Source organism: Bubalus bubalis, chromosome 16, assembly GCF_019923935.1.
Source record: "Bubalus bubalis isolate 160015118507 breed Murrah chromosome 16, NDDB_SH_1, whole genome shotgun sequence".
In the NCBI taxonomy this organism is placed as follows: domain Eukaryota; kingdom Metazoa; phylum Chordata; class Mammalia; order Artiodactyla; family Bovidae; genus Bubalus; species Bubalus bubalis.
This window is the reverse complement of record NC_059172.1, coordinates 38,604,464-38,665,411: the sequence shown is the minus strand read 5'-3', so window position 1 is coordinate 38,665,411 and position 60,948 is coordinate 38,604,464. Positions and strand designations below refer to the sequence as shown.

The window sequence follows — 60,948 nt, the reverse complement described above, 5'->3', positions numbered from 1 at the left end:
TCCCCTTAAGATAGAAACTATGAAGAAAGTCTAATTACTAGTAGGTCTCTCTGAAAGAGACAACTCCTCCAGCCCTTCCATCCAGGTGATTTTTGCAAAGCCTGTGGGGGTAGGGGCAAGGGTGGAACTTGGACTTTCAGCAATGGTGAAATATTATTGACCTGTCAAGGGCAAAGATAAAGAGACTTGGGAATGCCCCCAACAGGTCCCTGATGGAGCTTGGAAGAAACTGTTCTCTGAGTAGTTCTAAGTTTGTTTGTATGTGTGTGTGGTTATTAAGTATATGTAAGTGTTAGTGTCTTTAAGAGTCTCAGAGCTGGGCTTGGCACAGTTCACAAAAATGTTACTTTCCTCTTCTCTCCTCCTGCCTTGTTCAGGCAAGTCCAACCACAGCCAGGTGGTCCTCAATCAATCTACCCCCTTCTTACCCTTTATGGGTACCCAGACCCATCAACAAGGTGAAGAGTCATGTTGAACATCAATGGCCTGGGCCAGTCACTGCTCAAAAGTCACTGAAGTGCTTTGCTGTCCACCTGAAACTATCAAACATTGTTAATTGGCTATACTCCAATATAAAATAAAAAGTTAAAAAAAAGTCACTGAAGGGGGATGGGGCCTCCTGCCGGGAAGAGTTAGTCTTGGATTCAGATTTCTGTTCAGACCCTGACCTTATTTGCACTGATGTAATCAGCCAATATTGGCATAGTCCTGAGAGATCTTGTTCCCAGCAGGCTTGGAGTGGGGGTAGTGCTGTTGCCTTCTCTATATAGCGGGTGCAGCCAGGTGCCCAGCGCTGTCCTGGGGCCTCTCCAGCTCACCATGGCTCGGGCATTGAAAGCTCCAGTTGCACTGTGGCTGTTGGGCTTGTGTTGGTCTTTGGCTAAAGCCCACCCTCTGTGAGTGAAGCTGAGGCTAGAGAAGGAGGACCAGGGTTGGGATTAGAGTGGGATAGGGCCAGCTTTTAGGTTTGGGGTAAGTCTGGGGTCTTGGGACTTCCCTGGTGGCTCAGACGGTAAAGCATCTGCCTAAAATGCAGAAGACCTGGGTTTGATCCCTGGGTTGGGAAGATCCTCTGGAGAAGGAAATGGCAACCCACTCCAGTAGCCTTGCCTGGAAAATCCCATGGACGGAGGAGCCTGGTAGGCTACAGTCCATGGGGTTGCAAAGAGTCGGACACAACTGAGCGACTTTACTTCACTTCTTCAAGTCTAGGGTCAGGAGCTAAGGGAGACGGGTTAGCTGCTGTGGAGCCAGACAACTCTGTGTCTTCTCTCTAGGGCTAGAGCTCCTGAGCTTGGGCACGGAGTTGAAGGTGGGAATGTGACCAAGCCGGATCCAGACGTGGCGGGTGAGGCCTCGACTCTCTGCATCTGTCTCTCTGCTTCTGCATTGTATCCTCTTACTGGTCTTTCATCTGCTGCCTCCCTACCTCCTCCCCAGAACGCTGCTCGGATGGCTGGGGCTTTGATGCTAGCACCCTGGATGAGCATGGGAACATGCTGTTTTTAAAAGGTAGGAGGAGCTGGGATTGGGGCATTTGGGACCTCAGATTTGGTCCCCTTCACCAGGATGTATCCTGGTGGTCTTAGGAATTATTTAAGAGCATCACCCATGGCTTCTTTGTGACTATCTCAGTAGGGCAAAAGTTTGCTCTGGGTCCCTCAGTGACTGTGTGTTTTTCAGGGGAGTTTGTGTGGAAGGGTCATGCCTGGGCCCGGCAGTTGATCTCAGAGAGGTGGAAGGATGCCCCCAGTCCCGTGGATGCTGCATTCCGCTATGATCATAACAGTGTACTTCTGATCAAGGTACGTACGACCGGACCCAGGTCAGGGCCAGGCCAGAAGTGCTGGAGTCAACACGAGAAACCCTCCCCCAGGTGGCCCTTGCCAACAGGTTCCAGGTTTCCTCCTCCTGGGCTTTCCTTTCCTGAGAAAGGTCAGGCTAGGGGTGTGTGTGTGTGTGCATGTGAGCCTGACAGGCGCCACATCCAGTGGCTGTCCTTCAGTCCTAATCTGCGTCCACACCTCTCTGCTGCTCCTCAAGCTGTCGGCCATCCTTTCCTTCCTAGCAATTCTTCCTTGGCTTCCATGACCCCGCATCTGGTCTTCCTATGGTTGCCAGGTTGTTCACCGCACAGCGGTACATGGCCGAGGGGTGAGTGGAGGATGAAATCCAGCCCACTGTGCTCATCAGGTCCCATGTCCTGGGCCAGCTTGTGGGCACCTTCTCCTGACTCACACAAAGATGCCATGTGCCTGGGTGGCCCTCACTGCCGGGTTTGTTTTCCCTCCTGCCTTTTTTTCTTGCTCTTCTCAGCTTCTCATCCTGGGCCACTCCCTGAATGTTCCATGAGGATCCTTCCCAGCCTTTCCATTCATCCTCCCTGGGTGATCTCAACTACTGCCACGGCTCTGAGACTCTCCACGTTGTGGACACCAGATATGGCTCTTTCCCCCGAGCTCCAGACACTTCTTTGCAATTTCCTGGCTGACATCTTCAATTTAGATGTTCCGTAGACACCTCAAATACAGCACCCCCCAAACGGAACACAGTATCTTCTGTACAAATCCCTCTCCTCCCAAGTCCCCTATTTCAGCAAATGGCACCACCACGTGCTGCACCCTGTAAGCCAGGGGCACACAGGTCATGAGACCTGGCCCTTGCTTATCTTTTCAGGTTGATCTCTTCCCTGGCCACATTCACTGTATGCCAGCCACATGAGTATACTGTGTACATGCTACTCCCTCTGCTAGTAATGCCCTTTCCACACTTGTCTACCTGGAAAATTCCTGCTCATTTTTGAACACCTGGCCCAAATGTTCCCTCCTCTGTGCAGCCTTCTAGGAATTCTCTAGGTTGACTTATGCATCTCTCCTTTATTCCCAATGCACTTCACATGCCTCCAAACTTGGGGCTCACATGGCTAGGACTCACTAGGGGCTCACTTTCTGCTTTTGTACGGTGGAAAAAAAAATGAAGTCCTTGAAGGCAGAGATAGAGTCTTGTCATCTCTTTATGACCAGTGCTTCTCACAATACCTGGCATATGGTAGTCATTCAGCAACTGTTTCTTGAGTGAATAAATGAATGTTTGAATGGATGGATGATCGCAGGATGACTGTGGATGTGCTTGCCAAAACCAATGGTGTTGCAGATAATTGTACCATGGGCGTGCTAGTTGCACATAGTCAGATGTGTGTGTGTAGTAATAGTGATTGGATTTGCACAAACTGAAGGTGTATATTTGTGCAAGGGGTCAGCACATTGTTGTCCACAGATGGATTGAGAGTATGGGGGACTGCAGAAGAATATTATGTTAAGTGCAATAGATCAAAGGTATTGTGTGAGCAGAGTGGCAGTGTCTGGCGTGCATATTAAAAATAGCGTGCTTTTGTGTGTAGGGGGACAAATTCTGGGTATATCCTCCTGAGAAGGGGGAGGAATATCCAAAGTTGCTCCAAGAGAAGTTTCCTGGAATCCCATTCCCACTGGATGCAGCTGTAGAATGTCACCGCGGAGAATGCTCTGAGGAGGGTGTCTTCTTCTTCCAAGGTCAGTGCAGGCTGGAATAAGAGAGCATAGAGTAGCGGTGGGAGGGTGGTGAGGGAGGTAGAGGTAGGGAGGGTGGTGCTGGTAGAACCATGATATGGTTTCCCAAGAAAGAGAACTAGAGAAGCTAATTAAGGTCTACACAGTTTAAGTAAGGGAAGTAAGAGGAAGTCATTCTGCGGAAGTTAACTGGATATAATTCTGCTAAAAGCCCCTCATGTCCTCCATGACCCTTAGGACAAACCTATGTTCTTTAGTCTCACAGACAAAGTTCTTCATGACCTTACAGACAAGGTTCTCCAAGTCCCTCCAGCCTACTGACCCTCCAGTGTTTAATCTCTCAATCCTTCCCTGGAATATGAAGCCCCCCAAACTCTCTGCTATTCCCTAGACACCCAGTTTGCTTCATGCTTCCATCTCCCACTCTTGACTGCTTTGTAACTCCTTCAGTTTTCAGTTTAAGTATCACCTTCTCTGGGAAGTTTCCCCAGACTCTTCCCACTGCCCTTGCTGAACTGATCATGTGTACTTTGCTGCTGAATTTTGTTGTATGACTGCTTTCCTCAACTGGGAACTTCCCCTGCTGGGCTGTGAGTTCCATGTGATGGGGGCCACATCTGGTCCATCCTGGGGCCCAGTGCAAGCACAAGGGAGGGAACAGTCTGGCCTCACCGAATGCTTGTTGGTTGATTGGACAAAGGCAACCACACGTTGTTCTGGGACTTCTCTACAAAAACCATAAAGGAACGTCCCTGGCCCGACTTTGGGAACTGCTCCTCGGCCATAAGATGGCTCAACCGCTACTACTGCTTCCGGGGTAACAAATTCCTGCGCTTCGACCCCATCGAAGGAAAAGTGAATTCCACTTATCCTCGGGATGTCCGAGATTACTTTATGTCCTGCCCTAACAGAGGTGAGAAAGCCCCAGCCCTGGGACCTCTGGAGACATGTCCACCTTCCCTGAGTCTGCAAACGCCATACACCCCAGCTCCTACCCTCACCTATGGAATGATACCTTGGCCCTTGCCCCAGCCCCACTTCCATGCTGGCTCTTCCCAACTGTCTTCATATGGGGAAGACCTGCACCCCCAATACCCCCCAGCGGTTTCTTCCACCTCAGACCTCATTCTGACCTCTTGCCTTCATGTGTTCTCCCTTGCTTATTTCTCCCCCAAGGCCATGCACATAGGAATGCAACCCAGCATGTGGATAAGCGCTGTAGCCCACATCTAGTCTTGTCTGCATTGCTCTCTGACAACCATGGTGCCACCTACGCTTTCAGTGGTAAGAGATGCGCTCCAATCCCCCCATCTCTGTCCTCCAAGCCCCCCGTCTCTGTCCTCCAATCCCCCCATCTCTGTCCTCCATACCTCCCTACTCTTTCATGTGTGCCTCTCATCTCTGAGATATTTCCTCCATTTTCATCACTGTGCCCCTTATGAAAGGCTCCCATCCTTTACCCCTGGCATGCTCCTTTTCACCTCTCATTTCCTCAGATGCATATCTGAGGAACCTATCTCATTGTCCAGGCCTCTAACTTCTTCCACCTGTCTGCCTCTCAGTACTATCCACGCAAGGTTTGTGTCTTCTCTGGACCCCCTGAACCTATGACTCCTCATACTCCCTTTGCTCCTGCATGTCTCTGACCCTCTCTACACCACTCTACCTCAAGCTTATCCCCAGGAGCTCCATCTTTTTCCAGGTGCCTGGTTCCTATGTCCAGGCCTCTGGGCCCAGCATTACCTGGAAATAAGATGTTCCCGTTGCTGAGCATCAGCCAAGAAGTGTTCAGTTCCTTAGATCTTTAGGCAATAGCTTCACTAGCCTGATAAGATTTCTCCCCTGAGTGACTAGGGGAGACCCCTCTCCGCAGACCTGTGCCATTAATTAGTAAAAGCCATCTAATAGTACCTAAGGATAAGTCTTGATCCATACTTGAGGACAGCTCTAAGAGAGTGACCTATCCCATTACACTCAACCTAAGACATATGTATGACAGGATACAAGTGTGAAACAGTGGTTTAGAATACAGCAGAGTGAAAAATCCTTCCTTACTCCTAACCCCTGAACAAATCTGATCAGATGTGACTACCAAGCTATAATGAAAAATACACAACCACAAGCAGAGCATATTCCCATATCAAGGGGGACATAGAACATAACAGCATATCCCCATGCTGTAATGAGAACACACATCCGTGATGAAACACACACCTCTAGTGAACAAGTAGACCTGTACTGAGAATACATGCCAGAGTAAGAACACATACGTATCAGGAGAATACGCAGCTATGGTGAGAGCAAGGCACCACTGGGAGAACACACATACAAAGTGAGATAGCTATGGAAATAGAGATAGAGATCGACAGAAAGACATGGAGATAGAAACACTAAGAAACTAGGGCTACAGGGACCACACAGAGATAAGACAGAGAACACTCACCCATGGCGAGATCGTGGAATCTCAAGGCCATGTGCGCATAAACAGAATGCAGCTGAAATCCTAAGTCAAGAGTATTAGAGATGTTCCACAGCTGTTGAGAGAACACCATTATGTTAAAAATACCCAGCCAAGGTGGGAACTCACTATGTTGGCAAAAACACCAGTATGACCCAGCTGTTCAGCAAAGGGCCAGTTCTCCCCTCTCCTCTATTGATAAACCTCTTGTCTCTAGCTCACGTTTTCTAATCCATTCTTTCTGCTTTCCCAACTTTGGCTCACACATGGACCATTATGTCCTCTCAATTTTCTCCCTAGTTATGATCTTTTAGCCTCAGATACAACTGAAAACTGCCTCGGTTGCTCTTTTCCCTATTGGCTTTCCAGAGAGAGAATGGGACTGGCCCAGCCCCATAGTTTTATTCCAGACCATATTAAAGTGGCTGCTGGTTGGCCTCTGCATTGGCTATTGATGGACTCGGGGCTCAGCACTTATTTCCTCTGCCCAAAGAGCAGCATAGCTCTGATTCTCAGAATAGGAGCCATGAGCAGGGTAGTTTCATCAGGAGGGAAAGGTGGACATGTGGTCACTGAGTCTTGCCTGGTTAATACACATAAAGAGAGCTTGTGGCTGCATGGGGAACACCGACTATTTATCAAGCACCTGATAGGCACTGGGCATTGTTCTAGGCACTGGGATACAGTGATAAACATGGCAGACAAGACAATTACCCTCACAGAGCCTGCTGGAGAGAGAGATGATAAAGAGAAAATAAAAGAGAATACTTTCAGGCAGTGTTAATAGCTGTGAAATGTCCTGGGAACATTAGAATATTTCTTATTCCCAAATACCATTTGAAGCTAGTATAAATGGATTTGTGAGTTGTTGATATTTTAAAATATAAAATAAAAAATGTTAAGTGTCAAAAAGCTGTGAAGGAAATAGGACAGAATAATTGGATAGAAGTGAAGAGAATGATGGGCCCCTTCTCTGAGAGATGATTTTTTAAAAATATTTATTCTATTTATATTTATTTGTCTCAGAGAAGGCAATGGCACCCCACTCCAGTACTCTTGCCTGGAAAATCCCATGGACGGAGGAGCCTGGTAGGCTGCAGTCCTTGGTGTCGCTAAGAGTCGGGGACGACTGAGAGACTTCATTTTCACTTTTCCCTTTCATGCATTGGAGAAGGAAATGGCAACCCACTCCAGTATTCTTGCCTGGAGAATCCCAGGGACAGAGGAGCCTAGTGGGCTGCCATCTATGGGGTCGCACAGAGTCGGACACAACTGAAGTGACTTAGCAGCATTCATTTGTCTGCGCCAACCTTAATTTGCATGTAAGATCTTGTTCCCTGACCAGGGGTCGATTAAACCCGGGTTCCTGCATAGGAAGCATGGAGTCTTAGCCACCAGACCACCAGAGAAATCCTGAAGAGATGACTTTTGGCTGAGATTTCAGTGATAAAGAGAAATTAGCCCCATAAAGCAATGGAGGAGAAGCATTTTAGGGAAGGGGAACAGCAAATACTTTGAGGAGTCAAGAAAGGAGGCCAGTGTGACTCGAGTGTTGGGAAAGAGCAGATGAGTGGCTTGAAAAGAGGGAGAAAGGAGCCAGATCACATGGGTCTGGGAATTCCCTGGTGGTCCAGTGGTTAGGACTCCATGTGTTCACTGCTGAGGGCCCAGGGTCCTGTCCTTGGTCAGAGAACTAAGATCCTGCAAGCCGAGCATGGACCAACCAAAAAAGAAAAAAGATTATATCATGGGCCTGGTAAGGATTTTCAACTGTAAAAGGAAGCCAGGAGGGGATCTTGAGTAGGGCCATGATCTGTTCTGACTTAATTTTTTAAAAGATCATCCTGATTTCTTATGGAATGTAAGTCACAGAGCTATAATTGTATAAGCAGGGAATCAGGCGAAGAGTTCTCGCAGCTGTCTGGATTAGAGGTGATGACAACTTGGATTGGGATAACAGCACAGAGGTGGTGAGCAGTCATCATGATGTATTCTGGAAGTCGAGTCCATAGCATTAACCAATGCCTTGGATATTGGTCAGAGTTGGGAAGGGAAAAGAGTGGTTTCAAGAATGACTTAGCTTTGGGGAACTGGGCAACTAGGTGACAAATGGTTCCTTTTATTAAGATTGGAAAAGACTAGGGTAGAAGGTGTGTGTGTTTGCTGGGAGCAGAAATGAGTTTGGACACATTAGGGTATTGGTATCTAGTAGCCCCAAATGGACACATCAGGTAGGCAGCTGAGTTTGAGCCTGACACTCAAAGAAAAGGTCCATCAGAAGTGAAAAGAACAGATCAAAAGTCTTCAGTATGCAGATGGGGTTTAAAACCCTGGACTAGGTAAAATCACCTAGAGAATGAGGGCAGATAGAGTGGAGGCCCAAACTGGAGGATTCTAATGTGGGATACCAGGCTGAAGAGGCATCAAAAAGGTAAGAACACTGGAAGAGTCTGGAATAACAGGAGCCAAAATTAAAAAAAAAAAAATTTAAAGAAGGGAGCTGTGAGCAGTCAAATGCTGCTAAGAGGTAGAGTAAGAAGAAGACATTAGATTTGGCAAGCTAGAGGATACTTAACCCTGAAGAGAGAAATTTCAATGGCAGAGGGAAACAGGAACATAAGTGAAGTGGATTGAGGAAGGAAAGGCAAATAAAAGTTTAGACAATTTTTTTAGGAAGTTGTTATGAAAAGGGGAGAGGAAAATAAGGGGGCTGGTCTGGCTACTTCCTCTGTCTCTGGCCATCTCATGGGATTAGAGAACACAGTCCGTGTGAGAACACCCAGTGGGAGCTTGCTGTGGTCTTCCCTTTTCTTTTTTTTTTTGAACTTTTAATTTTGTATTGGGGTTTGATTAACAATGTTGTGATAGATTCAGGTGAACAGTGAAGGGACTCAGCTATACATATACATGTATCCATCTCCCCCAAACCTCCTCTCCCATCCAGGCTGCCACACAACATTGAGCAGAGTTCCATGTGCTATACAATAGGTCCTTGTTGGTTATCTACTTTAAATATAGCAATGTTTTAGGTTATAGGTCCTTGTTGGTTATCCATTTTAAATATAGCATTTCTAAAGAGAAATGACGCAAATGAACTTATTTACAAAACAGAAAGAGACTCACAGACATAGAAAACTGACTTATGGTTGCCAGGGGGAAGGGACGGTTAGTGAGTCTGGGATGGTCACACACACTGCTTCCCTTTTAACTTCTGGCCACCGTCTCATTGTAGCACCTCCTCACACGGACATCTGAGATGCATAAGGAGCCCACACCAAACCTCATTACGTTGGCCTGAGCTAGCAACCCGGCCACTCTTCTCCAAGCTTGCCCTTCCATCAGGCCCCTACTGCCTCCAGTTCCAATTGGGTCACCAGGCCTAACTTTTCCAACCACATGCTTGCTCTACCTTCTCACCTAGCCTCTTCCCTCTTGGCTTCTGGATGCGCTCTCTCCCCACTCTCGGGACTCACCCCTGCATCTGTCGCTTGCCTCCTCACGGCCTGGCCTTTCACCACCAGCACTAGAGCTACCTCTGCTGCCCCACAGAGAAACACTACTGGCGTCTGGACAGCAGCCGGGACGGGTGGCACAGCTGGCTCATTGAGCATCTGTGGCCCCAAGGTCCCTCAACAGTGGATGCTGCCTTTCTCTGGGATAATAAGCTCTACCTGATCCAGGTGTGTGATGGGAGAGAGGCCTGAGGTGGAGACTGGGGAGAATACCCTGCTCGTGCTGATGAATGTCCTTTGTCCTCCAGGGTACCCAGGTATATATCTTCCTGACAAGGGCAGGCTACACTCTCGTAAAAGATTATCCAAAGCAGCTGGAGAAGGAATTTGGGAGCCCTGATGGGGTCAGCCTTCATTCTGTGGATGCAGCCTTTACCTGTCCTGGATCTTCTCGGCTCCACATCATGGCAGGTGAGGGGTGTCGGGTGCTGAGGGGTGGTTGGTTCTGTGCTTCTCCATCAGGGTGTGAGAAAGGCCAGGTGCAGATCCCTGTGACGTGGAAGCCATGTTACATCCGGTGTCTCTTCCCAGGCCAGAAGCTGTGGTGGCTGGACCTGAACTTAGGAGCTCACGCCACGTGGACAGAGCTTCCTTGGCCCCATACGAAAGTCGATGGGGCCCTGTGTACAGAGAAGTCTCTGGGCCCCCACTCGTGTTCCGCCAATGGTCTGGGCTTGTACCTCATCCAAGGCCCCAATCTGTACTGCTACAAAGATGTGGAGGAACTGAGCAAGACCAAGGACCTTCCCCAGGCCCAGAGGATGAACAGCCTCCTGGGCTGCCCTCCCCTCCAGCACTCCTGATGTGAGTTTGGCTCGGCTCCTCCTCCCAGTTTCCTCACAATAAAGCCAGAGTGCTTCTTCACCTGAATCAAAGGGTCCTGGTTGTGGAACAATCTCACTTCTTTGAGTTGAGAAGCTTGTAACCTCTCTTTTTGAGGCTCTTAAAGCTACAGGAGATAAGGGAGGGGAGGGCTGAAGGACAAACCTCATTTCTTCACAGGTGATTCCTGAATCCCAGTCATAAACTGGCTTCTTCCAGACTATCATCCCAGACAGGGAAACAGAGGGGAGGGAGATTCCAGAGGGAGGCGATATATATACATATATACATATATATCTCATTATGACTGATTCATATTGCTGTACGGGAGAAATCAACACAACATCGTAAAGCAATTATCCTCCAATTGAAAAACAATATTATAAAAAAGAGGGGAACAGAGAAAAATGTAGAGAAAGGAACCCCTGTGTTGGCACAGCAAGTAAGAAGCAGAGCAGGGACTCTGCCCTGCTAATAACTGACCACACCTTGGCCCCAGGACATAGGGAAATAGGGCTGGAAGTGGCTACACATGCACTAAGTGTACTGGCCCAGAGCTGCCATGAAGGGCTGTTCAGTTCAGTTCAGTTCAGTCGCTCAGTCGTGTCTGACTCTTTAAGACCCTATGAATCGCAGCATGCCAGGCCTCCCTGTCCATCACCATCTCCCGGAATTCACTCAAACTCACGTCCATCGAGTCGGTGATACCATCCAGCCATCTCATCCTCTGTCGTCCCCTTTTCCTCCAGCCCCCAATCCCTCCCAGCATTGGAGTCTTTTCCAATGAGTCAACTCTTTTCATGAGGTGGCCAAAGTACTGGAGTTTCAGCTTTAGCATCATTCCTTCCAAAGAACACCCAGGGCTTATCTCCTTTAGAATGGACTGGTTGGATCTCCTTGCAGTCCAAGGGACTCTCAAGAGTCTTCTCCAACACCACAGTTCAAAAGCATCAATTCTTCGGTGCTCAGCTTTCACAAGGCCCCTTTCCTCAAATTGTAGGTCCAGGGGGTTCAGGCAGCATCACAGCAGATGAGGCTTGGTTGCTATGAGTTAGGCACAACAAGCGGAATGAAAAGTGAGTGTTTCACCTGCCTGAAGCAAGCAGGGAAAATGGAAGAAGGACTGACTCTGGGGCCTGGCACTATGAAACACATTTGCAGAACGTCACACAGCCTGGTGGGCATCCTGTTGGCTACCCTTCAGTCCCCTGCATATTTGCACCATCTAGGCCAGCAGTGTCATCTGGGTGGAGGTTACAGTGGTTTGTTCTTTTCTGGTCATAAGCTGACCAAGACTTTAGGGTCCAAACTTACTGACAACCATTTGATTGGGGATTGGCCTGGACTATAGGCAACTGGGTCTCGAGGTGAGACCTTTTTCGTCCTCTACCTTTCCAAGTCACTTGAGGTTGAAAACTTGTTTTAGGCTCAAAAAAAAAAAAAAAAAAAAGCCTCAGACTCTAGCAAGGGGCCCTCACTCTGAGCTTCTATATGCTAGGCTCAGTGACCTCTTCCATTAAATGGGAACAATACTAGACACTTTCCTATGACATTGAGTATGGACTCAAACCCACCTCTTGGATTCACTCCAGAGGATCCTTGGAAGGACAACCACTCTGGTCCATGGTCCCTTCTGACCTGGTGGCCCCATCCTCTGTGGGTCTAAGTAGAAGAGAAGACAGACAAACCTGGCACTGGGGGGCCAGGTCATAGCATGGTTCCCAACAGGCACCAGGCCCTTGTTGACCAGGAGAACTGCCCCAGGTTCCTTTCCCAGGCTCAATGGCTGGGAAGAGAAGCAGGTGATGAACCCCGGCCCCTTAGATCATGGACCATCCAGGACTGGAGTTTGGCTGGGACTCGAAACAGAGGTAGGGGCCAGGCACCAGGGCTGCGGGATCCACTTCCAAGAAGTGTCTTGAGTTTTCCCTTCCATCCTTGAAGATGTCTGGATGGTTCTCCTCATGGGGTTGGCTTCTTCTCCTTCAGCCTGAGGGGTGAAGACAAGGCCAGAGTCTTAGTTCTGGGTTTCATCCAGTCCATGTGCCACATCTGGAGCCAACACTGCATCATGTCAGGATGCCTAGAGGTGTTCTAAACAGTTATCCAGCAACTGTGGTATTGGAGGCTAACTTCCTCCTCTCTACTGAGAAAGGAGGACTAAGTCTCCTCTTCTCTTCTCCCATCTGCTCTGTTGAAGGGAAGCCTCTAAGCTTGTGTCCAAGGAACTTTCAGAAAAGGTCAACTCATGATTCTTCCATCCACCCTCTTAGCACCTCCTATGCTCAGGGTAGTGTGTCAGGCAGTAGGAAAAAAGATGGGTTGGACAGTTTCTGCCCCAAGGTCTGCCACTCTACACAGTTGGGGCGGGGGGAGGTTGGAGGGGAATGCAGACAAGGCATCAGATAAATGCAATAGAGTGAGACAGACATTAAGATGGAAGACTATATATGAAAATGAAATCAGAACCAGCAATACCTGGATAGGGAGCAAGTTAGGAAAGCCTTTATAGCTGAATTTTAAAACATGAGTAGAACATATGCAATGCTTTACCATGCCTGGTACATTACAGGCAGAAGAGGCAACACAAGCAAAGAAGAGCCGGGAGTGGGAACCACAACTACTCATGAGTACAGGGGATGAGTGAGAGGCTGGTTGGAGGTGAGGCTGGAGAAGGAGCCAGGGGCTTCTCAGCTCATGGGGGGCTTGCCCGCCAGGCTAGGAAGCTTGGATTTTGTCTATCTTTGGGGCAATGGAGACCTACTGAGGGATTTTAGACCAAGGAGTCCTCACACTCGAGATTTACATTTTAGAAAGATGACTCTGTTGCAGAGTGGATTCTGAGTGAAAGGAGATCACTGTGGATGTGAGAAGGGCACTGAGGAGGTCAGTGCTGTGGTCCAGGTATAAATCATGGAGGCCCGGACACTGGTGCAGTGGAGATGAAGAGAAGCAGGCAGATTAAAAATCATATAGGGGATTTCCCTGATGGTCCACTGGCTAAGACTCCACACTCCCAATGCAGGGGGGCTGAGTTCGATCCCTGGCCAGGGAGGTAGATCCCACATGCTGCAACTAAGAGTTCGCATGCAACTAAGTCCAACGAACACCTGGTGCAGCCAAATAAGTTACTTAATTAAAAAGAAGACATTCTGCAGGACTTGCTGACAGACAGGATAGGAGGGTGACGGAGTGAGAATTTCACTGCCGAATGACTCCATGGACCCTTTTCCTGCTCATCATTGTGCCACTTCTTCCCAAACTTCCCATGGTGCCCTCTCAAATGCACACTCCATGGTCAATAAGCTTCTGTGTATTCTTTACACACTCCGTGGTTAATATGCTTCTCTCTTTCTCGCCAATGAAGAGATTGGGCTCTGCCCCAGGGACTTCTTCCTGCCCCTGGAGCTGTCCCAGTGGAAGGGAAGCAGCTCACCATTGGCAAGACTCCCATACATGCCTATGCTATTTTCTTCCTCTTTCTATGCAGGTTAAATTCTTTTCTTTGGCATCAAGCAAATGAGCCACAGTGTCCTTATGGCTCCCATCTACTAACCTCCTGACTATGTCCTCACTTGCTGAAAACCCTACTTCAGTCACCCAAACCAGACCCTAGTCCTCATTCACAACTGCTCCACCTGTGAAGCAATTCCTTCAATTCCAACACCCTCGTAACCACAGCCTCCTACCTTTATCCTTCTTCATTTTCCCTCACTGCTCTCTGACTTTTTTCCCATCCAAATTGAACATCAAGGTTGATCAACTGAACAATTTTCTTAACAATGGCTTTATTTCTCTGTTCCCTTTAACTTCTATTTAATCTAACCATGGAAAAGAAAAAAACAAAACAAAACAAAAGCCAACTTTAGGGCAGAGAAAGAGTGTGAGCTTGAGTCAGACATGTTTGAACTCCAGTCCCAGTTGGCCCACTTACTAACTCTGTAGATTTGAGAAACTCAGCCTTTCTGAGCCATGTGTGTGGTGTATATGTGTATGCAAAATAGGAAAATATGTATCAATCCCTGTTCCATAAGGATAGAGAGAGCACTCTAGATATTCCAAGTAGAGGAGGATATTTTTTTTTTTTGCATTTAAAAAAATTACTTATTTTTAGTTTTGCCAAATATCAAAATGAATCCACCACAGGTATACAATTATGTAAAGTTTAAAAAATAAAATAAAATTTTAAAAAAAATTACTTATTTTTAAATTTTAAATTGGAGGATAATTGTTTTACAATGTTGTGCTGGTTTCTGCCATACATCAACCTTAGAGGAGGATTTGACAGCAAGGAATTTGTTACAAAATTTTGGGGGAGGTCTGAAGAAGCATAAGAAGGAAAACAGAGTTACCCAGAGACCAGGAAACTACCACTAGTCTTGACTTAAAGGAGCAAAAGGCAGAAAAGGTATTGCCCAAAGAACAACAGGCAGGTGGAACCCACAAATCTGCACCGGGTGCTACGGCAGCTGGCGCTTGTATTGCTGATGCTACTGTAACAGCCTCCGTGTTTGCTAGGGTGGAGCCACTGCTCCTGAATTCGCCAGAGGCCCTGCCAAAAACAGAGTGACTCTTTCCTTCCTCCTGCCTTCCTCAAGCGAGGGTTCCCATTGGCACAATCCAACTGGAACGAACCGACAAAGGAACCTGAGAAATGTGTTTTCAGATCTCCAGCCTTGTTGGTACAAGGGAGATTACAGAACAATGGATGTAGGGCTGAGTACCAATAGGCAATATTGACCTCATATATGTGTCATAACTCTTGGTTGCAAGCAATAAAACCCAGCTCAAAGTGGTGTAAACAAAAAATATTGATCGACTTATGTGACTTCAGGAAAAGGCAAACAAAGGGGTTAAATGGATGTTATCAAGCAACTGTCTCTCTCCGTCCTTTAGCTCTGCTTTTTTTACATTGGCTTCATTTTCAGGCAGGCTTATCCCTTCTTGTGGCAAGATAAGGATCAGGCTTATATTCTACCAGCACCACTAGCCCAAAAGTGGAAGGAAAATGCCTGGAACTGAGTTTAACTGGCTCAGAATAGTCATGTGCCTATCTCTGAATTGATCATTTTGACTTGATCCTGGATAAAAGTCCAGCACTGAAATGGGTTGTAGAGTTCGAATGATTCCCATCTGAACCCCAGAGATTAAGAGTGGGGAGGAGATGGGTCTTCAAAGAAAACTGATGTGCTGTTACCAATCAGAGGAGGAAAAGATGCTGCACTGGTAACAACAAAGGCAACAACAACTTGTTAATGACAGGATAATACTTATAAGGTTTTCCATACTCTCCATCCAGTCCTCCTTCCCTTCCTCAGCTAGAGACTTCAGAAATATTGATATCACTAGGCGTGAAATACCTTAATATCTTGCCTGGCTCCAACCTTATTAATTATCCTATCTACCCTCTATCCTCACCCCAACCCTTCAGCCTATAAAGCTCAGGTGTCCAATTCTATCTAAGCCCTCGATCCCACCTCCTCTCATCACCTCCAGGATCTCAATCTATCTTTTTTTTTCTTTCCTTTCAAATCTACCTTCTCTACTTCTCTATCTTTCTGTAGTTTATACCCAGGTGGTGCTAGTGGTAAAGAATGCTGCCAATGTAGGAAATGTAAGAGATACAGGCTTGATCCCTGGGTCGGGAAGATCCTCTGGAAAAGGGCATGGTAACGCATTCCAGCACTCTTGCCTGGAGAATCCCATGGACAGAGGAGCCTGGCAGGCTACAGTCCAAGGGGTCACAAAGAGTTAGACACAACTGAAGCGACCTAGTATGTAATGTAGGCACACAGACCATATTCAAGTCTCTGTCATCTTTAAGGGGAAAAAAAAAAGATAAAACCAGAATCTTCAACTTTGTACCACTTTTCAGCTGTCTATTCTTTCTTCCAACTTTCTTAAAAAGGGATCTGCACTTACTTATCCTACTTCCTGATTTTCATTTGCTTAAGTACTATTGCATTGTGGCTTCTGCCTCTATTTTCTGCTAGTATAGATCATAGGGGGATCCATGACCTCCATATTGCCAAATTCAAAGGATACATTTTTTGACCTTGACCTGTTGGAAATCTTTGCTGCATTTGATGCTGTTGATCATATCTTCCTCCTTGAAAATCCTTCCTCCCTTGGATTTCTTCCATGACATTAGCTCTCTCCTGCTGCTGCTGCTGCAAGTCACTTCAGTCGTGTCCGACTCTGTGCAACCCTATAGATGGCAGCCCATCAGGCTCCCCCGTCTCTGGGATTCTCCAGGCAAGAACACTGGAGTGGGTTGCCATTTCCTTCTCCAATGCATGAAAGTGAAAAGTGAAAGTGAAGTCACTCAGTCGTGTCCAACTCTTAGCGACCCCATGGACTGCAGCCCACCAGGCTCCTCCATCCATGGGATTTTCCAGGCAAGAGTACTGGAGTGGGGTGCCATCTTCTCTTATTCTCTGTTTCTTCTCCGCTTTTCTCTGGGCCTTCTTTTCCTCTGCTGGCTCACCAAATGCTGGCATTCCCAGAGTTCAGTCCTCTGTCCTTTTCTCATTCTCTACTTGGTCTTCCTAGGAATGCACTAGAATAGTCCTGTCGAAGAATGGTGTTGAGGAAGTCCTTGCTAGACCTAGCAATTGACTTTTGAGATCCAGTGCATATAATATGGTAGAAGGCAATGGCACCCCACTCCAGTGTTCTTGCCTGGAGAATCCCAGGGACGGGGGAGCCTGGTGGGCTGAGGTCTATGTGGTCGCAGAGTCGGGCACGACTAAAGTGACTTAGCAGCAGCAGCAGCAGCATATAATATGTAGGAAGATTTTACTCATGGATTTTCCAAATGATAACAACCAATCTGAAGAAAGAGGGTTTATTGTATCAACTACAAGAAAAATTACAATATCAAGGCAATATTTACATATAGTAGTAGAAAAGGTCATCTTTGCTCCAAAAGTGTCTTTGCTGCTAATAAGGTTGCAAGCTCTATTCTTCCCTATAGGTGACTTGGTTAGGTGATACAGATGTTCACCAGGCTGATCTATTAAACCAAACAGCATAAAGTCAGTACTCCTGGTAAATGACTCTGGATGGATTTGCTTCTAATCAGTTTTTCCTGGTAAGTCCAAGGTAGTAATTTGAAAAATGTGCTGCCTCAGAGGGACCCACGTTCGTCAAAACCACACAGAGTATCTGAAATGGCTCATAAGCTACTGGTTGTTCTGGAAACCATCAGAAGGGGGATGAGATACAACATAGAGAGGATAGATGAAGGGTACAGGTTAACACCCCACCAATCAGGAGGCTTTGCAGAACTAGGAGAGCAGGGATTCAGGAAAAGTGTGTGTGGATCAAACTGCACTGTATGTACATCTTTTTTTTTTTTTTAACAGCTTGGTTACAGCTCATAGTTTTATTCAGTAAACAAAGGATAGTACACCCCCCAGGAGTGAGGGTGGAGATCCCAAAGGAGAGGCCTATATGTACATCTTAACTACACTTAACTGTATGTTTGCATCTTAACTAATTAGATGCCTTTCTCCATCTTCACCATCTACCTGTGATTATCATCTCTGATTACCTGAAGAGACATCCCTGGATATTACAGCCATCCTGCTTAATGGGATTGGCAAGACAAGTATTCTGGTGGGCTGTCTGTAAATGGGTGCTATTCCTGGATTCTTTTTTCATTTGCTCAAGCAGAAATCTGGAAGTCATCCTTTCCTTCATTCTACCTTAGCCAATCAATTAATCACTAATTGTTGAGTTCCTTCTCCTGAATATTTATTAAAGCTATGCAATCTTCTCCATCCCTAATCCCACCACTATAGTCATCTCCTAGAACTGCTTTCTAACTGGTCCTCATCCTGCCAATTTTGCTCTCTTCCTATCTATTCTCTACTTAGCAGCCACAAGTGATCTTCCAAAATGCAAGGGTGGGACTTCCCTAGCAGTTTAGTGGTTACATCTTTGCTTTCCAATGCAGGGGGTACAGGTTTGATCCCTGGTTGGGGAGCTAAGATCCCACATGCCTTGCAGCTTATATATATATATATATATATATATATATATATATACACACACACACACATATATATACACACACACACACACACACACATAAAACAGAAGCACTATTGTAACAAATTTAATAAAGACTTTAAAAATGGTCCACATCAAAAAAAACTTTTAAAAAATTTACCTCTTAAAAAAAGAAGATTGATACTGAAGCTGAAGCTCCAATACTTTTGCCACCCGATGAGAAGAGCTGACTCATTGGAAAAGACCCTGAAGCTGGGAAAGATTGAAGGCAAAAGGAGAAGCAGGCAGCAAAAGGATGAGATGGTTAGACAGCATCACTGACTCAACGGACATGAATCTGAGCAAACTCCAGGAGATAGTGAAGGACAGGGAAGCCTGGTGTGTTGCAGTCCACCGGGTTGCAAAAAACTGGACACAAATGAGTGACTGAACAATGACAAAGATTAAAAAAAAAAAAAAAAAGCAAAGGTGAATGAACATGTCCCTCCCGTGCCCCAAACCTTTTGATGATTTCCCATTGTCTTTAAATTAAAGTCCAAAATCCTAAGCCTAACAACATGGTTCTCCTTGATTTGGTACCTGTCTACCTTTCCAGCTCACCTTATGCCATTCTTCTACATTATCACACCCATCCTGGCCTTCTTGTACTTCTCCTTTGACTTGGGATCATTTTCTCTTCTCCTGGATGACCTCTTTCTTTCTCACCCTTTCCCCTCACCTAAGTGCCACTTCCTTGTGAAAGTCTTTCCAAATGTCCCCAGGTAAAATTTAGTCCACTCACATAGTATTCTACAGATTTCCTTAGAAACACTCATCACAATTCTAATTATATATTTAGTATCACTTTCCTTTGTTATTCAAGCTTCATGAGGGCAGGGACTGAATCTTGTCTCTTGACAAGTTCCTAGCACCAAGGACAGTGCCTCCCACACTATAATTATTTGTTGAGAGAGAATTATCAAATAAATGAGGACATCTTTCTTCTTCTGAGTAACTCTTATTCATCTTTCAAAGACAAAAGTCATATGTTATACCCTCCAAGTTGGGTGACAGTCAAATCTGATTCATCTTTGGGACCCTAGGACCTAGCCTGAGGCTTGGTACATGGTATATAATAGAAGTTTGTCAAATCATAATAAACTCTTGGCTAGGAGTTGATAATTTCTGAAGTCGAATGATGGGTATATTAGAGTTCATTATACTATTCTGTTATCTTTCTGTGTATATATTTGAAAATCTCCATAACAAAACGTTAAAACATATATTCACCTCAAGTCAAGTGAAAGTGTAGTCAAATATGATCTTGAGACTTCCGGCTTAGGCAAGCAGTAGATGGTGATGCCACTCACTGGGATGGATGAAGTGGGGCTGCATTCAGTCATGTGTATTTGTGTGTTCTCAGATACATGTACTGGAGAGAATTCTTTTTCACCCCAGTGAAACTTCTTAAAAGGCAAAAAAAAAAAAAAAAAAAAAAAATGGGGTGAGACAATGAGTTTAGATTTGGACATTTTTAGTTTTAGGCACCCCAAAGGCGTGCTCGATCTTTAGTCAGTTGCTCAATAGTTCGCAGGTACAATAAATTAAACCTCTGCCTTGGAGGAATGAGTCAGGGGAGGGTTTCTGGATGCTGACACTCCCTCTCACTGGCTTTGATGGCCTCTGGGCCACTGGCCTGACCAGTGGGGACTACCCCACTATCCAGGGAGTCTGCAGTGTTGAGCTCCACCATTCCTTCCTTCACACTTTCCACCTGCATTCTCCCCTTCTTCTTGCCCTCCTGTGAATTTCTGCCAGGGAGCTATTCGTTCCTCATGTCTGCAAGGCCTTGGTGTCACAGTCGCATGTCCAGCCGCAGGGGTAGGGTGTGAAGAAACATCTGGGTTCCAGTTTGTTTCCCCCACTTACCTATGAGCGCCGACAAGTCGCTTTACCTTTCTGAACCTCAGCATCTTGTCTGCAAACCGAGGATAATCAGAGCAGCGACTTCACAGGACTGGTGTGAGCACGAATGCGTACAAAGGGTTTAACACAGAGCCTGGCACCGTGAAAGCGGTCAATAAATACGAGCTATTATTATCACCAACGTTGTGTCCTCATCGCTTACCACCAGGACGTCAGGGAGTGTTGCCGCGAGAGCCGGGCAGGCGGCCTCCTCCAGCCCCTCCCCGCGCGGCCGCGGCCCGGGCACCGCCACCGCGGCTCCCGCTCCAACCTCGGCTGAGCGTCGCCCCGCGGCGGTGCGGGGCCAGGGCCCTGCGGGGCGCGCAGGGTGAGTCCGGGGTCCCCTGGTGGAGGGCGGTGCCGGGCAAGGCGGGGGTCGGCGGATGCTGGGGCAGCCCTCTGGGACCTGGGGACCCACCCACCCGGGCGCAGGGATGGCGGCCGGCGAGGGGGTTGGGGGCGCCGGGCTCCTCGAGGCCGCAGGGTGCCGTGGGAGGGGCCCTCCGCTCGGCCGCCAAGGGGCCCAAGATGGCGCCCCTCCCCCACCCCTGCCCCGCGCGCGCCTCCGCCGCTCCGGGCGCGGCCCCGCGGCCCGCGCGCTCCTGGGCGGGGGATGTTGTGATGGAGAAGCTGCCGCCGAGCCCGAGCCCCGCAGCCTGAGCCACCTCCACCACCTGGGCCTGGGGCCTCCCCGCGCAGGTAGGAGCTGCCCCTGACTGGGCCCAACCTGGGCTGTCGGATCCCTGCCCCCAGCGGCCCGCGGATCCTGCAGCCCGAACCCCAGGGCGGCCCGCGTCCCCCAGCCAGGCCCCATCCCTGCGGGCGGCCCTCCCACCGCGTATTCCGACCGCCCTCCTGTCCCCTCCTTCCAACGTCCGACTCTGCTAAGGTCCTCACGCTGTTGCCTCCCCGACCTTTACCTGCTGCCCCTCCGGAATGAATAGGGAGCGAGAATAAGGAACGGGGAGCTGGGGGCGGTAGGGGATGGGGGAGGGAAATAAGAGGATGGGGGAGGGGTGGTCAAGGACTGGGAAGGGGATCTGGGGTGAGGTGGGCCGACAGGCCGCATGGATTCCTGCAGGGACCCAGGCCTGAAATCTGTCAAGCCGCATTCTGTTGCCTTCGGCGACCGAGGGGTGTGCCCTGGGCCGGCTGGCCCCAGCTCAGCCTGGAGGCCTAGCGCTGGCTGGAGCACTCATTAGGAGCAGTTTTCCCATTGTCGATTCAGAGGATATTTCGAATCTATTTTGAACCTGCCTGTGTGTTTCTTGCTTTCCTAGCCCCTCGGAGCCCCAGCTGGCTACACGCCTTAAAGCCAGAACCTCCTCTACAGTTTGATATCTTTATTTCCTCGCTTTCCATTCATTCTTAAAACCACTTCACTCCATCTTCTGTCTCTGGCACCTATGGAAACTGCTCAAGCCAAGGTCACTGGAGACTTCCATGTGGCCAAACCTAATGGACGCTTTTCCTGTATCTCCTTGCCGTTTCTTAGTGTTAGTGGTGTGTGTCGACTCTCCCTGAAACATTTTCCAGGTTTCTCTCCTTCAGCCTTGTCTGCTCCTTCTCAGTCTCATTTGCTGCCTCCTTCCCCTTTCTTTAGTTGCTGATGAGGCTCTTGGTTCTTTCCTAGACTGTCTTCTCTCATTCTGCACTTTCTTCTCATATTTTATTCACTCTCAAGTCTCCAAATTTCAACTCTCAGAAATGGATACTTTCCAATCAGCTACCCAAGCTGGAATCCTGGGCAACATTCTAGATTAATCTCTGTCTCTCACCCTATATCTTATGTCAGCAAGTTCTGCCACATCTGCTACCTATTTTTCAAATTCATTCACTTCACTCCATCTCACCCACTGCTGCCAAACTTAATCTAGGCCACACACGCCCTTTTTTCCTTGATTGCTTTGATAACATACCCTCTTGCTTACTTCCCGTTAATACTCTAACATAATTTTTCTTTACTAAAAAAAAAAAAATCTATCCAATCATTTATTTATTCAACAAGTGTGCTTTGAGCACCTAGTATATACCAGGTACTGTTAGGCACTGAAGATTAATGATGAGCAAAATACACTATGCCCTTGTTGCCATGGAGCTGACAGTCTAAGGGGAAAGTCAGATAAGAATAAAATTACAGATATAATAATTACCACTGAAGGGAAAGGTGAATGGTGTCTTGAGAACACACAGGAGCACAAGCTAAACTGTACTGGAGGGTAGGGAGAGAGGACTGAGGAAGGCTGAGAACATGACATTTGAACTAAGCAGTAAAGGATAAGTAGGACTTAAGCTGGGAGGGTAGGGAAAGGGAGTTCTGGGCAGAAGGGGAATCGTGTGTAAATACCTTATGGAAGGAAAGAGCATGATGTCCTCAAGGAATCAAAAGAAGACCAGTGATGCTGGACAGCAAAGTGCCAAATGTGGAAGGAAGGTAGAGGCCAGGCTGAGCTGGACAATTTAGACCATGTTAAGAATTTTGATCATAAAGCCTTTGTCCTTGGTGTGGACTGTTGATAGTAGTAGATGTAGAACGTCAAGCAAATCCAGAAATTTTTCTTGGATAAAAGATCGTCGGTTCTTGGGGATAGATTGAATATGGGGAGAGACGGAAAAGGTGGTGTCAAGGATGGAATTCCTACTTCTGGTTTATAGAACAGGTTGGATGGTCATGTTATTCCATGAGCCAGGATCCTGAAAGAGGACCAGTTAGGGTGTGGGAGAGAAACATGAGTGAGTATGTTGGTTTGAGAGGCCCTTCAGACATCCAGCTAGAGATATTGAGTAGAAAGTTGAATGTATCTCTCTGGAGCTCAGATGAAGGTTCTGAAATGGAGGTATACTTTTGGAAATCATCTGTAGGGGGCAACTGAAATTATGGGCATGAATGAATACTTGTATTGAATATTGGGTGAGAATGAGAAAACAGCATGAGAATAAGCCATGAGAAACTCTAGCAGAGGAAGATGAGCCAGCAAAGGAGTGTAAGAAACCATCAGACAGTATCGAGAGTGTAGGAAGAAAATCAGGAGATTCAGTGCGTGAAAGCCATGGCTGAAAGCTGGATGAGAGGCCATGGTGTCAGATGCTGCCAAAAGTACAACCAGGATGAGGACTCCAAAGCGTCTGTTGCAGTAAATGACACTGGGGTCATATTGACCTTGGAAGGAGCTGTTACTGAGGTGTGTTGGGAGTGAAAGCAGGACTGGAAAGAGTTGAAGCGTGAGATCCAGGTGAGGAAATGGCAACTGTGAGTAAAGACAGCTCTTTCAAGAAGTTCATGGTGTCAGGTCGGGAAAGATTCTGTGCTTAAGTTGGGAGATAGTGGATCTCATTGAGGAGCCATTGACTACATGGAAGAAAAAATGGATCAACAGTGGTAAAAAAAATTCCTAGAAAGGCATGAAAGGAAGAATTTAAATGACAGGTGAAGCAATTGGTTTTGGAGAAAAGGAGAGAAATGAATAGATGCTGAGTCAGTAAGTTTTTGGGCCTGAGGATGTTCTCTGGCTGATGGCTCCCATTTCCTCAATGAATAAGGAGTGGGGGAGGGTGGTGTTATCCTCTGAGAGAGAGGGGTGATGAAGGGGTTGGTCCAAGGAGAGCTATGTTCTTGTCTCAGGCAGGTCTTCGCTGATGTATTGGCTAAAGTAAACCTTGGGATCCTCTCAGACACGACTGAAGTGATTTAGCATGCATACATGCGTTGGAGAAGGAAATGGCAACCCACTCCAGTATTCTTGCCTGGAGAATCCCAGGGACAGAGGAGCTTGGTGGGCTGCCGTGTATGGGGTCACACAGAGTCGGACATGATGAAGCAACTTAGCGGCAGCAGCAGCAGCAGCAGCAGTGCCCTGTTCTTTTCCCATCATAATACTCAATCATTTATTCAACAAATACAGAGTGCTTAGAGGGTTAGATAGTGCCATTATGCTACAGTGTAATGAGCTCTTCAACGACTGTTTCTTGATAGACCTTGAAGTCCATCAAGGAAGAGCCATTTCTTTATTATTCATCTCTCTCTCCCCCATGCCTAACACAGTGCCTGGCATACAGTAAGCAGTCAGGCTAAAAAACCATTGACCTTGAGCAGGATTCATTCCCTACCCCTGTGGTCTCCTGTCAGCCCCTTCAGGCTTAGTGGCCACTCTTAGTTCCTCACCTGAGGACCTGCCTGCTCCCTGCTTTGAGCCAGAATCCAAGTGGCTCCTTCCATCCTTGGAGAGGTCCCAGGTGTGAGTAGTACCAGTAGGAGGGGAGAGGTTGGATTTTGCCCCCTCTTGAAGATACTGAGCAACTGGTCATTCTTTGACCTTAAGAAATGAAGGGAAGGTGACCGCACTTTCTTGGGACAGGCACTCAGGCTTCAGCACTCACAGCAGAACACCCACTTCCCTCCTCCAGTGCTTTCTGCCCCCGTGAGCAGATGGGCAGGGGTGTCCTGAAGTCACCCTGACTCCTCAGTGTTGCAGCCTCACAGGGCATGTGCCCTTCTGAGACCACAGCTCCAGATGCCAAGGAGATTGGTCCCGAATACTGAGAAACCTGGCTCCACACACTCCTGTTTGAGAGAAGGGCCCGTCATCCCTGTGATGCTCCGAGCGTGGCAGTCATGGGGTCTTTCATCTCCTGAAACTCAGAGGAACAGCCTTTGAGCGAGGATGTCAGTTTAAGCTAGCCGTCCCCCTTTTTTCCTAGATCTCAGACCTTTCTTGCCTGGGACCCCATACTGCTTCCTTCTCAGGGACCCTTCAGCATTCTCCACCACCCTCCCTGATTCTCCTTCCCCGGCCCGTGGGACCATACAAGCCTGTCTCAGTGTGTATCCCCAATTAGTTCTGAGCTACCTGGTTCTTAGTTCCTCTTACCCCTCCATCCTGACCAGGGGCCTCCTCTGCAGACGCACAGCACACTCTCTTTGGTCATGGAGTGTGGAGTAAGACACAGTCTTAGATGTTCCATTGGAATGCGGTGGTGCTGGGCATGGTGAGACGCAGAGGAGGGAATGGGCACGTGAAGAGGGGAGAGGAGACCAAACAGGAAAGACTTACTGCTTAGGAGCTGCGATGGCTAAGCCAGGTTTTGAAACCTGATCAGAGGTCCTTACAAAGGGAGACAGGATTCCAAGCCAAGAGATCAGTGTAAACAAAGAGCCAGGGCTAGGTGGGTGTGACACGTTCCTGTGGCTGGGGCATAAGCTGAGGAGGAGGCAGGATGGGGAGAGGGTCCGAGGGGTCACAGGGATTGGCTCAAGGAGGCTCTTGGTGATCTGCTAACGAGTGCAGACTTTATCCTAAAGGCAGCGGTGAGCCATCTAATTTTTTGAGCTGGAGAGTGACACAATCTGGTTTCCATTTTTGGAAGATTACTGTGGTTCTGGGTAGAGGCAGAGCCGTTTATTTTTCTTGTTGGTGCCAGTGGCCACGAGATTTCTCATTGCCCAGGGGAAGCCATACTGAGCGGACCAGCAGTCAGTTACGTGGGAAGCAGACACGTGGACAGGAACCGTTTTTCATTTCTTTCACAGATGTGTGCATGGCATTGTGCTAGGGTCTGAGGAGCTAGAAATGACAGAGAGGTGAGCTATGGCACCCGCCTCGCAAGCGGGGCACTGCACCTGGGAGATGGCCAAGCCTTGCCGGGCAGTCTAAACACCTCCCTGCAGCCAGTGCTCAGGGTTGAGAGCTCTGCCAAGGAGGCAGAAAGAACTGAGGGCCTGGGTTCAGGGAGACAAAGAGCTCAGGGTGAACAGGGAGCTAGAGAGCGCTCAGGTGAGAAATTGAGGAGAAAGAACTGTGCAGTGAGAATCAGAGAGGAAGGTGTGCGTTGGGGGCAAACAGTGGGGTCAGTTGCCTGTTGGGGGAGGTCAGGTAGGAAGAAAGAACTGAGTCAGGCTGTCAGGGAGGGGAGGAGAGTGTGGTAGGGGCTGTCTAAGAGGGTCAGGATGCGAGAAAATTGAGTAATTTGGTGAGGGCGAACAAACTGTGAGGGGGACATCCAGGGAGTGAGCATAGAAAGGGGTCATAGAAGGGGAGAAGCTTCCAGTGGAAGGTCAGGGAGATGGGGAGGGTGGAATGGGGTTCTGAGGGTGGGATCGATCATTAGGGTGATGGGCTGGGAAGCCTGATAGGTGGAGAAGGTGATCCACAAAGGGCTTCTGAGGATGCAGGAGGGGGTTCAGGGGCCTGGAGGGGTGGACTGTCCCTGAGGAACAGGTGAGCCCCTCACCAGAAGAGCAGGTGGAGTTTGGTTGGGGCACCGTGAGCAGTGGCTGACACACAGTAACGTGACCACTGTGTGTTTTCTGAAACTGGCAGAGGGGATGCTCAGTGGGGCCAGGCGAGATGGGAGGGCAGACTCATACATTGATTCAACTAGTATTTATTGAGTTCTTGCTTTGTGTCAGCACTGAGCTAAGCTGTAGGCATACTGCATTGAATAAAAAAAAGGCAAAATCCTCACCACCATGGAACTCAAATTATAGTCACGAGAAGGCAGTCATTAAACCAAGTAAATAATAAATTAGCTTGTTAGATGGTACTGGTGCTGGGGAGAGTTTGGGAACGGCGGGGAGGGGGCATGGGAGCCTACAGTCTTAGGGTATTCAGGGAAGGTCTCCCTGAAAAGGTGACATTTAGGCAAAGACCTGAGGGGCTGGGGGTCCGGATCAAAGGCTCCTGCAGTGACCCAGAAGCACTATAGGTGCTGGCAGAGGAAGTGGTACCCGAGGTGAGATACTTGATAGAAACAGTCATCAAAATGCAGCTTCAACTGGTCAAAGGAGCCATGAATTGGAGCTCAAGACCCTTGTTTTGTGACCTGAGGGCTCAGGACCTTGCCCTTGGGGGCTTGGTCTGCAGTTCATTCTCTCGTCTTCCCGGTCACTCATACAAGGTGGACTTGGGGGCCAGTTGGGCCCAGTGATTTACAATGAGAGCACCAGAGCCCAGGGAGCTCACTGTGTTGGGGCTGTGGGTAGCGGTGTGGCAGGAGGCAGGGAGCAGGCAGTGTCCAGTGTCTAGAACACAGGAGCTAGCTCCTCACCAGCAGCACTCCTGGTACAGTAAGCCCCAGTTGGATGACTTGGGGGTGGGGATGCACAGAGAGCCATTGTTATGGAGTCTCTGCCATTGGGAGTGAGGGCAAATCAGGGGCTGGCTGTGCTATCCCTGGCAGCTCGGGGCTGGGGGTTGGGGATGGGGAGGACCTGGCCTGGGCCTGGCCACTGCAGGTGGTTGTTGAGTGGGTGTGGTGGTGATGGTGGACAGAGCGGAGCCCAGTTACTCTCCTGGGACACAGTGGTATGTGCTGGCCTACTGAGTGCAGGGAGGTGAGGAGGTGCAGGGCACAGGCCTGGGGCTGAAGCAGGGGTGTTGCTATGCTGACCTGGAGGCTCAGCATGGTCTCCTCTCCCCGCTTGCAGGATTTGCTGAGGCCATGTCTGTTCCATCATCCCTGAGCCAGTCGGCCATTAATGCCAACAGCCACGGAGGCCCCGCATTGAGCCTGCCCCTGCCCCTGCACGCTGCCCACAACCAGCTGCTCAACGCCAAGCTGCAGGCCACGGCCGTGGGACCCAAGGATCTGCGCAGCGCCATGGGGGAGGGTGGTGGGCCCGAGCCAGGCCCTGCCAACGCCAAATGGCTAAAGGAGGGCCAGAACCAGCTCCGGCGGGCCGCCACAGCCCACCGCGACCAGAACCGCAATGTGACCTTGACCCTGGCTGAGGAGGCCAGCCAGGAACCCGAGATGGCACCCCTAGGCCCCAAAGGCCTGATGCATCTGTACTCTGAGCTGGAGCTCTCCGCCCACAATGCGGCCAACAGAGGGCCGCGAGGACCCGGCCTGATCATCAGCACCCAAGAGCAGGGCCCGGACGAGGGAGAGGAGAAGGCGGCGGGGGAGGCCGAGGAGGATGATGAGGAAGAGGAGGAGGAAGAGGAGGAGGACTTATCTTCTCCCCCAGGGCTGCCGGAGCCCCTGGAGAGCGCGGAGGTGCCCCCTGGGCCCCAGGCCCTAGCAGACGGCCCCCGAGAGCACAGCAAGAGCGCCAGCCTCCTGTTTGGCATGCGGAATAGCGCAGCCAGCGACGAGGACTCGAGCTGGGCCACCTTATCCCAGGGCAGCCCCTCTTATGGCTCCCCGGAGGACACAGGTACCTTGTGCAGCTTGATGTGGGGAACGTGGGAGGGAGAGAGGGCAGAAGGTGGGTCCCTCCGTACAGAGGCCAGTGTCCGCCTGGGTGGGGGTCACCAAGCCCATGTCCTCAGTCCTCAGCAGGCCATGCCCTGCTTTTCCAGAAAGAAATGTCCCTACATACGGAGAGTGCTTGAACAAGTGGATAGACCTTTCCATCACCCACCCCGATGGATGATGGACTGGTCTGTTTATGAGGCACTTACCAAGTACTGGCTCTCTGCTCAGTATTATGGTATTAAATCTGCACACCAATGGGAGGTAGATATCATTAGTATGCCCATAGTACAGGGGACAAAAAATGGGCCTGGAGAGATTTAGTCCTCTCCCAAGGTCACCCATGGGCTTCCCTGGTGGTTCAGATGGTAAAGAATCCTCCTGCAATGCGGGAGACCTGGGTTCCATCCCTGGGTTGGGAAGATTCCCTGGAGAAGGGAATGGCTATACACTCCAGTATTCTGGCCTGGAGAATTCCATAGACAGAGGAGCCTGGCAGGCTACAGTCCATGAGTCGAAAAGCGACGGACACGACCGAGCGACTTCCACTTTCAAGGTCACCCACAGTCTGAGATCACAGTAGAACTGGGATCAAAACCAGGTCCAAGTGCAAACCCGAGCTCTGGGCCCTTACGCTGTTACTGATGCATACAGCTGGACAAATCCAGGTGCCCTCTAGGCAGTTTTGAACAGGCAGCAGCTCCCCACAGAGGTCTGTTGGGAAGGATTGGAGTGTTAGGTACAGAGCACCACACTGGATGTTGCAAGAGTAATGTTTTGTTAGGAAGAGGATGTTGACTAAAAGGAAACAAAGGAAGAAGAAGAGACTGCTTTGTTGGGATGGGGGGATAGATATTAAGACTCCAAGGATTGATCCTTCAATGGGTCCCATTTAAAGAAGTTGAGTCCCTGCATTTGCTAGTGTCACATGGAGATGCAGATAGAGCTGAGGAGCAAAGGGCAGAGATAATGGGCTGCAGCCGCAAGCCTGTGCTGGATGGTAGTGTGAGCAGACTCTTCCCACTCCAGGCAGCAGGCACCTTACCCAGAACCAGCCTGGGGAACCTTGGCAGAGAACAGGCAGTTCAGATGAGTGAAGGGCAGCATGCCATCCCCTTTCAAAAAACCTACTATGGACATTTTCAGACATATACAAAAATAACAGAATAATGAACCTGACTTACCCATGACCCAGTTTCAACAATTATCGACACATGGCTAACCTTGTTGCATCCATACCCCCACCTACTACTCCTGGGCCCCAGCCTAGGCTATTTTGAAGCAAATACATCTGTAAATGTTCACTCATGCATTTCTTTTTTTTTTTTTTATCTTGATTGATTTTTGGCTGCGCTTGGTCTTAGCTGTTGCGGTGAGCTTTCTCTAGTTGAGACAAGTGGGGGCTGCTCTCTTGTTATGGTGCTCCATCTTTTCATTGCTGTGGCTCTTTTGTTATGGAGCATGGGCTCTAGAATGCTCGGGCTTTAGTAGTTGTGGCATATGGGCCTCGTTGCCCTGTGGTATGTGGAATCTTCTCAGACCAGGGATAGAATCCATGTCCCCTGCATTGGCTGGTGGATTCTTAACCACTGGACCACTAGAGACGTCTCCCAACTCGTGCATGTCTGAAATATAAAACACTTTTTAAAAATCCAGGGACTTCTCTGGTGGTGCAGTGGTTAAGACTCTGTGTTTCCATTGCAGGGGGCACAGTTTCCATCCCTAGTTGTGAACTAAGATCCTACATGCATGCTCCTGCCTGCCCCCCACCCCCACCAAAAAAAATCCGAACTACTAAAATCATGTCCACAGAAATTTTACAGTACTTCCTCTATATCACCGAATATCTAGTCAGTGTTGACATTTCCCATTGTCTAATGAATGTGCTCCCTGCCCTTCTAAAATTTGATTCATTTCATCAGTATCCAAATAGGAACTGACCTTTTGATGGTTGGTATGTCTCAAAGGTTCCTTTGATCTGTACTTTATCCCTCCATCTCAATTTTGCTCAAAGTTTTGTTGTTGTTTTAATTGAAGCCACTGTGTTGTCTGTCCTGGGTTTTCCATGTTCTGGATTTGAACAAGTTCCACTTCCCCTGGGTTTCCCGTAAATCGGCAGTGAGTTCTAGAGCCTTCATCAAATTCAGAGTTTTTGTTTTTGTTTGTATTTTGTTTAAAAGGAGACTTCACAGGTGGTATTGAGTACTTCTACCAAAGACAAAGTCTAATTGCCTGTCTTTAGAGGGATGTTAGCAACCGTCAGTGATCACTGCCCAGATCCCCTTTATAGGGAACTGCTGCTACTCCACTCCAGCTGGTTACTCATAGGGTTAGGTGTGGGGAAATGTTGTCTTAGTGGAGCCAGTTCTTCAAGGGAAACTGAAAACTAGATGTCGATGTGAAACATCCCAATTTCTAAATGATAGCAACCAAGTCTGTTTTTTAAAAAAGTACCACACAGGCCAAACAAAATCTATCTGAGGCTTACACAGGTCTGCAGGCGGCTTGTTTGCACCCTCTGCCTCAGGGGGTGTCAATCAGGGGCCAAACAATGGAGAGCCTGGATGCTCTGGGGTCCCTGGATGGTCACTATGGTGGTCGCTCCTCTGAGCCTTCTGAGAGTGGGAGGACAGAACTGCTCAAGAGCTGGGAAGAGTGTGCCGGTTGCGGGCAGTGACCTCAGCAAGGGAGCTGGTGTGGTGAGAGGATGGGTAAGGATCAAGGTCTGCTGGAGGCAGTGGAAATCGAGAATCTCGGAATAGGCTGCATCACTGCCTACTCATTCTTATGACTATTGCTATGACCAGGAAGACCACAGAGGAGATCTGGTCTCCTGTAGGAATGTGGTAGAATTGAGCAAACATTATTTTCTCCTTCCCACCCTAGGATCTCCACAAGGTTGTTAATTGAATGCAGAAGTATATGAGTGAATGAATGGATGGATGGATAAATGATGAGCGAATGATAAATGAATGAACTTTCCTACCTGTGTTGGGTTCATACTCAGTGCCAGGTCCTGTCCTAAATGCTGAGAATACATACTACAAGTGACAGATATTCCTGCCCTTATAGCACTCAGTCTAGTATTTTGACAGAAGCAAACAGGTAGTTTGAGCCCTGGGGTTGGGGAGGTGCAGGAAGAGCATGGTAATAGAACCAGGGGTGGGTCAGTTTTGAGAAGGGACCTTTACACTGATGCCCAGTAGGTGGTGCCAGGTGAAGTTTGAGGGAATGGAGGCTGGGATCAGAGAGTATATGGGGCATGTCCCAGGCAGGGAGAGAGACCAGGGGTGAGGGGAGTGGTCAGAGGCAAGGCTGAGAGGCAGGTGAGTAGGGGCTCCTAAGGTCCTACAAACCCGGTGGAGGAACTGGGTTCTGTCCTGGGGGCAAAGATAAAACAATTAGAGTATGCAACTGGAGAGAAGGTTGTTAGCATTTTGGAACAGTCATTTGGGCTGTAGCATGCAGCTCAGATTAGAAAGGGCTAAATAGCAAGAGGGAGACCAACTTGGGAGGCTGCTGCAGTGACCTAGCTGGACTTGGGGAGTGAGTAGGGCTGGGGAAAGGGAACGCAGGTGACTACATCCGGCTTAGCCAAGGAGGCCTGTGTGGATGAGTGAATGATACATGAACCTTTGAGTGCGTGGGGGGAGCGCCTGAATGAATTGGCGCAGGAGTGAAAGTGTGCGTTTCTAAATAAGTGTGTGCTCGTGGAAGCAAGGGCTGGGGTGGGGCTGTGCTCGGAGGGAGATGTGCCAAGCTCCAGAAGGGCCTCCCAGATGGTCCGGGGGGAGAGCGGCCCCTCCAGGACAGATCGGAAGGATAAAGCTCTTTGAGGCAGGAAGGTGCCGACTGACAGGGATGGCAGATGGATTGGTGTGTGTGACTCAGTCAGGAGAGGTGACCTGGTCCTCAGATTCAGGGGCATATGACCCTTCAGGAAGAAGGGTGTGGCTCTGGGGGACACAGCTGTCCTGGGTGCGGTGTTCCTGGAAGGTTTGGCGGGAAAGCCCTGAAGACAGTGGAGGGTTCCCAGGGAAACACGGGCATTCTAATTCCCTGGGGCCTGAGGGGAGAGGAGGCTGGGGGGAAGGAGGCAGTAACGGGTACCTGGAGGCTGGATGGGCAAGAAGAGCCCCTCCTCTCTGAGGCCACTTCATTGGAAGCTGAGGGTGGTGAGGCACCTTGCCAAAGTGACTCTCGCATCAGGTACGCAGTCACCTTGGTGTAGCCACGCCCACTTCCAGCCCTCCTTGCCTGGTTGCCCAGCAGCCTGAGTCTGGGGACTGACTGCCTGTCCCTCAGTGCTGCCTCTTGGACCAGTCAGGATTCCTGGTTTCCCTGGTAACGGGAAGCACGTCAGCAGTCTAGGCGCTCCCAGCCGGTCCTGGTGCTCCGGTTGCCGAGGAGACGCTGCAGCCTAGCTGGGCCCTGGCAGGTGAGGGGGGTTGGTGCTGGGAAGCCCCAAGCCCAGCCTCAAGCTTGCTGGGGCCCAGCCCCTGAAGCCCACTCTTCGCTTGAACTGCTTGGCAGATTCTGGGCAGGGGCGGGATCCCTGGGAGCCTGGAAGCCACACCCTGTTTGCAGGGAGAGCTCTAGGCTTTGCAGGGCCCCAGGTGGCTGGGGTGTTCCCACGAGGCTGAGCCTCCTGTTGTCCCTAAGGCTGGGCTTGACTGTGTCACTGAGGTGACCGCTGTGGGGGGTGGGATGGAGATTCAGGATTGGGGGAGGGGATCTAGGATCAGAAAGAAGAGATGTGAACAGGGAAGGCTGGGGTCTCACGAGCTGCACCCTCCATCCCCACTCCAAGGGGGTTCCCTTCCCTTGTGGTCCCGGCCCCTCCCTGGTGAGCTCCAGGTGGGGGAGGATCCTGCCTGGCAGGCGCTCTGCCCTGGTGAGAAGTGGGCGGGATGAGCTTCTCTCTGCAGCCCAGCACCAGGCTGTGAGCCCAGCTGGCCAGGCTGGAGGGGCTGTGAGGAGGCAGGGTGGAGCAGGAGGGGCTGGGAAGGAGCGCCATGTTCTCCCAGGACTTTTTCCTGGCCATCCTCCTGCAGGACAGTAGCCCAGGTGAGGGGCGGCATGTGCCTGGGCACCATGTGGGGTGGGGTGGCAGGGAGCATGGGCATGGTGGAGGTGTGAGCTGGGCTGCGGGGCTGGAATGGTGTGGCTCTGCTCGGAGAGGGGAGGGTATGTCACAGGTGTGTGGTGTGCACGTGTGCATGAATTGTCTGCACGTGTGTGTGGTAAGGGTCAAGGTGTGTCTGTGGTATTTGCACACATGTGGCAGAGGTTGACATATGTTGCGTGTCTGTGCATTCACTGTGGGTGTGGTACCCACACATGTGTTGGGGGGCATTGTGGATGTGGTCTGCACATGTGTGTGGCAGGGGCTAGAATATACATCTGTGTGTGCACACACCTTTGTGGATGGTGGCTGCATTAGTGGATGGATGGAGTTGGTGTGCGTGTGTTTGTCCCTGCACATGTGTGTGCACCTGAACGCAATACCTGCCATCTGTGTAGGTGTCTCCTGTGTGTGCACACCCTTGTGTTTGTGGGGGCTACACAGGTGTATAGTAGGGCTTGTATATGTTGTGTGTCTGTGTGCATGTGTGTGTACAGGGTAAGTGTGTCCTCTGGAGATACAGATATGTATGACAGGTCATTTGGGGTCACTCAACCTCCTTGCCTTCTCTCTGCCTCCCTCCTTCCCTTTGTCTGGCCACATAAACCAGGATCAGGGCCCAGGAGGAGACCTGAGTCACGTTCCCTGCTGGTGGGCCCCCCATGCTGTGACTCCAGACTTCAGGCTCTAGGCGGAAGCAGGAATCTTGTGTTGGAGCCCTTCCCCCACCCCTTCTCCACCACTGGGTCTCAGGAGGGGACTGGGCATAGCACCTACGATTCTCTTGTTAGGTAGGCAGACCCTTACCAAGACCACCCCCCCACCCGGCAGATTCCTTTTGGAACCCCAACGCCTTCGAGACGGATTCCGACCTGCCGGCTGGATGGATGAGGGTCCAGGACACCTCAGGGACCTACTACTGGCACATCCCCACGGGGACCACTCAGTGGGAGCCCCCGGGCCGGGCCTCACCATCACAGGGGAGCAGCCCCCGAGAGGAGTCCCAGGTGAAGCCCACAGGCCTGAGAGTTCTGACCTGGGGTGGAGGGGGGTGCTGCTGGAGCAAGATAAGCCAGCCACTCCTTGCTCCCATTCGTGCTTCTAGCTCACCTGGACCGGCTTCACTCACGGAGAACGCTTTGAGGATGGAGAATTTTGGAAGGTGAGTGAGGGGACCTCTTTCACTATGGGGGAGCCGGAGACGGGGCATCATTTGGGTCCTGATTTCTCTCTCCCCTTGCTCAGGACGAGCCCAGTGAGGAGGCCCCAATGGATTTGGGGCTGAAGGACCCCGAGGAGGGAATGTTGCCTTTCCCAGCTCAGAGCCTCAGGTGAGTGGGCTGGCAGTAGGATGGGTCTGTCTGGAAGGGGCCTTGGGACAGCTCCCTCTTCAGGGGCCTGTACCAAGTGTTACATCTGCCTCCAGCCCGGAGCCATTGCCCCAAGAGGAGGAGAAGCTGCCCCCACGGAATGCCAATCCAGGGATCAAGGTGTGTTCAAGGCAATGCCTGTGCCCAAGTTGGGCCCCCGTGAACAGGAGCACCCTCGGGTCAGGTTTTGGGGTCTCTCTGGTCTCAGTACAGCTCTGCAGGTCCTCAGCTCTTGCACTCTCAGCACAGACCCTTGTGTCTCAGCGGGAGGCACTTCAGTTTATAACTCAGGCAGCCCTGTGTCTTGGCAGGGGGTCCTTCTTGGCTGGGCTCAGGTGCTTCCTGCCTAGGGGTCTCCTCTGAGACCATCAGCCCTCCTACAACTCTGTCCTGTTTGTGGAGCCTCTTATGTCCTCTCACCCGCCGTGCTCTGAGTCGGGAACTCCTCTGGTCTCAGCAGAGTGCCCTGTGTCCTGGCTGGGGGCTCTTCTGGGTTTAGACCAGACCCTCTGTCTCCCACCCCCTCTTTTGTGTCTGGCAGTGTTTCGCCGTTCGCTCCCTAGGCTGGGTGGAGATGACCGAGGAGGAGCTGGCCCCTGGCCGCAGCAGCGTGGCAGTCAACAATTGCATCCGTCAGCTCTCCTACCACAAAAACAATCTGCACGACCCCATGTCTGGGGGCTGGGGCGAGGTGAGCTGGCAGGGTGGCGGGGTGGTGGCGAAGTGCAGAAACTGGGAGAGCTGGGAGAACCAAGCTGCCCCTCTGCCAGGGCTGGGGAGGTGGGTGCAGACCCACCAGGCAAGTCTGCAAGATGGAAGTGTAACTCCTGATCAGGAGATGGTTGCCTAACAGCGATGGGGTTGATAAAAGGAGTCACATCGGTGATGAAAGGTGTGAGCTTTGTTAGAGTTGAAGCCTGCAGGGTGGCTGGTCCCACACCAAAGAAAGGGCCCTAGAGGGGTGGCTCACCTCCCTTGAGCTGGAAGTGGCAAAGATCAGTCACCTTCCCGGCTGGGGCACCGCTGAGCATCTGCTTCCTGGGCCTGCAGGGAAAGGACCTGCTGCTGCAGCTGGAGGATGAGACGCTGAAGCTGGTGGAGCCACACAGTCAGGCCCTGCTGCACGCCCAGCCCATCGTCAGCATCCGCGTGTGGGGCGTCGGGCGGGACAGTGGAAGGTGGGAGCAGGGCCGGGGCTCCGGGGTGGGGGCTCAGCCAGCAGTCAGAGCGAGGCCCTCCTCCCTAACTCTGTTGTTTGCCTCTCTTGTGCTGCCGGACCCAGAGAGAGGTACTATGCCTAATTTACCCTGACCATTCCTCTCCCCACTCCTGGACCAGATGCAGCAAAGCGCCCAAGCCCTCTAGTCTGCCCCGCCCCTCCCTGCGCGCTGTGCTCGCCCATCCTCCCCGACCTCGGCATGCTTGCCTGTCTACCCTCCGGCCAGAAGGCAGTGCCCACAGGACAGCGACCCGAGGGCAGACGGATGGGGAGGTCGTGGGTGGGCGGGAGTGAGGGTCCGCACTGGAAGGCACTGGGAGACACTGAGGTGCCCCTCCCCCAACAGGGACTTTGCCTACGTAGCTCGCGATAAGCTGACCCAGATGCTCAAGTGCCACGTGTTTCGCTGTGAGGCACCCGCCAAGAACATCGCCACCAGCCTGCATGAGATCTGCTCTAAGGCACGGCCCCCTTCGCACCCTGGAGTAGCTGCCACCTTTGCTCTACAAGGACGTGGGTGGGGTCTTTGAGTGGGGGGCGCTCCAGGGCGATGAAGCCCTGACGGACCCGCCCTGCCTCTTCCCCCTTCCCCTCTCTTTCTCAGATCATGGCGGAAAGGCGCAATGCCCGCTGCTTGGTAAACGGACTCTCCCTGGACCACTCTAAACTTGTGGACGTCCCTTTCCAAGGTCAGTGTCACAACCCTGCCAGGTCTGTCTCAGTTTTGTTGGCAAAGTTGGGGGGACCCAAGAAGAGGCACGAGTTCCTGGGCAGAGTGATAGTAAAATGGAGACTCAGCACTTAACCTGGTAGTCCAGTGGTTAAGACTTGATAGTTCTAATGGTGGGGTGTGAGTTAGATCCCTGGTCAGGGAACTAAGATTCTGCAAGCCATGCGGAGTGGCCAAAAAAAAAGAAAAATGGAGATTCAATTCCTGGGGTCAAATAAGTGGAGGGACTTTGGTTAAAGAGAGGCGGGGAGGGGTGGAGGTAGGGCCTTGGCTGAGTCAGTGTTCAGCTCATGCCCTGGTGGTGGGGACTGGGAGAAGCAAGATCTGTCCCTGTGATTGATCCTTTTCTTTCCTCCTGCAGTGGAATTCCCAGCACCTAAGAATGAATTGGTACAAAAGTTCCAAGTCTATTACCTGGGGAATGTGCCTGTTGCTAAACCTGTTGGTATGTGTGTCCTTTTCCACCCAGGGACCACCACCTTGATCTCAAAGCCCTTCCCCCCTCCTCCACCTCCCAGTACCTCTTTTACCAGACCTTCCTCTTGCTTGATGTCACCCTGCTTTTCAGAGTGCATCCCACCTTCTGTACCTCTGTCCCAGCTTCACTCTGGGTCCTAGCTTCCCTGAGTGTGAACCAGGCATATAGGGAGACCCATTCTTGAAAAGCTTTGGTTAGGTTGGGAGGTAGGTCTTTGATGACTAAAACACTGGAGCAGCCAGGAGCTGTGTTTGGTATTATAGCACCAACTATGGACTGTGATCATCTAGAAAGGAAGCAGTGAGCATATTTGTCAACATGCTTTGTGTTGGTAAAGTACTTCCTTATGTGTCATTTAATTCTTGAGGATCCTGTGAGTTTTGGATTATGATGATACCCATTTTATAGTTAAGGAAACTGAGGGTAGAGACTGTTAGGTTCACTCTGATATTTCTAGTATTTTCACAGTACCTGTTATTTACTTGTTCATTCACTTAGCAAATAACTATGAGGCCTACCATGTACCAGGTCCTGAGGTGACAATGGCCACGGCCCTGCTTTCATGGAGGTTATAGGAAATTACGGTAGGAAAAAAGAGGATTAAATCAAACAGTCACACAAATAAATGTGTAATTACAATTTGAGTCATTTTACTGAAAGAAAGTAGCAAGATGCATGGAACTATGTAACAGAGGAGCTTCATTTAGTCTAGGAAGTCAGAAAAGATTTGAGAAAGTGACATTTGAACTGAGATCAAAAAATAAATAGGATCTAATGTGCCCAAGTGGGATGGAGACAGGAATAAAGTGGGGAAAGATCACTCCAGGCAGAGTGAAGATTGGGTGTGAGGACCCATCATGAAAGACACTTTAGTATTTCAAAGGGATTGAGAAAAGCAGTGCCAGGTGAGGCTAGGAGCTTGGCAGTGGTCATAACCTGAGGAACCTCATAGGCCATGTTTATGATTTGTTCTTCATCCTAAAGTGTTAAGAAGCTATCAGAGAGTTTTCTGGAGCGCACTTGTCATAATCATTTTAATTTTGTGAGGACTTCCCTGGTTGCTCAGCTGGTAAAGAACTCTCCAGCCAAGGTGGGAGATGCAAGAGATGTGGGTTTGATCCCTGGGTCGGGAAGATCCCCTGGAGAAGGAAATGGCAACCCACTCCAGTATTCTTGCCTGGAAAATTCCATGGATTGAGGAGCCTGGTGGCTACAGTCCTTGGGGTCACAGAGTTGGATACGACTAAGCACACGTGCACGCACCTTGGCGATACCGTGGAGAAGGGTGTTCAGCAGGTGGAGGTGGCCGTGGAGACCTCCAGAGGACCTTGCAGTAGCTGTGGCTGGTAATGAGAGTATCTTGCACTGTACTGGGGCTGAAGAGGAGTGTGTGGATTCAAGAGGTTATTGGATGATTAAAGTCAACATGCCTTGGTGGGATGTGGGGTGAGGGACAGAGGCCTTAAGGTTGACCCCTGGCTTCCTGGCTTTTGGCACTAACTGGATAGTGGTGCCATTCTCTAAAGGTAGTAGGTACTGGAAGAGGCCAGTTTTGGTTTGGAGATTTGAGTTCAATTTTAGGCATGCTCAATTTGGTGTGTCTTTGGCAAGGTGAGTAGCAAACTCAAATTGGCAGCTGGATTCACAGAGGAGAGGACTGGGCTAGAGATACAAATGTGGGCACCGTTGGGTTAGAGAGGTGATCAAAGCCATGAGTCTGAAGAAGATTGACCCTGGAACGTGGGTAGCCACTGTGAGAAGGGATATCAGGCTAGGCCTGGCTGTGAGCCCCTCCTACATTTAATGGACAGTGGAGGAGCAGGTGTGAGGTCAGAGGAAAAGAGACTTCAAGAAATGGTCAGGTGTCACGCCAAAAGACACCTGGGAAGAACTCAACAGTATTTGGTGAATGGATAAACAAATACACAAATGAAAGAACGCTCAGGTGAGAGCCCAAGAGATGGTGGACTGAGGACTCTAACCCTGGTCATCTTCAGTTCTCTGTTCTTCCCCTTATACCATGCTGACTAATGATCAGCACCATTACATTCAGTGAGGGAACACTTCTTAGGGTGGGGATTGAGCTGGGGTTGAAGGAAGGCCTGGATTTGCAGAGAGTAGACTTAATTCAGAGGCACTGCCACAGCTGTGGAGCTGGAGGTGAGAAGATCCTTGTGGGAGAGCAGGAAGGACTCATGACTCCACCCTCCCCTTTGTGCTGTTTCCTCCTCCCTTTTACCCTCAAGTTCATGACTCTTCCAGTTATTGCATCACTCCCCTATCTACCTGCCATTCACTTAGCTTCTCAGTACAATAAAGGAACTGTCTGCAGCCCTTGATGGATCCTCTGTGGTCCATCAGCTTAGAAGGTCTGCTCTGTTGAAGCCAAGAGTTTCACACGGTAGTCCCTAAACTCACTTTATCATGCTTTATTTATGCTCCGTTTTTAACCTGCGCAAGTTTAACATTGGCCCCTCCTGAAGCTGCAATATTCACTCATTAATCATCCATCGATCAACAAATGACTACCCAGTGCCTGATTTGTGCCAGGCACTGGTCTAGGTTCTTGGTATATGTTAATGAACACAACTGCCTTTAAACCAAGATTCCTGCCTTTAAGTAGCTAACATTCTATTCAGAATAGACAGGCAATAAGTAAATTATATAGTATGTTGGAAGGCTACAGTTGAGACCTGAAGCGATGAGCCTACTCATTAGAAAAGACCCTGATGCTGGGAAAGATTGAGGGCAGCAGGAGAAGGAGGCAACAGAGGATGAGATGGTTGGATGGCATCACCAACTCAGCGGACATCAGTTTGAGCAAACTCCGGGAGATTGTGAAAGACTTAGCGACTGAACAAGGGTAAAGGGGGTTGGGAGTTTGGGGCTGGCATCAGGGTGCAGGTTTCAGTCCTGAGCTGTTACCAAATATGACAGACTCTTTCCAGGTCACCTAGTTCCACTGTTGTCCCTGCCTCCATGCTGATCCTCCCCACTCTGGGGCCAGGTGCCACCCCCACAGCTCCATCTGCTTATTAGGCAGTCTGACTTTGATGTCTGGTCTCCACATGACTGGCATCAGTGTCATTTCACATCTGAGCCCTCTGCGGGCTGCCCTCACCCACCCACTCCTTTCTGTGTCATCACCCTTCTGTAGCTTCTGGGTTGCTGGGTTATTATACCAGTTTGGGTACATTTGCCCATTTGCCTTTCTCAGACATCTGGAATTCCTTCAGTCATTAAGCCCTGTGCTAGGACTGGGCACACAGACAATGAAACTTGATTTCTGTCCTTGAGATGGCCATAGCCTAGTGTGAAGAAGTTCCTAGCAGTTACAAGATGTGCCAAGAGTTGTCTCAGCAGCACCCTGTCTGCCTGCGGCAGGGAAGGCTTCCCAGACAGGAGGGCCTAGGTGAACGCTGATGCCTGAGAACTGGGAGTTTCGCAGACAGTCGAGAGGAGGAGCCCTCTGGAGGGAGGCTTTCCCTCAGTTACAGTCTGTCCCTGGAGAGCATCCTCTTCTTTTACTTTGTATTTCCCATCTGCCTAGCTGGGCATTTGCCAAGATTAGATGTTGATAATGCTACATAAATCATTTGAAGTTCAGGGAGCAGTAAAATATGGAGCTTGACAGGTTAGATGAAGCCAGTTTTTGGAGGACTTCATGCTTAGGAGAGAAGTTTGGCTTTGATCCAGTCAGAGGTACGATGAGCAAGGCCAAGGTGAGGGAGGACTTTGGGGGAAGACGTGTTCTCTGCCCTCAGAGGGCCCACGTGTTTGGTTCCCAGTGGGAGCCCAGAGGCACTGACAGGGGCAAGCGGGCCTGGGGGTGGACCAGTGTGTGCTTTTCATGGACATCGGTCACTCTAATGTCTCCACTACAACCACACACAGATGACACAGCCAGCTCATGAGGAGTGCAGGGAGCAGAACCTATGCCCCATGCCCTGTGCTGCTGCCCTGGTTCTCTGCTGAGTACCAGTGGCAGTGGGATGCATGGATGCATGGGTGGAAATATTATGGGTGGAAGTGTTTAAGGGCAGTTAACATTAGGAGTTAACGGAAACATTGTTACAAGGGCAAGTTGATCCATCTAAAAGCCAGGAACCTTGCATTCCCTGGCTTTTGCATAAATCATAGAAATTACTGAGTGCAGTAAGATTTTGACAGCCCCTCTGGTTCTGAGACTAGGACTACAGACAAGGGGCAGGGGAAAGGCCTGGCTAAGAACCCAGGCTCTGGAATCAGACTGCCTGTCTTCAGATCCTCATTTCTCAGTTGTGACCTAAGGTCAATTACCTGATTTCTCAATATAAGCTTCAGTTTCCTTACCTGTAAAATGGTGATAAAGGGATCTATTGTGAGACTGTGTATGACAGTGCACTATAATGTCATAACGTGGTGTGACACATGAGACAACATTGCTCAAATGGAAATCTTAAAAAAAAAAAGCCAAAAGCAAAGCTTGCATCTTGGGGTCTTAACGACTGGCGAGAACTGGCCTATAGGGGCTGATTTAGGAGTTGTATGAAGCACTGCAGTGTATGAATGTGGAGAGCAAGGTATGGGGAGGATAGAGTTTTGGGGGTCAGTCTGCTCAGAAGGCTGGAGGAAGACATATAGTCAGTGAAGCAAAGCAAGCTTAGGATTCAAGATGGAAGAGACTAGAAAAGTGCCAGGTCCCTGAAACCAAGGAGGAGTGCACCAAAGAAGGGTGTCTATGCTAGTCCAGGGCTGTGGGCAGGTGAAGTAGGGATGGGACAGAGACCCCAGGCTTGACTGGGCAGAGCCGGACAGTCTAGCGTAGAGCTGGGGTGTCCTCTGTCCACCGCCAGCAGTGCCATGTTCACGTCCTTATCTTTCAGGGGTAGACGTGATAAATGGGGCCCTGGAATCCGTTCTGTCCTCCAGTAGCCGTGAGCAGTGGACCCCAAGTCACGTCAGCGTGGCCCCTGCCACTCTCACCATCTTGCACCAGCAGGTAAAGGCCTGGGTGGAGAAGGTATGGCAGGGCCCTGCCATGGAGGGGAAGACTGGGAATGAGGGGAAGGGCCTCCAGGAAGAGGGACTGGCCATCCCTTTCCAACTGGTGCCCCTCCCCGCAGACGGAGGCAGTGCTGGGGGAGTGCCGGGTGCGCTTCCTGTCCTTCCTGGCCGTGGGCAGAGACGTCCACACGTTTGCATTCATCATGGCTGCCGGCCCAGCCTCCTTCTGCTGCCACATGTTCTGGTGCGAGCCCAATGCTGCCAGCCTCTCGGAGGCCGTGCAGGCGGCGTGCATGGTAAGTGGGGAGGGTGGTGGAGCGGTGGCACCCGCCCACTTGGGGCAGGCTGCGGCGTGACTGTGCCTCCTGCCTCTGCAGCTCCGCTACCAGAAGTGTCTGGATGCCCGCTCCCAGGCCTCCACCTCCTGCCTCCCGGCGCCCCCAGCTGAGTCTGTTGCCCGGCGTGTGGGGTGGACCGTCCGCCGGGGCGTTCAGTCGCTGTGGGGCTCCCTCAAGCCTAAACGGCTGGGGTCCCACACCCCCTGAAGCCGTCCATGCTCCCTCCATCTGCTTGTGTTTGGGCCCCAGGGAACTCAAGGGTGCGGGGTGGGGAGGGGTCCTGCAGGCTATTATTAGACTTCAGGTCCACCCCCCCCCAGAGTTGCCCTCCCCAGTAGCTGGGGTTCCTCACCTGGGGGCTGGGAAGGGAGATCTAATTCTGCAAGTGACAATATTGGATTGAGAGAAGAGGAGCAGGAAGAGGAAGCAAGGCCAGCCCCAGCTCTCCATCCCCACGTTTCAGGTGGAGCAGGAGGAACTGGTCGAGGCCAGGCCCCATCTTCATAGGATCCTGCTGGGGCAGAAGGGGGGGGGACTGGTCCAGGCATGGGTCCTCTCCCCTCTGCTCTGTGGGCACCTCTGCTGTACTGATATCACTAATAAAGTCTGCCCTGCTGAGCTATGTGCTTTCCTGTGCCTGCAACACACCATCACTCCAAGAACCCTCCTCCTTCCGTTAGGATCTTGTTCCTGGGGCCCCCTTGCCCTCCCTGCCTCAAAAAAAGAAATTGGGACAGTCGCAGCAGGGTCTTGAGTCCAAGTCCCTTGTATTTATTTGAACAGCCTGGCAACCAGGCAGCAGCAGCAGTACAGGGTTCCTGGCTGACCAGTACAGGCCTGGGGCGACAACTTCTGTCTGGTCTGCCCAGGTCAGTGCCAACTTAGACCTCTGCTCCATGGCCACAAAAGCACAGCAGCCTCAGAGCAGCCAACCCCCCTCCCATATTTTGCTAAACCAGCTCCAGGAAAGGAGGTCTTGTTTTCGAGGTGTGCATGGGCCCAGAGATGGGCCCTTCCACCAGACATTCTTCTCCTCACAGTGGCCCTCTGGGGTTTTCACTCCTTTCCTACAACAAGCACTTTCCCACTTCTGGGCCCCAGGGGTGTTAGCACAACAGTGGCTTTGACCACAGGCTCTGGACATCAGGGAGGCTCGCATCCGGCACCAGGTGGCGACACAGAGCAGGGCTGTCTGAGCGGGCAGAGAGCTGGGCACACAGGGTAGCGAGGCGGCAGGGTGTGCCGCAGGGCTCCGAGGGCGGGTGGCCCTTATGGTAGAGAAACCAGAAGGTCTGGAAAAGCTGTGTGTCCCTCCGCATGCGGTACACCAGGTCATGCCAGGCAGTGGGCAGCGCGTTGGGCAGCCCATAGGTTTCCCGAGCCCTATAGAGGAGGTACCAGTGCGGTGTGGCTCCAGGCTCGTTCGCTTCTGTCAGGTTCAGGATGTAGGTCTCATGGTCCAGGACCACGTGAGAGCTCCCAGAGTAGTTGCCGTCTATTTGGTAGACACGGTACCCTGCAAGGAGGGAGGGCTGACTGGACACGGAGAGGGCAAGGCCACTCCAGCAGGGAGGCGCAGCTTATCCCCTGGGTGGCCCTGGCTCCAGCTTGCCTTCCTCTCTCTCAACCACCTCCTTCATCCCAAAAACTTGGCTTCCACCTCACTCACCAGGATTAAGGCCGATGTAGGTGGTGGCACTGGGCGCCAGGAAGGCTACAGACAGCGGCCGGCTAAGGGTCTCTTCGTCATAGAAGACCTCAAACTCATCCACGTGGGTGTGACCAAAGAACTGACCAGCCAAGGTGTTCTCATACCTGGCCAGAAGACACAAATCACATTCAGAAGATTCTAGTGAGGGGGAGAAGAGGATCTGACGAGGAGAGGGTGCTTTCTTTGTCCATCCAGTTCAAGGACGTAGCCTCCCAACCCCATGGGGCAGTGGGGGATGGTGAGATGCCCGAGGGAATTTCTGACCTTTAGACTCTTGAAAACCACTCCTGCCTGTAACACATCTCCCTCCTACCTTTCCACAATTCTGTAATAATTCCAGCTCCAGCTCTTCAGGCAGTGCCCTGGGGGAATGTGGCCAATTATGTGCACCTGTGGGGAGGGTTAAGGAAGGTTTTCAGGAGAAGAGGGGTCCAGGCAGCACTAGCTAGGATGGCAGGTGTTTATGTCTCCAACAAGGGCTGGCATTCATGACCAGAGAGGGGGAGCAGGTGAAAGGACTTTCTAAGAGTGACAGTTGAGCTGAATCCCCAGGGAACACTTGTGAGTGCCAGAAAAATAGAGCTGCTCTGTCTACAGTGCTCCAGCACCAGACAGGAGTCTGCTGGGGAAGGGCCTGCTCTCCCCCCAACCCCTGGCCCCTGCCCACCGGCTGGGCTCCCACCACCCTCTCACTTTGTCTCCCCGGTCCTCAGCGGCCTGAAGCTCCCCCACCAGCCACTGGAGCTGTCCAGCAGGATCTGTGGAGTTGATCAAAAGCCAGAAGTTCTCACGGGAACAGAAATTCATGTTGAGAGAGATGAGGCGGAGGCCAGGGCGCGGGGAAAGGGCATAGAACCCCCCAATTCTGAAACAAAGTGAACACGGGTCAGCACGCATTCAGAGTCTTGGCCCTCTGTGCCTAGTCCTGTGCAAGGAACCTGTGTGAAGGAAAGAGGCACCCAGGATGGTCCCTACCCTCATGCTCACATTCTGGCTGAAGGTCAGACAGCACTGACTAGAGGGCCCATGGGACTGGAGAGTGGCTCAGAGGACTGGAGGCTGTAGAAGCTCAGAGGAGAGAGAAAGTGGGCTAGAACAGGAAGCAAAGGTCGTCCAGAGAGAAGAGGGCCCAGGCCTACATAGGTGAGCTGGAAAAATTGGGATGTTACAGGGGGGAGGCATCTTATAGACGGCCAACATGAGCAAACACAGTGCCGCTAGCCCTGTGAAGGAGGGTGCCTGGAGATAAGGGTGGAAATGGAAAGTGGGGTCAGACTGGGAGGGGAGTGAAGCGAGCTGAGGGCTCAGGCAGAGCACTCATGCGTAATGCCGGTTCCCCACTCCCTTCGCTTTCATCCACCTTTCTCCTCCCTCCTTGTGTTTCCATGGGTCTCGAATACCTGAGGGTGTGAAGGGCTTCAGCAGGCAGCCAGGGCTCCCACGCCTTGGCCATCGCCTCATAGAGCCAGTGGGAAGACTGGTTGCCCTTTATGAAGGGGGGAGGGAAGCCGTTGACGGGTGTGCTCTCGTGGTTGCCCACGGCAGGGTACACCGGCACGGGCCCCAAGAACTTCTTCACAAGGGCTGTGATGGTGGTCAGCGCCCGCAGCTGGTCCTGACGAGACTGCTGCCAGACGTTGTGAGCAGGGATGTCTCCTGTCCAGTACACCATATCAAAAGGGCCGGCAGGGCCCAGCCCACTCAACAGGCTCTCCAGGGTTCGCAGGGGCAGGTCACACTTGCTGTACTCGCCCCAGTACCCAGCACCGGGCTGGGAGGCAGGCGGTGGGCCAGAATCCCGGCGGCAACACAGTGGGTTCTCACAGTTGGGGTCTGTGCCTTCCAGGTAGTCGTGATCCCAGTGCAGATCAGTGAGAAAGAGGACGCGGCTGACAGGGGAGCCTGGGGCTGGGGGCTTGGGCGGCTGGGGGGGCGGCTTTGGCACGGCCGGCAGAGAGATGTTCCAAGAGGAGAAGATGTCCCAGTGCCCACAGGAAGAGCCCAGCAGCAGACCACAGGCCTCCGACGGGCTCAGCACTGAGCGTGTCCACACCTCCACCATGTCGTCCTCGAAGAGCTGGACAGCTGACTGGCACACGGCAGGCGGCGCGATCTTCAGCAGCACGCACAGCTTGATGGCCACAGATCCCACCCAGGCCACACTGGCCTGATTCTGCCATAGGAAAACCAGTGGTGAGGGGTCAGAGACAGAGCTCAGGGGCCAGGCCATCCTGGATATGAAAGACCCTTTGGGCTTCCATACCCACAGTGGGGCTGGAATAGACTCCACCACAGCGAAGAGATATCAGTTCACACCTGTCTCCCACAGACATTGCCCTGTGACTCAAGCAGCACCAGGCCAGTACTTCCTTTTAAGCTCAGTGGCAGTTCAGGCCTTTGCTGGCCCGGCTGACTTTCTCAGACACTGTCTGCTGAGTGGCCTGAAATTTGGACTGGGCAGAATGACAGACTGACCAGCATTTGGGGACACACGTGAGGATAGGGCCTTGATTTCCTGAGGAAACCTTCTGCACCCCCCCACTCCCCTCCCCCCACCCCCAACCAACCAGCACTCATCATAACCCCATGAGGGACAGTCAAGGCAGCCCGGACCCAGCTAGTCCCACATCTCTGGATATTCTTTAATTCAGCTTCCCTTTTGGGTAGTAGCTAGCTCTAGGCATAGAGGTGCTAGGTGTAAGGTGGAGGGGATTCAGTCAGGCACACCAAGCTGGGAGTCCCGCCCTCACCAGCTGCGGAGGCCCTCTTACAAGTGACTTCAGCTCCGGGGCCTCTATTCATTTGTAAAGCAGAGATAACAGTAATGAAACCACCTAGCAGGCTACATTTAACCTGTATAAAAACGCTAGCACAGTACCCAGCATTAAACTTGCACTGCTTCCTTACTTCACAAGGTCACAGTGGAGGTGGTGGTGGTGGTATGCAGCCAAAGAACGGCAAATTCAGCCAAGTCTTGTGGAAGACAGCCTCTCCATCAGGGATGCTCTTGGAAACCCCAGAGCACCGGCCTTAGCCCCAGCCCCTACCCCCAGCTGCACCTTTCTGGCCTGTCTCCCAGCAGCCCCTGTAGCGCTCACCCTCAGCCCGAAGTCGATGGCGGTGAACAGTCCTTTGCAGGTTGGGCAGGTGAGGTTCCACCAGCCAAAGGCCTCCTGGAGCTGGGGCGCTATGCGAATGAACTTGGCTGGATGGCCTTGGGTAGGAAGAGGGTGGGCCTCCGTAGGGGACCAGAGGACCGGGGAGTTGGGCAGTGCCAGCGCCAGCGCCAAGCCCAACCACAGGAGCCTCAGACAGGGGGCCCCTAAGGACCTGTCCGATGCCTGCTCCCGGCCCGACCTGGGGCGGCCCTGGCAGGGAGAAACTCCATGGCGGGGCATCGCCCAGCTTCCTAGACCAGGCTGGTTCGCCTGCCCGGACCCGGCTGGTGTAGGCCCCAGTAGGCTCTCGGGATCCCAGGCGGTGCCAGGGACACCGATTACCCCCCGCGCAGTCGGCTGACTGCTCTGAGAAAAGCCACAAAGCAGCTCCGCCCCTTCCTCCTTCTGGGTTCCGCAGCAGCTGATGGCGGTGGCTGGAAGCCAGGGCGCAGCTAGGGAGGCGGAGTGGACGCGGAGTGGGCGGGGCGCGCCTGGGACCTGCCCAGGCTCCCGCCCGCGATCCCACCCCGGCCTGGACTGCGGCGGGAGGCCGCTGTCGCCGCCCAGCCCTTGCTGGAGCCTATCTAGTGTGGCTGGTGAGAGGCTCCTCCGAGGCCCCTTAGGCAACTCCTCTCACTCAAATTCCTGGAATAGCTAACTGCCAGGCCCACCGGGCTTAAAACTCGAAGCGGAGTGGGCAAGAGCTGGTGGTGGTGGCGGGGAGCACAGCGAGGCAGGGATGCTTACACTGTGTCTGTTACTCTCCGCCCAGAAGGTGCCAGTCCTCAATTTCCTATGTTCTGCCACTGGTCCCTGCACCCGTGAGTCGTCGCCCTGCCTTTAGTCGCCGTACTCAGACTTCTGTAAGTGGAAGGGACCCTAGGCTTACCCATGCCTTCATCATATGTTTGAGGAAACGGAGGCTCAAATGGTAAAGTGGCTAGTTGAGTTGAGTTCAGTCGCTCAGTTGTGTCCGACTCATTTTCAGTAACATGAATGCATCTAGAGATTATTATACTAAATGAAGTAGCTCAGAAAGACACGACAACCTGTGGCTAAGAACAGATTAAAGACCATACAGCCAGGAACATGAATTAGAACTTGGGTCTTCCACCTTCCTGAATCCTTGACGGTTAAAGCTATCATTTGCCGAGTGCTGTAGGATGTCCCAGGCACTGAAACAGGCATTTTATAATGACTAATCCTCAGTTCTAACAACAACTCTAAAAAGTTAGTATAATACTGTTATTATCTCCATTTTACAGATGGGTAAACTGAGACACGGGGTAGTTAAGTGACAGAATAGCTGCAGCACAGATTCAGTAGTTTTGGCTCAGGGACTCTAGAGAGTAGGCTCGGTAGTTGTGGCACTCCAGCCCAGTTGCTCTGCTGCATATGGAATCCTTCTGGACCAGGGATTGAACACGTGTCCCCTGCATTAGCAGGTGGATTCCTATCCACCGTACCACCCGTGAAGTCTTGAGAATTTTTTTCCAAATGACCCTTGCCCCCAATTTCTATGAGCATCATATCAGATAAAGTAATTATAGTATAATAGGAAATATATTTGGTTTTGTCTCCAGTTTCTGGCACAGAGCCCCTGAAATCTTGAATTTTCTGATAGGAACGTCTTTTGTTATTTTTACAAGCCCCTTTCAATCACACCCAAATTTATGTTAATAGGTGAATTAAGGTGGGGCGCCTAAATAGCCTCAGGATGGGGCTGGTCACTGGGAAGAACTAGTGATCAGAGTGAGGTGTTTTGGTCTCACTCTCAGTCTCCAGGTTGGGGAAGAGGGCTGGGGATTGAGCTGTATAAAAACTCTCAGAGCGCTTCTGGGTTGGTGAACAGTCGAGGTGTTGAGAAGGTGGTATGCCTGCAGAGGGCATGGAAGTTCTGTGGCAGTCCCCCTCACATGCTTTGCCCTATGCATCTCTTTCATTTGGCCATTCCTCAATTGTACCCTCATTATTAATCAGAACACGTTAAGAAGGTGTTTTCCTGAGTCCTGGAAACTGTTCTAGCAAATTATCAAACCTGAGTACAGGGTCATAGAACCCTAGAATTCACAACTGGTTGGTCATAAGTATAAGTGGCAATCTGAGACATTTTGTAAGCAGGTAGGGAAGGGGGTCCCCAGAAGGAAAGAATCAAATACAGCTTTCAGACACAAGAGAAGCCATTTTCGGCCTAAGCCATTCTGTGCTGTAGTCTGACACAGCGTCTGCCCTTGAACAGGTCTTGTGCTGTGCGCTCAGTTGTGTCTGGCTGTTTGTGACCCCATGGACTGCAGCCCACCAGGCTCCTCTGTCCATGGGGATTCTCCAGGCAAGAATACGGGAGTGGATTGCCATTTCCTTCTCCAGGGGATCTTCTTGACCCAGGGATTGACTGCACATCTCCTGCATTGACAGGCGGATTCTTTACCTGCTGAGCCACCTAGGAAACCTCCAATAAAGATCTTAAGAGAAAAAAAAAAGAACAAGACTTCAAGCAAGAGAAGTAACCAAAGTAAGGGTAATAAATCAGTTATAAAGACTCCCAGTTCTGTTTCAATGGTAAATGTTAGCCTGAAGCACTTTCTTGAGCTGTTTTTCAGAATTTAAACCCTTTCTGAGTGAGTACCCAATTCTTAGATCAACTGGAACCTAAAGGATGCTGCTGCTGACTTTTTCTGACTCTTGGGACTTCAGTCAACTAAAGTTGGAGCTCTGTCAAGTTCTGCTTCTATTCTCTGCAGAATTCTCCTGCTCAAGCCCCTTCTTGTATATGTATGCATCCTTAGCTTAAAACTTCCCCAATTTTGCTGTTTAGGGAGATACTACTTTGGGAATGATTCCTGATGTTCATCTTACTTGTTACAAGTAATAATTTTTTTTATTTCTCCTAATCTCTGTCTCCTTTGCATCTTTTGGCTTGACACCCACAAAGAGCTGAACTGAGTTTTCTGGTAACATTGTGACTGGCTATGTTGCAGGAAGGGAAACTTCTTACAGGGCCTGAGAGTGGGCTCTTGTCTAACATTCTGAAAAGACTTGTTGGAGGAAACACACGTACTGACAAAGCAAGAAGGGGTGGGAACGGGTGCCTACATGGAGAGCAGCAGGATAAGGGAACACAGGAGAACCGCTCTGCCACGTGGCCTGCCATCTCATTTTATGGTAATTGGGTTACTTTCCAGGTTGTCTCTGGCCAATCATTCTCACTCAGGGTCTTTCCTGGTGGCATGCGCATCCCTCAGCCAAGCTGGGTTCCATTGAGAAGAATTCTGGGAAATTGGTAGGACATTTGGACTGGAGTCTCTTTTCTGCCTTTGACCTTTCTTGAATTCTTCTAATTGGTGATAGCTTGTTAGTTCTGCTCTCCTTACCAGGACCTCCTGTTAAGATAATTCATGCAAGAGGGTACTACCTTGCCTGGCCAGGGCAGGTGGTTTCAGTCAGCGTTCCCCTAACATCTGGAGTGGGGACAATCTTGTGGGACTGACCCGTTTAATTTGTGGGATCTGATCCTAACTCCAGGTAGATAGTATAATTTAGTCAAATTGTTGTAAAATTAGTTGGTGTTGGAGAATTGGTTGGTGTCAGACAAAACTCTTCCAGAATTGGTGTCAGAAATACAATTTGCTGGCTTGGCCCTAGCTCATGGAATCTTGTGATCCAGGAAGAGATAGAGTGAAAGAGCAGGGGACGAGGAACCTTAGATTTCTGGGTGGCCACATAGTCACCCATGCTATGAAACAGCAGCTGTGCTGTAATCAATTACCAAAGGTAAATTTTACCAATGGAATTTAGCTATAGATCCAACTCCTGGGGCATTGTTCACTAGAATCTCGAGGAAATGGAAACTAGTAAGAAAAAAGCAAACTACGCAATCTCTTGGTTATTGATATCTGTAGTAGCTAAAATGAAATAAGAGAGAGTGCTGGATTGGACCTTGATTGGCTTGAGCTTCAGCTACTAGCCCCAAAGCCACCAACAAAGGGAAAATATTATGTGGGGACAACAGAAAGTAAGACTCTGGTCACCAAGAAGATAGTCTGTGTTGGGAGAAGACAAAACCGAGAAACTACTAAAACCAGGGGATATAATGTGAAGGAATTGTTTTACTTTATAGATTAGTATCATCAACTTCTTAAACAGCCTTCACTGAAATGCATTGTGAGAATGACTAATTGGGGGATGGTATTTTTTTTAAATGCTACAGAATGGAAGAGCATGTTTAGGTTGATACAGGGCCTATAGCTTACTGTGCAACAATCACCAGTGGTTATACATGATCCAGACACACAGTAAGTTTTTCCTGAGGAAATGGCCAGCCTGCTGGATTGGATAAAAGCCACTGTAAGGTCTGTTTACCCTGGTAAGGTTAACTATTCATCCGCTGCTGCTGCTGCTAAGTCGCTTCAGTCGTGTCCGACTCTGTGCGACCCCATAGATGGCAGCCCACCAGGCTCCCCCGTCCCTGGGATTCTCCAGGCAAGAACACTGGAGTGGGTTGCCATTTCCTTCTCCAATGCATGAAAGTGAAAAGTGAAAGTGAAGTCGCTCAGTCGTGTCCGACTCTTAGTGACCCCATGGACTGCAGCCCACCAGGCTCCTCCATCCCTGGGATTTTCCAGGCAAGAGTACTGGAGTAGGGTGCCATTGCCTTCATCAACCCCCATTAAATGGCAAATGGAACACTTCAGATAAAGAAGCTGATCTGCTTCATGTGCAGGCCATGCGGAATGGATTTTATGATGAGGATATTCACTCCCTTGATCTTGAGTGACCTCGGCCTGCAGTAGCTTAAAGTGGAGCTTTGGTACCCAGCCAGAGACTGAGGTCGGGTCGCAGTGGTAAGAGCACTGAATCCTAACCACTAGACCAGTGATCAGTGACAAGGCCCTGGCTCTTCAGCTTTGCAGAAAAGAATTCCCACAAAAAATGGAAAGTAGTGAAACCAGTAAAGTGTTTATTAGGGGGGAAAAGTACAGTACATGAGGACTCGGAGAGACTCGGAGAGAAAGAGAGGGTCTCTGAGTTGCAGCCTCATGGCAGTTTGAATTACTTTTATGGGGCATTTCTTCTGGGTTTCCTTTGACCAATCATTTTGATTTGACTGGTTCTGAGCCGTATTTGGTTTACCTCAGGAGTCTCCCATATGTGCATGTTCATCTCTTAGCCAGGATGGATTCTAGTAAAGAGACTTATGGGTAATTGACATTACTTACTATGAAGTGATGTCCCCTCCCTTTTTGACCTCCAAGGAGTCTTTCTGTGCATATGTAGTCCGGGAGGTCTCTTTGACTTCGAGAATGAGGAATATGTGGTCTTTTATCTCTTACCTGGGCCCAGACGCCTCCATCGTCTTGTTTTCATGGAGTTTCTGTCCACAGAAGATAAGTTATTCAGCCAGCAGCCCATCCATGTTCTGCCTCACCTTGACTATGCCCAGTACCCAGGACACGGTAAATGCTATGGTTAAGTAGGTTCCTTTTGCATGGACACCACTGTTGCATTGATGCCCCATGTAACTTTACTGCTACGTATTCAATCACCAGTCCAAGAAATCTTATTTGATCTGTTATCTTCCCTTCTCATCCATCTTACAGATGCTAATAAAAACATTATATTAATTAACAAGAGAATGGGAAGATGTGGATGGCAGAATCAAGGGACTCATCCCAACAGGGTGGATATCTTTAGATGGTTATCAAGAAAGGGAGTTCAAGTAGCCCCACTTGTCCTTACCTGTTTCTGCTCTGAGACTCTGTCCTTACTTACAGAGGACACTGATGACCCCTAGGGCCCCCATTCTATCTATTCTCCAAGACCTTTTCTCTAAGGTCTTGTAAGCAAAAAATGTAATATATCATTCCAGATCTACAAGGTTCATGTACCGCAGTTGCCTACATAGTTAAGATGCATATCTAAAGAATAATTTCAATGAGTCCAGATTCTTGCATCTTCCCATACATGGAAAAGAACTAAAATAACTTGAAACACCTATTCTTTGTGATTAGCAGCAACTTTTTGATGTTCAACCAAATGTTTGTTTTCCCAGCAAAAACCTCATATATATTCTTGTTCCTCCCTAACCGCTTTGGAGCAGTTCCTCAGAACTACTTGAGACACTGACTCCTGGGCTATAGCTCTCAGTTTAGTCAGTTCAGTCACTCAGTTGTGTCCGACTCTTTGCAACCCCATGGACTGCAGCACACCAGGCTTCCCTGTCCATCACCAATTCCCGGAGCTTACTCAAACTCATGTCCATCGAATCAGTGATGCCATCTAACCATCTCATCCTCTGTCTCCCCCGTCTCCTCCTGCCTTCAATCTTTCCCAGCATCAGGGTCTTTTTCTGTGAGTCAGTTCTTTGCATCAGAAGGCCAAAGTATTGGAGTTTCAGCTTCAGCATTAGTCCTTCCAGTGAATATTCAGTGATTTCCTTTAGGATAGACTGGCCGGATCTCCTTGCAGTCCAAGGGACTCTCAAGAGTCTTCTCCCATACCACAGTTCAAAACCATCAATTCTTTGGTGCTTAGTTCTCTTTATAGTCCAACTCTCACATCCCTTACATGACTACTGGAAAAACTATAGCTTTGACTAGATGGACCTTTGTTGGCAAAGTAATGTCTCCGCTTTTTAATATGCCGTCCAGGTTGGTCATAGCCTTTCTTCCAAGGAGCAAGCGTCTTTTAATTTCATGGCTGCAGTCACCATCTGCAGTGATTTAGGAGCTCAAAAAAACAAAGTTTCTCCCTGTTTCCATTGTTTCCCCATCTATTTGCCATGAAGTAATTGGACCGGATGTCATGATCTTAGTTTTCTGAATGTTGAGTTTTAAGCCAACTTTTTCACTCTTTCACTTTCATCAAGAAGCTCTTTAGTCCTCAGAAAGATCCCCAATTAAACTTAACTCACAAATTTACATTGTGTGTTTTTCTTTCAGTTGACAATCTTATCTTTCACTTGTGTCTCATCTCCTTAATAACATCATTTTTGATCACTCCCTCCTTTTTCATTTGCCCAGTCCCCTTTTTCACAGTGATTTCACATATATTGTTGCTTTTGATAGAACCAGCACTTGCTACATATTTATCATCCTTATTCTTATGGATAGGTGGTCAAAAACCTCTCTTCCCCTGATATGGATGACATTGTTCTCCAGAAATCAAATTCAGAGAAAGAGATTAACATGCAAGAGATTTGGGGATTCTCTGGTCATCCAGGGGTTAAGACTCTGCCCTTTCACTGTTGTGGGCCTGGGTTGAGTCCCCAGTGGGGGAAAGAAGATCCCACTGTAAAAACAAAAACAAAAATGAAACAAACAAACAAAAATAATGCAAGAGGCTTATTAGGAGATGCTCTGTGGAAAGAAAGGGAAGGTAGCAGCATAGAGCGGAGGGACAAGTTGAACTGTGATGCTATCTCCATAGCGGCTTCAGTGGATTTCATGGGAGTTTTGAAGCTGAGATGACCCTTCAGAGTTGTTCTGAAATAGGGTGAGGGGCTTGCTTCATTTGGGAAAATCCCAGCAGCTGATCCCAGAACAGCAACTGATACCCATCATTTTCCTCTTCTATATCTTCTCGATTTCCTTCACGCCTAGCTAGCACCTCTGTTGATTTCAGTGGCTTACCTGATGGTGTGACCCAGACTTTTCCCTTCAGGAATCTGAGCCTTAGTATCCATGCTCTCCTAAGTCAGAGCTGCTGCACTTGTCATGACCATCAAAATAGAGCAGAGCAGGGGAGTATCAAGAGGTTCCCAAATGAAACAGCTGGTGCCAAACACATCCCCCTATGTCTCCTTTGGTAACAGCTATCCTATCTCCCTTTATTTATTTATGATCATGCTGCACAGCTTATAGGATCTTAGCTCCCCAACCAGGGATTTAATCTGTACTCTCTGCAATGAAAGCACAGAGCCCTAACCACTGGACAGCCAGGAAATTGCCCCTTCCATCCTGCCTCCCCTTGTTCCTGTGATCAGGATTTGAGTTGAGAATTTTAAGTTGTTTTTTTAAAAATGCTATTTATTTATTTGTTTTTGGCAGTGCTGTGCCTTTGTTGCTGCGTGCAAGCTTCCTCTAGTTGCAATGAGCAGGGTCTACTCTCTAAATGAGGTGCACGGGCTTTTCATTGTGGAGCACGAGCTCTGGGGCACCTGCTCAGTAGTTATGGTGCATAGGCTAGTCTGTGCCGCCCCCTACCCCCACCCCCACCGGCCCCTGGCATGTGAGATCTTCCCTGACCAGGGATCAAACCCATGTCCCCTGCCTTGACAGGTAGATTCACTGGACCACTAGGGTAGTTGGGGCTCCAGTTTTGAACTGTGATGGACAGAGGGATGGGACTGTGAACTTCCTAGTTAATTTGGGAAGTCTGATTCCGTTTGGGGTACCTATGTGCCATTGTGTTAGGAAACCTATTCAAATTCTGTACAGATAACTCGTCAACTCTTGGGCTAACTGTGAAACTCGAAATTAAATCTGTTATTTGTCAGCAACCAAGAATTGATGGGGAAAGGTCTCCCTCTTGTGGAATTTGTAGAAAGTACAGGATATCCTGAACAAATGGCATCTTCTGACAGGCAGTTCCAACCAGGTGTGCACAGACCCCTGCAGGGCAGAGCAGTGGCTAAGGCATGGGTTTTAGAATCAGTTTCCTGTGTTAGAATCCTGGCTCTGCCACTCGCTAATTGTGTGACCCTGCAATGCATGTCACCTTCTAAACTTCCATTTCTTCCTTCCTGTGCAACACGGAAATAATAGTACAGAATTTTGGTAAAGATTCAGTGAGATAAATCATTGTTGTTCAGTTGCTCAGTCATGTCTGACTTTTTGCGACCCCATGGACTGCAGCACACCAAGCTTCCCTGTCCATCACCAACTCCTGGAGCTTGCTCAAACTCATGTCCATCGAGTCAGTGATGCCATCCAACTATCTCATCGGCTGTCATCCCCTTCTTCTCCTGCCTTCGATTCTTCTCAGCATCAGGGTCTTTTCTAATGAATCAGCTCTTCGCATCAGGTGGCCAAAGTATTGGAGTTTCAGCTTCAGCGTCTGTCCTTCCAATGAATATTCAGGACTGATTTCCTTCAGGATTGACTGGTTTGATCTCCTAGCAGTCCAAGGGACTCTCGAGAGTCTTCTTCAACACCACAGTTTGAAAGCATCAATTCTTAGGCGCTCAGCCTTCTTTATGGTCCAACTCTCACATCCATACATGACCACTGGAAAAACCATAGCTTTGACTAGATGGACCTTTGTTGGCAAAGTGATGTCTCTGCTTTTTAATATGTTGTCTAGGTTTCTCAGTACTAAACAAACTAGAGATAAAGAGTAGTTAGAATAATATGTAGTGTCTGCATCTGCCATTTATACTGGCGATCCTTGATGCAATTTAATGAGGTCTGACTCCTGTCCTCCCCGGCTTCCCACGCCCCATTCACTGTGTCCACAGTCAGGGGAAAGGAACTCTGGTTGCAGTGAGGTAAAGAAAGAATGTGGGAAACAAATGCCCACCCCCACTGAGATATAAGTAGCATTTATTTAACAGACAGTAACAGCTCCTTTTATTGTCAGGCAGTCATACATTCATTCACTCGAAACACACACACACACACACACACACACTGATTTGTCAAAACAAAACCCTCATTGAATTCAGCCTCCCTAGGAAAGCCTTACTGTATAGTCATCTATTGTTATTCATGCAGCTTCCTAGGGCTTCCATCTCCCACCCATGAACTTCTCATCAAAGGATTCATTCAATACAAACAATTCTCTGAAAGGAGAGGGATAAATTCTGCATCTAAGAAAAATATAATTAGAAAATGTTATATATTGTTATACTATCGTCCGTTGGTATCCATGGGGGATTGGTTCAGTAGAAACCAAAATCCACAGATGCTTAAAATCCCTATTTAAAATGACATCCCACAAAGAGTACAGTTGGCCCTTCTCTCCTCGGATTTGTCATCTGTGGATTCAACCAACCTCTCAGTTGACTGAATCCATGAATGTCCAACTCGAAGATAGGGAGGGCCGACTGTGTTAGTAGTGTTAGTAATCGAGCAATTGTAATCAATCACAGGAGCACTTCAGCTGCTGAGAGGAGTCATGGGAGCATAGAGGAGAGCGACCTGCAATTAAGGGCTCTCATGGAGGAAGAGATTTGTTTGCCTAGATGTAGGAGGGCCGATGCCCCCACACAGGGAATCTCTCGCATAGCCCTCTGGCGGGAGAGGGCTGGGCAGCTTTGGAAACTGAGAAAGATGATGGGAGCCCTGAGAGGGAGGTGGAGTTGGAGAATGCCAATAGCTGAGGATGGCTGGCACCAGCGGGACTAGGAGGATCACGTTAGAGAGTTTAGTGCTAATCTTCAAAGGAACGGGTGTATTTACTATTAATTCTGTTCCTTCATTCACCCAGCCAGCCAGTCATTAAGGTAATAAACACTGCCAGGAACCATGAAACACAGAGATGACTAGAACATCAGCATCTCCCTCAGACAGCTCATGGGTCTGTGGGAAGAAACAGACATGAAAGCACCAGCCTTACAATAAAAATATTTCAATGAAACGTCATGGTCCAGTAGAGGTCAAAGGAAGAAGTGGTGGATTCCTGTTGACTAGATAGTAAGGGTTGGTGGGGATGAGAACTGTTTTTTTCCAGAAGAGGTCAGTCTTGAAATAAGAGTATTTGCCTGGAGGACACGATTGGCAAGTGGTTTCCCCTTTCTTCTCAGTGCTTGAGATGCACTAACCTTTCAGAGCTTACACAACATGCTCTCAGCTTTCTCAGTTGAGCTGAGAACAGCTGTGCTGTTCTTTCTGCCTAAAAGGATCTTCTCTCTCCTTTCACTTAATTAACTTCAACTCATTCTTTAGCTGAATTGTGATTTCCTTGCATTTTTCCTAGTCTATTTTTTCTCTTTTCCTTCTTTTTCCTTCTCTTCCCTCTCCTTTCTCTCCTTCTTTTCTTTTTCCTCTACTATAGGTCCCATTACAGCTAAAAATTTATGTTTATTTATGTGCTTTTTTTGATTCATGTCTGTCTTATCCTGTAGACTGTAAACTTCATGAAGGCGGGGACTGTGTCTGATTTTGTGGGCTTCCCTGGTGTCTCAGATGGTTAAAAATCTGTCTGCAATGTGGGAGACTTGGGTTTGACCCTTGGGTCAGGAAGATCCCTGGAGAAGGGAATGGCAACCCACTCCAGTATTCTTGCCTGGAGAATTCCATGGGCAAAGGAGCCTCGCAGGCTATACAGGCCATGGGGTCATAAAGATCTGGACATGACTGAGCCACTAAAACTAATACATATCCCCAGTACTCACCACGGTTGCTTCAATAAATTAGAAGTGAGAGTATAACAAGATGACCAAAGGTATGAAATATTATATAACAAGGAGAAATTTTTCAAAAGTTTAGATGAAGAGTAAATAAAATTTGAGAAGAGATGGGTGGGCAGGGAGATTTTGAAGAATTTATTTACCATCTAAACAACTGAGTCATTAAAGGATATTTTAATGGGAGTATGGAGATGCAATGAGGTAGGGCCAGGGAAATCAGCTGGTAAAGAATGGTGATAGGAGGACTTCTGTGGTGGTCCAGTGGTTGAGAGTCTGCCTGCCAATGCAGAAGACATGGTTGTGACCCCTGGTCCGGGACGATCCCACATGCCCGTGGACAATCCCGTATGCCTCGGAGAATCTAAGCCCAAGTGGGCCGCAACTACTGAGCCCACATGCCACAACAGTAGAAGCTCTCAGCTTGCTTTGTGAGAAAGTCCGCACCCAAAATACTATGTAAATAAATAAATAATTGAAAAATAAATAATGGTGATAGATCAAGTTAGATACGATGGATTTTGAAAAGTGGGATTGAAGCGGGGTGTTCCTCAGAGCATATAGAGAGAAGAGATATTTGGAAAGTGGCCTCAAAAGAAATAACTGCAGGCTGTGGGGAGAGGACTCTTGACACCGTCCAAGTAGCCACCTCAGAGTCACAAGAAAACAAGGGAAGACAGTGAATAGTTGAAGACACCAGGGTTTCTGGCTTGGGAGACAGGCAGATGGCGCACACGTCAAAGTGTCAGGCTGGGACAAGAAAAGAAATAGAGCTTTCTCTGAGGCTGAAGGTGGTGTACTTCAAACTCATGTAGGGGGAGGAGGAGGAGAGAAAGGGAAGGGACTTCAAAGTCCCTGTGATCTCTGTCAGCTAGGAACTGAGGTCCACAGGTCTGGGTCTGTACCACCTCCTCCCTCATCTGTCTAACAGCTTTTCTTCAAGTTTCGGCTCAGCCACTCCAACACTCACTGGGCACCCCTCCCCGTGCTCCTCCCATAACACACCCATCAGACACCCAACCTGAGACAATTACCGGATGTTTGCCCACTAGAGCAAAGTGTGGTCGTCAGGGGAGCTTCAGTTTCACCACTTGGTCCCCACTTCCTGGAATGGCACTCACTGTTCATTTGTTTCACGGAAAGGGAGGGGACTGGGACTTGGGTGTGGAGGAGAATGTTGACAGTGGAGAGATGAGCAGAATGACAAAGAATTTAAAGAGAAACAACCAACCTTCTTGATAAGCAAGACTGGAAATTCAGGTCAAAAGGTACAAACTTCCAATCATAAGATAAAGTACTGAGATAATAAAGATAATGTAAAATAAAGATAATGTACAGCATGATGAGTGTAGCTAACACTGCTGTCTGGGATATTTGGAAGTTGTTAAGAGAGTAGATGCTAAGAGTTCTCAATGCAAGGGGAAAAACAATGTTTTTTTTAATTTCTCTTTTTTGGTATCTCTATGAGATGATGGATGTGAACTAAACTTACTTTGGTAATCATTTCACAGTATATGTAAGTCAAGTCATTATGCTGTACATCTTAACCTTACACAGAGCTATATTTCAATTGTATCTCAATAAAACTGAAAAAAAAAGACAAATGATCTAAAGCCTGATAAAATATGACATCTTATACTACTGCACAGATAGATAACCAAGTCAAACCACCTGGATACACTAAATGGGAATGAACTTTGTTGTTTGCTCAGATTGATCTGATTGACAGTCCGTTTTAGAAAGGTAGAATTTAACCATCTCAGTTGCCCATTAGTCTTGTGATAAGCCAAATAATTTTTAATCAAACATATTTTTTCTTGCATCTTATCTAATTATTTTATCAATATTCTTCTTTTTGCTCCAAAAAAAATTTTTTTTCAACCTGGTTTCTTGGAAGCCTGCTGCTGCTGCTGCTGCTGCTAAGTCACTTCAGTCGTGTCTGACTCTGGCAAGAATACTGGAGTGGGTTGCCATTTCCTTCTCCAATACATGAAAG

At 49.6% G+C, this 60,948-nt stretch overlaps 3 protein-coding genes and 1 non-coding gene across 10 annotated transcripts; 2 read left to right on the top strand and 2 right to left on the bottom strand.

Annotated features, from left to right (window-relative positions):
- Positions 1 to 736: 736 nt before the first annotated feature.
- Positions 737 to 10,388, top strand: HPX (hemopexin). The gene is made up of 10 exons (XM_006042108.4): positions 737 to 896; positions 1,278 to 1,348; positions 1,441 to 1,512; positions 1,684 to 1,805; positions 3,401 to 3,551; positions 4,249 to 4,461; positions 4,725 to 4,832; positions 9,556 to 9,686; positions 9,767 to 9,929; positions 10,050 to 10,388. The coding sequence occupies exons 1-10, from the start codon at positions 820 to 822 to the stop codon at positions 10,319 to 10,321; spliced, it is 1,380 nt and encodes a 459-aa protein (XP_006042170.2). The 5' UTR covers positions 737 to 819; the 3' UTR covers positions 10,322 to 10,388.
- An 801-nt stretch (positions 10,389 to 11,189) lies between these two features.
- LOC112579659 lies at positions 11,190 to 20,403 on the bottom strand. Of its 2 annotated transcripts, XR_006640093.1 has the most exons (5): positions 20,265 to 20,403; positions 19,626 to 19,801; positions 18,517 to 18,608; positions 11,915 to 12,330; positions 11,190 to 11,384 (listed from the first exon to the last, which is right to left on the bottom strand). It is a non-coding gene; the product is annotated as an uncharacterized LOC112579659 (transcript). The 2 variants fall into 2 exon arrangements; XR_006640092.1 differs by lacking the exon at positions 18,517 to 18,608.
- Positions 20,404 to 20,496: 93 nt separating this feature from the next.
- On the top strand, positions 20,497 to 43,357 carry APBB1 (amyloid beta precursor protein binding family B member 1). Of its 5 annotated transcripts, none has more exons than XM_044929445.2 (15): positions 20,497 to 20,628; positions 27,724 to 28,455; positions 34,450 to 34,625; positions 34,724 to 34,780; positions 34,864 to 34,949; positions 35,045 to 35,108; positions 35,530 to 35,679; positions 36,039 to 36,166; positions 36,271 to 36,276; positions 36,554 to 36,668; positions 36,812 to 36,896; positions 37,299 to 37,382; positions 42,281 to 42,417; positions 42,521 to 42,697; positions 42,779 to 43,357. In XM_044929445.2, the coding sequence occupies exons 2-15, from the start codon at positions 27,738 to 27,740 to the stop codon at positions 42,944 to 42,946; spliced, it is 2,151 nt and encodes a 716-aa protein (XP_044785380.1). In that variant the 5' UTR covers positions 20,497 to 20,628; positions 27,724 to 27,737; the 3' UTR covers positions 42,947 to 43,357. The 5 variants fall into 5 exon arrangements, with proteins under 5 accessions (XP_044785380.1, XP_006042164.1, XP_044785378.1 ...); XM_006042102.4 differs by lacking the exon at positions 20,497 to 20,628 and adding an exon at positions 20,843 to 20,999 and having other exon boundaries at positions 42,281 to 42,396; XM_044929443.2 differs by lacking the exon at positions 20,497 to 20,628 and adding an exon at positions 20,843 to 20,999.
- A 132-nt stretch (positions 43,358 to 43,489) lies between these two features.
- On the bottom strand, positions 43,490 to 48,035 carry SMPD1 (sphingomyelin phosphodiesterase 1). Of its 2 annotated transcripts, none has more exons than XM_006042101.4 (6): positions 47,549 to 48,029; positions 45,851 to 46,623; positions 45,144 to 45,315; positions 44,764 to 44,840; positions 44,409 to 44,554; positions 43,490 to 44,255 (listed from the first exon to the last, which is right to left on the bottom strand). In XM_006042101.4, exons 1-6 carry the CDS (start codon positions 47,846 to 47,848, stop codon positions 43,846 to 43,848), a joined length of 1,878 nt encoding a protein of 625 aa, XP_006042163.2. In that variant the 5' UTR covers positions 47,849 to 48,029; the 3' UTR covers positions 43,490 to 43,845. The 2 variants fall into 2 exon arrangements, with proteins under 2 accessions (XP_006042163.2, XP_044785381.2); XM_044929446.2 differs by having other exon boundaries at positions 44,094 to 44,275; positions 47,549 to 48,035.
- Positions 48,036 to 60,948: the final 12,913 nt, after the last annotated feature.

Coding starts and splice junctions, on each gene's coding strand:
- HPX (XM_006042108.4), top strand. CDS start 820: ATGGCTCGGGCATTGAAAGCTCCAGTTGCACTGTGGCTGTTGGGCTTG. Junction 897..1,277: donor TTGGCTAAAGCCCACCCTCT/GTGAGTGAAGCT, acceptor TCTTCTCTCTAG/GGCTAGAGCTCCTGAGCTTG. Junction 1,806..3,400: donor ACAGTGTACTTCTGATCAAG/GTACGTACGACC, acceptor TTTTGTGTGTAG/GGGGACAAATTCTGGGTATA.
- APBB1 (XM_044929445.2), top strand. CDS start 27,738: ATGTCTGTTCCATCATCCCTGAGCCAGTCGGCCATTAATGCCAACAGC. Junction 35,680..36,038: donor TGTCTGGGGGCTGGGGCGAG/GTGAGCTGGCAG, acceptor CTGGGCCTGCAG/GGAAAGGACCTGCTGCTGCA. Junction 42,698..42,778: donor CCGTGCAGGCGGCGTGCATG/GTAAGTGGGGAG, acceptor CTGCCTCTGCAG/CTCCGCTACCAGAAGTGTCT.
- SMPD1 (XM_006042101.4), bottom strand. CDS start 47,848: ATGCCCCGCCATGGAGTTTCTCCCTGCCAGGGCCGCCCCAGGTCGGGC. Junction 46,624..47,548: donor CCATCGACTTCGGGCTGAGG/GTGAGCGCTACA, acceptor TTCCTATGGCAG/AATCAGGCCAGTGTGGCCTG. Junction 44,256..44,408: donor CTACATCGGCCTTAATCCTG/GTGAGTGAGGTG, acceptor CCCTCCTTGCAG/GGTACCGTGTCTACCAAATA.